The following is a 71034-nucleotide window of genomic DNA, read 5'->3' as shown; positions in this document are numbered from 1 at the left end:
GCGTGATGGGGCAGTCTTGTGGGACTGAGCCCTGAACTTGTGGGGTCTGACGCTGTCTCCGGGTAGATGGGGTCCAACTTGAGCTGAACTGCAGGGCACCCAGCTGGTGTGGGAGAATCCCTTGGTGGGGAAATACCCCCACACTTGGAACTCGGTGCAGAATCAAAGAAGCATCTTCAGCTCTCGTCACTCCCCACCCCAAGCCATGCTGCGCTGAAGGAGCGAGCCCTCATCACCTGGTGGCCAACCAGTCCCGATCCGCTTCTGCACACCCGCGCGTAGAACTTCATGCAGGTCTGCTTGAGGCAGGGCTTACATTCCTCCCAAAGGGCTGTCATGGTCTCATTGCACACCCCCTGGGACGCCTTCAGCTTGTTTTCAGAATCCCTGGTGTCATTCAGGGCGTCCTAGGGGATAACAAAAGCTGGCTTAGCCACAGAAACCATAGGCTTCCCCTGCCCGAGGTAGGCATGGGTGGGCCTGCCCACCTCTGCCAAACCTGGGCACATGGGGTGCTTGTTTCCATCCCTGCTCTCGTTCATGTTTGCCACCTGGATGTTCCTTCTCATCTGGTTTTAAACATCCTCCCATCTTCATCCTGCTCCTTAGTCCCTTCTGGCCCCTAGAGCTCATCTGGACTTCTTTCTCTGACGCTGCACCTACAGTCTTTACCCCAAGACTTCCCCCCTCTCAACAAATAACCCACTTTCTACTCTCAACTTCAGGAATTTCAATGTCATCTTCCAAAGCTTCCCTGAATCTTATTTTTCTATGGCAACCACAGCCCCTGGCATACCACGGTAATAGGTAAGCTTCCAAAATCAAGGTCACATCTACTACCAAAACTCTCTAACATGACCATGACATTTGATCCAGTAAATCTGCAAGACTCTATCCCAAGGATTTCCTGCAATAAAGGAGAAGTTCATATGCCTGAAGATACTTGTTTCAATATTCATGAATGGCAAAAAAAAAAAAATACTGGCATCAACTCAGATGCTCAAAACTAGGGGACCAGTTAAGGAAATTGTGGTACCTACAAATGGCAAACAGGATAGCATTACCAAGGATGTTTATAGTAATTGTTAAATATTATAATAAGCATTTCTCACATTAAAAAATTCATGAGTTTGAGTATAGCCACTGTCCAAAAAGTATAGAAGAGAAAAAGTAGTAAGAAATGGATCAAATGCAGGTATCCTTAGATACCTAAGGAACTGTCCTAAGGTAAAAGGATTATGGAAAAACTTTTTCTCTTCTGCTTTTCTGTATTAAAATCTTGATAAATGTGGGTATTACTCTTCAAAGAATTAAGTAGACCATCCATACCCCCACATGAAGCTCCAGTAGGAATGTGTGACCAGGAAGAGCTGTGTGAGATCTTCCCCTACTTCGTGTTCCCCGTCCCCCTGGGCCATGTCCACTGCCTCTTGCTCCCACATGGGGAAGGCCACCATGCCTTCTACTAGGCCAATTCACAGGCAATTCCTTTCTTTCCCGTTCCCATATTCCTCACCTGAGAAGTCATGGAGTCTTTTTCCAAACACGATGTGCTTTATCATAGACTGTCAACTATCAAATCCCACTGAGTAGCACAACATTCAAGAAAAAGACTTGCCACTTCTCCGTGGACTCTAGGAGCCTTCTCATAGCATGGTGGAAATTTCTATTCATGCCAAGAAAGATAATTAAGTTTCAAAGAAAGGGCTGCACCCAGGCCAACATTTCTGTAAGTGGCTTCCATGAAATTGTGCTACAAGTTATCGGGAAAAAAATAAATGGATTCCTTGGTCAAATGGATTTGAAAAGCACTTGGGTTGAATGAAGTCACACATGTTCCTTTACTGCAGAACTTCTCTGAGTCTTTATAATGATTTCACTCCATGCATTAGGGACCATAGGCCCCATTTCAGCATCTCTGTCATTAGGGTTAGGGGAGCAACAGGAGTAGAATTTGAGGATATCGTCAAGGAGACTATTTATTTTTTAAATAAGCTGGGCTTCCCAGGTGGCACTTGTAAAGAACCCACCTGCCAATGCAGAAGACATTTAAGAGAAGCAGGTTCGATCCCTGGGTCAGAAAGATTCCCCTGGAGGAGGAAATGGCAACCCACTCCAGTATTCTTGCCTGGAGAATCCCATGAACAGAGGAGCCTGGTGGGCTACAGTACATGGGGTCTCAAAGAGTTGGACACAACTGAAGCGACTTAGCACAGTGTAAATAAGCTGTTTATTGAACAATAGTAGTTTAGTTTTGTGTGTTCACCAGTGGACCTAGATGTCTGTTTACAAAGTAGTCCAGAACTCAGATGTGAGCAAGAGTGTGTGCCTGCTGTACCCCAAAGGTATTACTCACACTAGATAAGCTTCCTGAAGGTAGGGTGACATCCACCTCCTAACCTGTGACAATGATAGACCCTACCCAAAGCCGACCTTGGAGCTTGCACACAATCAGGGTTTAGAAAAATCTATTGAAATAAATCTGGGCAGCAGGCCCTAGGCCAGGCTTGAAATGAAACCAGATCCGAAATCTCACCCCTTGAAGCTTTCAAAAGCAAATAAACCTTTCCTATTTGTTAACCACAGCCCTGGGTATCAGCTGACACAGCCTGGAAGGAAAGACAGAGGGTCACCATGGCAACCTGGCAGGGCTTCCCCATGCCCTGCCTCCAGCACAGAGGATCAAGGTAGGGGCAGCTCGGCTCTTCCTTACCTCTTTCTTCTTCTTGGCTTCCTCTAGGGAGCTGAGCAGTAATTTGCGCTCTTCATTGGTTTGTTCTATTTGGGTCTTTATCTGTTTCACCTCCTTGAGGGCATTTTTAATTTCTTTATTCACGTACTTACTTCCCTCGGTGGACATTTCTGCAGGAAAAGGGCAGGCAGGTGGATGATGTGAGAGGAAGGGATGGTGCTGGGAATACAACCCTGGAACCAGTATAAAGGGTCAGAAAGGCCAGGGGGTCTAGGGGCTGCTAAGGCTGGGGTCTCCCTGGCAGGCAGCCTTCAGGGTCCCAGCTTCACCCTGACCCGGGTTCCATTCCCAGTGTTCCATCTCCAGGGCACACTGAAGACCCAGGGCCGGAGAATCAATTACAGCCAGCTTCTCAGAAAAGCAAACACTGGAGCGGACACACCCCAGAGGAGGAATAACCCAGTGTGCTCCTGGGGCGCTGGAGGAGCAGCCTAACCAGCTGCAGAAGAAAATTTTCAAGGAAAAAAAAAATCCTGGAAGCGTAATTGTTTAAGCATCAAAATATCAAATTGTATCCTTCTGGATATAATTTCTTCTGGAATGCAGTTTAAGCAAACATCTGAATTTCATCTTGGCTCTGACGAATGGTATCAGGTGACAAGGGACATGGAGGTGAGACTGTGATCAGACACCACATCGTGTGACAAATACAATGAGATAATGTCACCGAAGTACTGAAAGTAACAGCCCACGCTTCTCTGGCGCTTATCCTGGGCCAAGCACCACACTGGACACTTCACGTGCATTTTATTTAAGACTCTCAACATCGCCTTCACCCCACTGCACAAGTGAGGATGGAGAATCATAGTGAGGTCAAGATACTCACCCAGGGTTATAACAGCTGGGGAGGGCAGAGACAGACTCCCACCCACCTCTGATCTCAATATTAGGGTTTCTAACTACTACCCCGGAGAGCTGGTCAGCTCGCGGGACGAGAGTGAAGCAGAGGGAAGACAGGTGTCAAGAAGGACCTAGCAGAAGAGGGGAAGCAAAAGCCGGGCTTTGAAGGATGACAAGCCCTCCTAATAAATGATATTTCCTCTTTCCTGAATCCAGAGCATTGGTTTTCTAGGTGGCAAGGTGGCAGATACAGGTAGTGAGCTTTATGGAAACTCCAAGGGAAGTCCACAGAGGCCCCAGTGGTCCAGGCTTCAAGGAGCATCATGGGGGAGGTGTGGGCGCTGGGCCAAGCAGACTGGGAAGGGAACAGCTGAAGGAGATGCAGCAGTCAGAAAGGGCTTGGGTTCCATCTGAAAGTGCCTGGAAGACAATTTGACCACAAAGAGCCTGGGCTGGCGACAGAGGGCTCAGAGAGGGGCCTGAGCAGAGCAAACCAGATCCAATGCACAGGGAAGAAATGGTCTCTGACCCCTGGGGGCCTGGTCACTTACCCTGGAGCTCTTTGTCTGAGATTGCCCAGCCACTCTCCCAGCTGAGCAGCAGCCCCATCAACAGCAGTAGAGTCTTCATCTTGCCTCCTTCTCCACTTCTGGAATCCCAGCACGCCTCTGTTTGTAGAGAACAGGGGACTGTCATGGCAACAGCTAGACAGCCCGCTGGTCTCCAGCCCAGCCTGCCGCCTGCTTTCCTGGAGCCCTGCTGAGGCCTGGCCCTCCGCTATGCCCTTAGCTTGCATCACCGCCTTTTTATCCCAGGGACTGGACAAGAAAGGATCAGTCTTGCCAATGCGCACTTTAAAAAGAAAGTGGGAGGCAGCAGGTACCAGGAAGAACCCCAGGAAAGCAGCCTCATACAGAAGAAACGAGGATCTGGAGTCAGAACCACTGGACTCAGGTCCAAGCTACCCTCCTCCTGCTCCTCGTCCTCCCCTTCCTCCCCGTTCCTCCCCCTCCTCCTTCTCTTCTCATCATAGCTGACTGTGCCCGAAAAAGGCACAGGAACTGTCTGCATCCAGAGAGGACATCCATCTGACAATACCTGCTCACATCAAACTCAACTCTGAATACACCTCTCTTGGGTCACTCGTCCGGCCTATCCCATCCCCCTAACGTGGGGACTGCAGTCCAGAGCGCAGCCAGCCCCCTGCTGTTGACATCACCAAGCCTGACCGCAGCAGGCAGCACCAATCAATCACAGCACTGTCCCCAGCCATGTCTCGACACCTCCTGAAAGTGCTTTTCGAGGGTCTGAAGCTGTTTTGAGGGCCTGAGGCACTGACAGCCTCAGACCCTCTGGGTTGGCACAGGAAAATAAATTCATTTGTCATCCCCAGTGTGAGACTTGAGGCAGGAGGCATGGATGGGGGAGTAGAACAAGGCGAGGACAGTGGTCTCCAGGGAGCGTAGAGAGGGAGGGGCAAAGCCAAAGGATTGGGGAGGGGGATGTGGGGGGGCAAGGAGCCTCCCCAGAAGAAGTCCTGCTGGGAGGAGCGCCTCTCTGCTCTGCCAGGTCCCTTTCACTCAGCTGGTCTCTCTTAACCCACCGCAGAGCGTCTGCCAAGGTCCTTGCACCACACTCGGCTGGCTGCCTGAACACTGGACCAGCTGGCCTTACACAATGGATCCTTTCCCAAAAGCTGAAGTTGTTGCAAAACAGAAACCCCTCCCCCTGCATCCGTCCCCCTGCACCCCTCCCCACAACTTATCATCTGAACTCACCCGCTTCCCCTAACAAGAGTAGGAAGGGGCTCTCCCCTTCCTGGAATGACGCTCACCCCAAAGCTGCTCTCAGCTCCGTAGGCTGAGACCCTGGGAGAACATGAATAAGCCAAGTCTCTCCTGAGACACAATTAGTAAGGTAGCCAGGCTGTGGTGCCTGAGCAGCGTGGGAGAGGAGAGCGGGTCACTGACCTCCCCAGAGATGGTGGGTGGGCGGCTGAGCCAGGGCGCTATTTCAGTCTGCCAGGCACTGCCCCAGCTGCTCACTGAGGCCTGAAACGCCTCAAGCAGGGACAGAGGCTTTGTCACGCCAGAGAGACAAAGCCAGAGAGAAACATCCCTTCAGCAGAGCACCCCCCGTAAGTGAAGGCTTTTGAGAAATCCATATACCAGCCTTTGAAATAGGCTTGGACCGGAAGACGGGGCATTGCGTCCTGAGGAAAAGAGATGCAGGGAAGTCAGGAAAGTCACAGGCAAGAGCACTGGATGAGGAGTCCAGAAACCCAGGGGTCAGTATAGGATCTCCCATCAGAAACCTGGAGACCATGGGAGCCATGGAGCTGAGAGCTGGGACAGGGACCTGTCTCCCATTCAGTCCTCCACCTCAGAGGGGAGGCGGAACCCAGAAACATGATGGGGCCCCCCAAGGCCTACAAGCAGGTGGCAACCCCAGGATTGAGAACCCAGCCCTCCCAATCCCCTAGTCCAGTGTTCTTTCCTTGACATTGAGTCACTGAAATCTGAGCCTCAGTTTTTCCATCTGTAAAATGGACCTAATACAGACCTCAGAGATTTGAATTTGTTCTGTAAACACAAGGGTCTTATGTCATCACAGGAAATTCTGACTCCTTCAGAAATAGACGTAGGACCAATTGCGGGCACTGGCACGATATCTTTCAGGGAAGTGGGAGGACATGTAGAGACATGACCTACATGTAGAGACACGGACAGAGAAACTGAAACAGACACACAGAGGCCACTGCAGTCAGTCCTTCCCTGCTGCGGGCTTTGCCTTAATGAAGCAATTGGCTCCTTAAAAGTACATGGGAATTAGCCAGGAGTCTTGTTATTACACCAGATTCTGATTCTGAGACTGCTGTGCTAAAAAGCTTGCAGGTAATACTGATACTCGGAGACGGTATCAGTCTCCCCACTCCAGTGGGTTGCCTGGAAAATCCCATGGACAGAGGAGCCTGGTAGGCTGCAGTCCATGGGGTCGCAAAGAGTCAGACATGACTGAGCAACTTCACTTTCACTTTTCACTTTCCTGCATTGGAGAAGGAAATGGCAACCCACTCCAGTGTTCTTGCCTGGAGAATCCCAGGGACAGGGGAGCCTGGTGGGCTGCCATCTATGGGGTCGCACAGAGTCGGACACGACTGAAGCGACTTAGCAGCAGCAGCAGTAGCAATACTGATTCTAGCCGAAGGACAGTACGAGAACAGCGGCTGTGCAGCCAAATTACCCTCCCTTTGCACTAACTCCCCTCCCCTCCCATTTTCAGACCAGGGCACCTGGTTGCCAACTGTTCTGATTAAACCAGCCACTCAAAGGTCCTCCTTTCCCCAGAAGAAGCCATGGGCAGAGCAAGCCGCACAGTTCAAAGCCCAAGCTGCTCTCCTACACCCTCCCCAAATAAGTAAACTCTACCTAAATGAAAAACAAAACAATTCACCTGTAATTCACACCCTCCGGAGGCAAACAATAGCACTGCTTATCTTTCCTCTTTTCTATGCATTTGCATACAATTGGGTCCTTTACATCCACTATCTTCAAAAACACTGTAAAAGCATACTTTCGTGGCTGTGTAATAGTCCTTTTTCTGGTGTACCTTGTTTTGTCATTCCACAAAGCTGAGCATTTAAATTGTCTTTAATTTCTGACTATTATTATAACGAACACTCTCAAGAGCATCCTTTTATAGAATTTGCACATACTCTTAATTCTTAACCTCAGTCTTAAATAATAATAATCAGCTTCTTTTTTTCAGTAAGTCCAGAAATTCTGGAAGGTCAAGACTTGGGCTCTAATCCCAATTCTGATACTTATTTTCTTTTTATCTTTGGAGATTTATCTTTCTGTTTATCGTTCCAGATTTTCATCTATAAAATGTGACAGTTTTGAATCAGATGTCTGAAATCTGATGGAGGTTGTGTGACACGTTTCTCTGATGTACGCTGATGCATTAGGAAGCAGAAAGAGTTTTCCAGGTGTCTCAGTGGTGAAGAATCTGCCTGCCAATGCAGGAGACTCAAGAGATGCGGGTTCCATCCCTGAGTTGGGAAGATCCCCTGAAGGAGGAAATGGCAACCCACTCCAGTATTCTTGTCTGGAGAATTCCATGGACAGAGGAGCCTGGCAGGCTACAGTCCATGGGGTACCAGAGTCAGACACGACAGAGCACGCACACAACATATACTTAAATCAAAAGATCATACTTATAAACACACTAGCCAGAGAACTAGAGAATTAAGGAACAAACAAGATGACTCACGCGCTCAAGCTGACCGCCACCCCTGGAGATATCAGCGCCTTTGCAAGGAAAATGCTGCAGGAAGGCTCTCAGGGCGGGCCAGCTCTGCCACTAACTAGCCTGGCCTCCAGCATCTGCGGCAGTCCCCCAAATGTCAATTTCCCCATCTTTACAAAAAGAGGTTCACTACACCTATCCTGTGTACCCCCAGAGAACTGTGATTGGAGTTCATGAACAAAAGGGTTCCCGAGTCCTTGCCTGTGCGCCGACCCCAGCAATTTTCGGACCCTGCCAGGCTCACAGGCGATGGGGTGGTCACCTGCCTTCCCTGATCTCCCGACTCCACCCAAAGCACCCCTCTGACAGCCCTCTAACTACCAGTGATCATCCTCTCCTAGCCTGGCGGCCACCTCCACCCCCATCCCCTTGCTCATCGTCCCTGCGGCGGGGCTCTGCGTAGGGAACTGGAAGGGTGGAGACGTCTCACCGGTCACCGCTGCCCGCGCGCTCCTCCTGGCCACGCCGCGTGCACAGCACCGTGAGGCGCCCGTATTTATAGCGCTCCGCTGCGTATACACCCACTTTGGGGCTGGCTGCAAACCTGCATGACTCACGCCCAAAGAATGCCGTAGAAAGCACCGGGAGCTTTCTGGAAGCCGGCGCGGGAGGGGGTGCTGAGATGCGAGGGGCGGGCAGTTGGCTGGGTGGGAGGGGAGGTCCGGTGCAGCACTCGGCGGGGGGCGCAGGGGGGCGCTTTGGCACCGTGAAACGCTCCAGCGGAGACAGACGTTGGGGTGCGGGATCGCACCCTTGGGGCTCAGAGCTGGGGCACGGCGCCCCCAGGAGGGAAGAGCCTGAATTAACGTGCACGGCGAGCGCCCAGCTCCGCAGAAGTGGAGGGATGCTCCGCGCCCCAGGCTGGTGCCTACTCCCGAATCAAAACTCAGAATTCCGCTGCCCGATTGAACGTTAGTTTTTCACGTGCGCCACTCCTCCGGCTCCATTTAAAAGCATCAGAAATAACGGGGTGTAATGGAGAGGGATGTTGTGATAGAGAAGGAACACAGAAAGTGTGAAATAACCGCTTCCCAAACCACTACAGTCACCTGGTGACCCCATGGCAGACCTGCTAGGCTGCAGGAACAGAAACAGGTTCTTAGGAATGAACAGAGTATCCGTTTGGGAAATCATAAGGCCTCCCTGACTCTTTGATTCCTAGACCTTAACTAAATGTTGTCCCCATCCACTTGAGACTCAGCCAAATCAGGTGGGCTTCATGAACATGGGACCCTGCTACTGTCCAAGTCTTGAAATTCTCAATCGTTTTTGAACAAGGGGCCCTGCGTTTTCCTTGTGCCCAGGGCCTCACAAATTATGCTGCTGATCCTATTTGCAAAGGCCTTCGCTCATCTCCACCAGCCCCAAGTTCCTTCTGCTGGCAGGAGGAAGCTTGCCAACAGACTCCCTGTGGCAGGGGGCTTTGATGGGGCTGAGGGGTGGGAACCCTTATGCCACCCCTGGCAGGCAGGGGAGCGACCCAGAAGCCCCACAGGCATAGCGATTAATACTTCCTGGGGAAGAAACAGAGTCAGGCACTCTGATCCAGGATGTTTGAGCCCTAAGAGAAAGGTCTAGGGGCTTAAGGGTGGTTTTCGCCCTGGCTGGGGGAAGATGGGTGTGCAGGGCAGGCGGGGACAGTTTGGTTCACTTGCCAACTGAAAACCGGCAAGATCAGGGGCACAGAGGAGAGTCGTGTGGCGAGGGGCTGAGTTTTCCTGCTCACAGCTTTCAACATACACCTTCAGACCCAGTCCCTGGTTGCCCAAGGTCCGAGGCAACTAGGACCCCACCCTTTTCAGGAAGGAGCACAGAGGGAGCTTCTAGGCAAGCGAAAAACAGGGAGAAAAGTGTATGCGGGGGCAGGAGGGGGGAGGAGTGTTGCCAAGAATTCTGATGGAGCTCTCAGCTCCATCCTGAGGATCTGGGTGACCTTGGCCAGCCCGAAGATTTTAACCCCCACACCCCATCCCGGCTCCTCAGTTCTCTAGTTTCTTCCTTTTGGACAATGAGGAATCTGGAATGTATCATCTCTGAGGTCCCCTTCAATCTCACCAGGAGCAACGACAAGTGTGAGAAGATCACCAGCCCAGAAGGAAGAAAAAAAAAAATTTTCAACCAGAATTTGCAACAGTATTTCTCCCCTGAGGCTTCACTTTATCTTCCTGAAAAAGTCTAATTATCAGTAACAGCTACATTTTCTATGGAGACTGCCACCTCTTTAGCATCCTATCAATGCCCCCAGGACAGATGGATTCTCTTTGAGTTCCCTCCTTGTAACTTTTCTGTTCTGTGACTCCCCAGCATCCGGAACATTAGGCACAAATCTGTAATAATTATATATTTTTTAAAATCACACTTTGGAGGACAAGACAAGGATATCTGCCTTAGTCAGCTGAAGCAGGGGGAGGGAGGAGAAGAAGGGATTGGGAGAAAATAACATGATTCACAGCCTCAACTGTGGTCCTCTGGGAGCAATTACTTGATGACTCCAGCTCGCCACTAAGCACACAAGGCTCAGAAGATGAAACTTCAAGGGGAAAAGTGCACCGTAACTGCATCAACTAGATTTTAAACAGTCTAAATAGATCACGGAGACCTATCGGTGCAGCCCTCACCCAGTAGTTGACTCTTTCTTTTTAACTTTTATTGGCTCGTAGTAGATTTTTTACAATGTTGTGTTAGTTTCAGGTGTACAGCAAAGTGAATCAGTTATCAGTTCAGTTCAGTCGCTCAGTCGTGTCCAACTCTTTGCGACCCCATGAATCGCAGCACGCCAGGCCTCCCTGTCCATCACCAACTCCCAGAGTTCACTCAGACTCACATCCATCGAGTCAGTGATGCCATCCAGCCATCTCATCCTCTGTCGTCCCCTTCTCTTCTTGCCCCCAATCCCTCCCAGCATCAGAGTCTTTTCCAATGAGTCAACTCTTCACATGAGGTGGCCAAAGTACTGGAGTTTCAGCTTTAGCATCATTCCTTCCAAAGAAATCCCAGGGCTGATCTCCTTCAGAATGGGCTGGTTGATCTCCTTGCAGTCCAAGGGACTCTCAGGAGTCTTCTCCAACACCACAGTTCAAAAGCATCAATTCTTCCGCATTCAGCCTTCTTCACAGTCCAACTCTCACATCCATACATGACCACAGGAAAAACCATAGCCTTGACTAGACGAACCTTTGTTGGCAAAGTAATGTCTATGTTTTTGATATGCTATCTAGGTTGGTCATAACTTTCCTTCCAAGGAGTAAACATCTTTTAATTTCATGGCTGCAGTCACCATCTGCAGTGATTTTGGAGGCCAGAAAAATAAAGTCTGACACTGTTTCCACTGTTTCCCCATCTATTTCCCATGAAGTGGTGGGACCGGATGCCATGATCTTCGTTTTCTGAATGTTGAGCTTTAAGCCAACTTTTTCACTCTCCACTTTCATTTTCATCAAGAGGCTTTTGAGTTCCTCTTCACTTTTTGCCATACGGGTGGTGTCATCTGCATAACTGAGGTTCTTGATATTTCTCCTGGCAATCTTGATTCCAGCTTGTGTTTCTTCCAGTCCAGCGTTTCTCATAATGTACTCTGCATATAAGTTAAATAAACAGGGTGACAATATACAGCCTTGACGAGCTCCTTTTCCTATTGGAACCAGTCTGTTGTTCCATGTCCAGTTCTAACTGTTGCTTCCTGACCTGCATACAAATTTCTCAAGAGGCAGGTCAGGTGCTCTAGTATTCCCATCTCTTGAAGAATTTTCCACAGTTTCTTGTGATCCACACAGTCAAAGGCTTTGGCATAGTCAAGAAAGCAGAAATAGATGTTTTTCTGGAACTCTCTTGCTTTTTCCATGATCCGGCAGATGTTGGCAATTTGATCTCTGGTTCCTCTGCCTTTTCTAAAACCAGTTTGAACATCAGGAAGTTCACGATTCACATATTACTGAAGCCTGGCTTGGAGAATTTTGAGCATTACTTTACTAGCGTGTGAGATGAGTGCAATTGTGCGGTAGTTTGAGCATTCTTCGGCATTGCCTTTCTTCGGGATTGGAATGAAAACTGACCTTTTCCAGTCCTGTGACCACTGCTGAGTTTTCCAAATTTGCTGGCATATTGAGTGCAGCACTCTCACAGCATCATCTTTCAGGATTTGGAATAGCTCCACTGGAATTCCATCACCTCCACTAGCTTTGTTCGTAACGATGCTTCCTAAGGCCCACCTGACTTCATCCATTCTTTTACATTCTTTACCCATGTAGGTCATTACTGACTATTGAACAGAGTCCCTTGTGCTGTACAGTAGGTCCTTGTTAGTTACCTAGTTTATATATAGTGCTGTGTATATGTCAATCCCAGTCTCCCAGTTTTGATCCCTCCCCTCCCCTTACCTCTTGGCAACCATAAGTTTGTTTTCTACATCTGTATTTCAGTTTCTGTTTTGTAAATGCATTCATTTATACTCTTTTTATATTTATTTTATAGTTTTTTTTTAACTGAATGTGTTACCATATTGCTTTTATGTTTTGAGTTTTGCCCACAACTCATATGGGATCTTAGGTCCCCAACCAGGGATTAAACCCTTACCCCCTACATTGGAAGGCAAAGTCTTAACCACCAGACCTTCAGGGAAGTCCCCTTATACCTTTGTTTTTTTTTTAGATTCCACTACTTGATTCTCAACTGCCCCCAGCTACCACCACCACTGGCACATTCCCATCAGGTGGTCACCCTGGCCTCTGTTTGGATGCCCCCAATAACTGAGTGCTCATCACCTCCATGCATGAAATCATCTAGAAAACTGTCCACAGAGTTAGTTGTCTGTACAGCTTGTTGAAGTCAGAGTCTGGCTCCTGCAAGGGACAATCTCAGACCCAGGTGTGTCATCTGGAGCCACACAGAGAAAACCCAATCCATCTCCCCACTGCTAGTAGCCCTTCGGCTCTTTGAAGGGCTGTTTCAAGGGCTATTTCATTTCTCCCAGCATTTCCCAGGCTTGTCACTGCCTGCTCTGTCACAGTTTGCAAATTCTTCCCCAACCCTTTGGCCTTCTGCACCTTGCCTCTCTTGAGCTCTGGGCCTGCCAATACAGGTGAGGACTGACCACAGGCCAGAGCAGGACCACCTGCTCTCTTGCACAAACACTCAAGATAAGCTTTTATTCAGCTGCTGAGTCACTTGGCTGATTCATATAGAATTGATCTTTTTTTGGCAGACGCTGACGTTTAGTCATTTTCCTCCCATTACAGACAGGCGGTCGGGTTTGGGGTTTGGGGCTTGATTTTTTTCCTTGGAGTGGGGGAACCATTGGGGAGGGGACGGGGAGAAAGTAAAGAACTTTATGTTTAGCTGTTCATCTCTTTCTGCTTTACCTACCATTGTCCCCTGTTCGGTGGTATCTTTGTTATGCACCCACCCCACCACCACCGTCACGGTCCAGCTCTGTGCCAGCAGCTTAAGTACCACTGATGTAAGTGGGACGAGCTAGAAAAGGATGAAAGCAGTAAATACTCCATGGCCTATAATTAAGAGTCACCCTCCAGGCTCTAATTATAATTTGGGTGTATTCGGTCATAAAAAAAATAATGGGTAATAAAATCATAAGTGATAAAATCGGCCTAGAGCTGATGCAGAGGCATCCTACTGCTCTTTCAGGGCTTCCCTAAGTCTGGCAAATTCGGCTCCATCCACTGTGTTTCCCTTATTTTCCCAAATAGGATCTCTTTGGGAAAAGATCTATGCTAGTCTCTCTTGAGTTGCTTATCATAGACCTATAAGTAGGCAAATATTACTTAAACTATCTTCACTGTTAATCCTTTATTGGTATAAGAGATTCTGAAATTGGGATTGTAGGGTAAAAGAGAATGTGTCATCTTAATGTTAACATATACAGGCTGGTGGTAGCAGCAACTCTCACTGTCTCTGAGAAAACCCGACTCCCACGTGACCATCAGCCTGGATGTAGTCGTCCTTTTGAACGTTTGCCACTCTGGTGGGTGAAACTGACATTTTGCTCTCTTACTGTCTTTGTGTGTTCGTTGTTTTCAGCTCTTCCTTTTAAAATAAAGTTTCCTTTTCTGTGACTTGCTCATTCATATTATTTGTTTGTTCTGTTGGGTTAGGCATCCTTTTTTAAGTTGAAGTATAGTTGATTTACAGTGCACCCCTTTTTCTAACAATGTATAGGAGCTCTTTAAATAAATGATGTAATCCTCTGTGTATTGCAGATGTTTTTACCAAGCTCTCATGTCTTTTACCTTTCATAAGGGAGGTTCTTTACATTTTTTTGTAGTGAAATTTCCTTATCTTTTCCTTTATAGTTTCTAGGTCTCCTGTCTTGCTTAAGAATGTCTTCTGCTTACTAAAATATAGACAGTAAAAAATACTGTATCACCATGTTATACACCTGAAGCTAATATTATTGACTTAAATATAAAGTCAACTATACTTCAATAAAAATAAAAATCATTAGGTAGATGTCTATTATGTATTACATGCCCAAATACTGCATGGTATAGATTGGGTATAGTTAGATATAGATAGATGAATATCAGATAGATATTAATAGATAGATATAGAATTGGAGACAGGTAATATAGATGATAGATACAATAGATGATAAACAGAAAATAGATAAATAAATAGACATAGAGAGATGATGGACTTCAAGGTGGCGCTAAAGGTAAAGAAACTGCCTACCAATGCAGGAGACATAAGAGACACGGGTTTGATCCTTGGGTTGAGAAACCCCCTGGAGAAGGGAATGGTAATGAAAGGTTGTTGCTGAACCACGAAAAAACGCTGGGATTCTTGGCCTCCGGAGGAGAAGAATTCAATTCGGGGCCAGAGATGAGACTTGATCGCTCAGAGCTTTAGTGTAATAAAGTTTTATTAAAGTATAAAGGAGATAGAGAAAGCTTCTGACATAGGCATCAGAAGGAGGCAGAAAGAGTACCTCCCGAGTTACAGCAGCTTTAAAGGTGGAGCCATTGTCACTCTTAAGGCTCCGTGGCAGCCCAAACCTGGGGATAATTTCATGGATTAAAATCTTTATAACCTCCTTAGCCTGTTCACTACGACAGGGAAAAGCCTCAATCCATCCAGAAAAAAGTATCCACCCAAACTTGTAAGCAAGAATACCCATTAGCTTTTGGCATATGAGTAAAATCAATTTCCCAGTCCTCTCCAGGATACTTTCCACTTAGTTGTAATCCAGATTTTGCTAGCTTTTCAGTCTTTGGGTTATTTTTCTGACAAACCTCACACCTTTTGATAATGTTCTTTAAAGTTTTCATTACATTTTTACCTTCAAACAAATGAGAAGCCATCTGGTAAGTACTCTCTGCACCCAAATGAAAACTCTGGTGTAAACCTTTAAGAATTTTCCACTGAGCATTTTCAGGGATTATTAGTCATCCATCCTCGGACTGTGACCACCCTTTGTCAGTAATCTTTGCTCCTCTTTTCTCATATTTTTCTAATTCTTCCTCAGTATACTGTGGTTTTCCCTGTTCCACAGGACCTGTCCAGATCAAAGGCGTCTGCAGTGAAGGGGTTTCATAAAGTGCCACTTTTCTGGCTTGACAGTCAGCCAACTGATTACCTTCGGCTACTTTACTCCCATCCCTGCTGTGCCCTTTGCAATGCATAACTGCTACTTCTTTAGGACAATATATAGCAGTTAAAAGTCTCTCGATCTCTCTGAAATGTTTAATAGGTTCTCCTGTTGTTGTTCTAAACTGTCTTTCTTTCCATATTGTAGCATGAGCATGTAAAGTCAAATAAACATACTTAGAATCTGTGTAGATACTTACCCACGACCCTTTTCTTAACTCTAGAGCTCGGGTCAGAGCCACAAGCTCTGCTAACTGAGCACTGGTTCCCTGGGGGAGAGATTTTGCTTCTAAAATCTGTTCAGCAGTCACCACGGCGTAACCTGCTTTATGCTTTCCATCCTGAACAAAAGCACTGCCATCTGTAAATATTTCCATGTCAGGATTGTCTAATGGGCTATCCATTAGAACTTCCCAAGCTGCATAGTTTAAAGTTAGAAATTGGGAACAATCGTGATCAGATGTTTCATTTTCCTTCTCAGGAAGGAAAGTGGCAGGATTTAAATTTCCACAAACTTTAAGCTTAGTTACTGGTCCTTCTAACAACAACAACTGATATTTAAGAAGCCTACTGTCTGTCATCCAAATATTAACCTTAGAATTTAAGACTCCGCTCACATCATAGGAAGTCAGTACAGTAAGGTTTTATCCATTAATCATTTTTAAAGCTTCAGGTGCTAATAAAGCCGCTGCCCCAATTACTCTTAAGCAGTAGGGCTACCCACGTGAAATTACAACTAATTCTCTGCTTAGATAAGCAATAGGTTGCTGGTGAGGCCCTCGGAGTTGTATCAAAACTCCCAAGGCCATACCTTTTCTTTCAGTGACAAATTAAATTCTGACCCTGTGGGGAAGCTCAGAGTGGGAGCTTGCAGGAGAGCAGTCTGAAGAACCTTAAAAGCCTTTTGAGTATCTGGAGACCAAACCAGTTTGTCAGTTTGGGCCTGCTGAGTTTCAGCTGTAAGTTTATATAAAGGCTGGGAAAGTTTCCCATAACCCAGAATCCAAATGGGACAGTAGCCTGTAATTCCCCAAAATCCTCTCAATTGTTTTAAAGTCATAGGTATGGGATGATTTCAGTTCAGTCCCTCAGTCGTGTCCGACTCTTTGAGACCCCATGAATCACAGCACGCCAGGCCTCCCTGTCCATCACCAACTCCCAGAGTTCACTCAGACTCACGTCCATCGAGTCAGTGATGCCATCCAGCCATCTCATCCTCTGTCGTCCCCTTCTCCTCTTGCCCCCAATCCCTCCCAGCATCAGAGTCTTTTCCAATGAGTCAACTCTTCACATGAGGTGGCCAAAGTACTGGAGTTTCAGCTTTAGCATCATTCCTTCCAAAGAAATCCCAGGGCTGATCTCCTTCAGAATGGGCTGGTTGATCTCCTTGCAGTCCAAGGGACTCTCAGGAGTCTTCTCCAACACCACAGTTCAAAAGCATCAATTCTTCCGCATTCAGCCTTCTTCACAGTCCAACTCTCACATCCATACATGACCACAAGAAAAACCATAGCCTTGACTAGACGAACCTTTGTTGGCAAAGTAATGTCTCTGCTTTTGAATATGCTATCTAGGTTAGTCATAACGTTCCTTCCAAGGAGTAAGCATCTTTTAATTTCATGGCTGCAGTCACCATCTGCAGTGATTTTGGAGCCCAGAAAAATAAAGTCTGACACTGTTTCCACTGTTTCCCCATCTACTTCCCATGAAGTGATGGGACGGGATGCCATGATCTTTGTTTTCTGAATGTTGAGCTTTAAGCCAACTTTTTCACTCTCCTCTTTTACTCTCATCAAGAGGCTTTTGAGTTCCTCTTCACTTTCTGCCATAAGGGTGGTGTCATCTGCATATCTGAGGTTCTTGATATTTCTCCCGGCAATCTTGATTCCAGCTTGTGTTTCTTCCAGTCCAGCGTTTCTCATGATGTACTCTGCATAGAAATTAAATAAGCAGGGTGATAATATACAGCCTTGACGAACTCCTTTTTCTATTTGGAACCAGTCTGTTGTTCCATGTCCAGTTCTAACTGTTGCTTCCTGATGTGCATATAATTTTCTCAAGAGGCAGGTCAAGTAGTCTGGTATTCCCATCTCTTGAAGAATTTTCCACAGTTTGTTGTGATCTGCACAGTCAAAGGCTTTGTCATAGTCAATAAAGCAGAAATAGATGCTTTTCTGGATCTCTTGCTTTTTTGATGATCCAGTGGATGTTGGCAATTTGATCTCTGGTTCCTCTGCCTTTTCTAAAACCAGCTTGAACATCTGTAAGTTCACAGTTCACATATTGCCGAAGCCTGGCTTGGAGAATTTTGAGCATCACTTTGCTAGCGTGTGAGATGAGTGCAATTGTGTGGTAGTTTGAGCATTGTTTGGCATTGCCTTTCTTTGGGATTGGAATGAAAACTGACCGTTTCCAGTCCTGTGGCCACTGCTGAGTTTTCCAAATTTGCTGGCATATTGACTGCAGCACTTTCACAGCATCATCTTTCAGGATTTGAAATAGCTCAACTGGAATTCCATCACCTCCACTAGCTTTGTTCGTAGTGATGCTTTCTAAGGCCCACTTGACTTCACATTCCAGGATGTCTGGCTCTAGGTGAGTGATCACACCATTGTGATTATCTGGGTCATGAAGATCTTTTTTGTACTGTTCTTCTGTGTATTCTTGCCACCTCTTCTTAATATCTTCTGCTTCTGTTAGGTCCATACCATTTCTGTCCTTTATCAAGCCCATCTTTGCATGAAATGTTCCCTTTGTATCTCTAATTTTCTTGAAGAGATCTCTAGTCTTTCCCATTCTGTTGTTTTCCTCTATTTCTTTGCATTGATCGCTGAGGAAAGCTTTCTTATCTCTCCTTGCTATTCTTTGGAACTCTGCATTCAGATGCTTATATCTTTCCTTTTCTCCTTTGCTTTTCACTTCTCTTCTTTTCACAGCTATTTGTAAGGCCTCCTCAGACAGCCATTTTGCTTTTTTGCATTTCTTTTCCAGGGGGATGGTCTTGATCCCTGTCTCCTGTACAGTGTCACAAACCTCTGTCATGTAGAGGGAAAAAAGTTTGTCCTTTCTTCCTCCTTGAGAATTCCAGACCCCTCTCTCCTTGGGGACCCCTAGACCTCTTATCAACCTCCCTAGGAAATGACTCTCTCAGTAACTCACTCCAGTATTCTTGCCTGGAGAATCCCACGGACAAAGGATCCTGGTCGGTTATAGTCCATGGAGTCACAAAAGAGTCAGACAACACTTAGCGAATTAGCACAGCACACGTAGCATAGAGAGGTGATAGATGATAGATATAATAGACAAAAGGGCTTCCCTGGTAGCTCAGCTGGTAAAGAATCTGCCTGCAATGCAGGAGAGCTGGGTTTGATCCCTGGGTTGGAAAGATTCCCTGGAGAAGGGAAAATCGACCCACTCCAGTATTCTGGCCTGAAAAACTCCATGGACTGTGTAGTTCATGGGGCACAAAGAGTCAGACAGAACTGAGCAACTTTCACTTTCATATGATAGATAGATGATAAACAGAAATGGGTAGATAGATTAGGCCTTATCCTCAACGGAATGGTAACGTGATAGAGTAATGCTTCTCTAGACAAGTCTTCACTCAAGAATGTTGATAGATTCCCATCCACCCCCTCCAGGAATTTTGTTTATTACTTTAAATGGAGGCCAGTAGGAAAATGGGTTTTACATTTTCCTTTATGACCAATGTTGCTTGAACCCTGTTCTGAAATTAACTGGATGAACCCTCTCATCTTTTCAAGAATATTTTGCTACTGTGCAGTGTGGGTGGTACCGTTGCAAGGGAGTTTCTTGGCAAACAAACAGGAGCATGGAATCTCAGCCACTGGACCACTAGGGAAGGGTCCAGCCCACACTAGATTGTGATGTGAGAAGTAAATGTTTGTCCTGTTCAGACAGTAGGTTGTTGTTACATCAGGGAATGTTACTCACACCAACTAATATAAGGAGAGGGAATGTCTATATTCAGAAAACAGCCTTTCCTATTTGGTATATTGAAAAAGGAGTCAAAGAAGTTTAGAAGGAGAACTGGAAGTAAGTAAACTAGGGAAGAAGAGCATTTCAAGAAAGAGCTGCTTTGTGATGATTTGTGATGGTTAATTTTCTGTGTCAACTTGGCCAGGCTGTGATACAAGATATTTAGTCAGTCATATTCTAGATGCTTCTAGATGTGAAAATGTATTTCAAATGAGATTAACATTTCAGTTAATCAAGCAGAATACCATCTATTGCCTGGCAGTTAGTTCAATTCAGTTCAGTCCCTCAGTCGTGTGCGACTCTTTGCGACCCCATGAATCCCAGCACACCAGGCCTCCCTGACCATCACCAACTCCCAGAGTTCACTCAGACTCATGTCCATCGAGTCAGTGATGCCATCCAGCCATCTCATCCTCTGTCGTCCCCTTCTCCTCCTGCCCCCAATCCCTCCCAGCATCAGAGTCTTTTCCAATGAGTCAACTCTTCGAATGAGGTGGCCAAAGTACTGGAGTTTCAGCTTTAGATTTAGATTTAGATTCCTTCCAAAGAAATCCCAGGGCTGATCTCCTTTAGAATGGACTGGTTGGATCTCCTTGCAGTCCAAGGGACTCTCAAGAGTCTTCTCCAACACCACAGTTCAAAAGCATCAATTCTTTGGTGCTCAGTCTTCTTCACAGTCCAACTCTCACATCCATACATGACCACAGGAAAAACCATAGCCTTGACTAGCCGGACCTTTGTTGGCAAAGTAATGTCTCTGCTTTTGATATGTTATCTAGGATGGACATAACTTCCCTTCCAAGGAGAAACATCTTTTAATTTCATGGCTGCAGTCACCATCTGCAGTGATTTTGGAGCCCAGAAAAATAAAGTCTGACACTGTCTCCACTGTTTCCCCATCTATTTCCCATGAAGTGGTGGGACCGGATGCCATGATCTTCGTTTTCTGAATGTTGAGCTTTAAGCCAACTTTTTCACTCTCCTCTTTCACTTTCATCAAGAGGCTTGTTAGTTCCTCTTCAATTTCTGCCATAAGGGTGGTGTCATCTGCATATCTGAGGTTCTTGATATTTCTCCTGGCAATCTTGATTCCAGCTTGTGTTTCTTCCAGTCCAGCATTTCTCATGATGTACTCTGCATAGAGGTTAAATAAGCAGGGTGACAATATACAGCCTTGACATACTCCTTTTCCTATTTGGAAACTGTTGTTCCATGTCCAGTTCTAACTGTTACTTCCTGACCTGCATACAGATTTCTTAAGAGGCAGATCAGGTGGTCTGGTATTCCCATCTCTTGAAGAATTTTCCACAGTTTCTTGCGATCCACACAGTCAAAGGCTTTGGCATGGTCAAGAAAGCAGAAATAGATGTTTTTCTGGAACTCTCTTACTTTTTCCATGATCCAGTGGATGTTGGCAATTTGATTGCATGGCGGGTCTTGTCTAATCAGTTGAAGGCTTCAAGAGTAAAAAAGTCTGACCTTTCCCACAAATGAGGGAATTCTGCCAGCAGACTGCCTTTGGACTTGAGCTGCAACATCGACTCTTCCCTGGATCTCCAGCATGCCAGCTGTTGGTTCCATGTCCCTGAAGCACCCTGATTACTACTGTGTTATTCCACAAAATGGTGAAGAAGAAAAAGATTTTGAAAAGGCTATTCTATTTGGCAACCAGAAGGAGGGGAGCAATTTCAGTGAGCACTGAGGGCTGAAGCTCTATTTTAAGAAGGAGAAGTGGAAGCAAAATCCTAATGCTGAGAGGAGCGTGGGTGGGGGAGGAAGGGGTCAAAGGCATTAGTGGAGGAACTGAGTTTTAGGAGAAAGAATTTTTTTGGTTTGTTTGATTTTGTTCTTTTTTGATTTTTCTTGAAGCATAAAATAGAAAGGAAAGTGTTTGGGGAGCTCCCTGGAAGGCTTTATTCCAAGCAAATCACAACATTGCTCAAGAACTGAGGTGAAACAACCCAAGTTCCCATCAACAGACGACTGACTTAAGGAGATATTCAGCTCAGTCGCTCAGTTGTGTCTGATTCTTTTCGATCCTATGGACTGCAGCACGCCAGGCTTCCCTGTCCATCACCAACTCCCAGAGCTTACTCAAACTCATGTCCATCGAGTCGGTGATGCCATCCAACCATCTCATCCTCTGTCGTCCCCTTCTTCTCCTGCCTTCAATCTTTCCCAGCATCAGGGTCTTTTCTAATGAGTCAGTTTTTCAAATCAGGTGGCCAAAGTATTGGAGCTTCAGTTTCAGCCTCAGTCCTTCCAATGAACATACAGGACTGATTGCCTCTATGCTTGAAGGAGATGTTAAGCTGATCTTATAACTTAGACATAAAAAATGAAAGAACACCATTTGCAGCAACCAATGAATGGACCTAGAGAGTATTATCTTTACTTAAGTAAGTCAGATAGAGAAAGACAAACCTGATATGATATCATGTATGCTGCTGCTCAGGCACATCTGACTCTCCAGGCTCATCTGTCCATGGGGATTCTCCAGGCAAGAATACTAGAGTAGGTTGCAATGCCCTCCTCCAGCGGATCTTCCCAGGGATCGAACCCAGGTCTCCTGCATGTATAACTGAATCACTTTGCTGTACACCTGAAACTAACACAATATTATAAATCAGCTATACTTCAGTGTGAAAAAAGGACTGGGGTGGGACTTCCTACCTTCATTAATCCATGGAAGTTTCCACCAGTAGTGATTACATTTTTTCCCTCCAAATGACCTCTGCTCTTTAGCGATTTCCTTTGACTTTCAACAGAACTATGGTATATGTACTACAAGAAACTGTTTCCACACTTTCCCTGCCCCAATGCAAGTTAAAAACAGCTTTAAGCAGTCTCCCTAGTCCATCCCACCCCACCCACCCTGTCTGGTGCCTCTGCACTCAAGTCCCAGCTGGGCCACATCCTAACAGTTCCAAAATCTGGTCTTTCAGGGGAAGTCACCCCAGTCAACCCTGGGTTCAGCACTCTGGTTGTTCATAGAAATTGCCTGAAGTTGCAGCTGAAAGCTCTCACCCGAAGGCCGGTGTAATTTCTAAGGAGTCTATCTTGCTTCTTGATCTGTGATCTGTGATCATGATCTATGATCATCCTTTACCCCGTCTTTCTCCCTCCTTCCCTCTCTGAACTACTCTGGTACTTTGGCCAGTGGGTCTCCAGCTCTTTCCTACTGCTCCACAGTGCTGGACTCCTCTTTCCAGAGTCCTTTTGGAGCAGGAGTTCATCCTCTGAACCTCTTCAGGGCTGGGTCCAGCTCTGCTCAGCCAGGCCCCATCTATAGTCACACACGGGCATGTTTCATTTCTCTGAGGCTGCTTCTGCATTACCATAGCAACACCACAGGACACATACACCCTCTGATCCCAAGGGCGCAAGGAAGTGTGGGAGAGGGCACTCTTGCATACAGAGTTAGGACCTTTTCTCACCAGACATCTTGGATCTAGCCAACTAAAGAAAGCACGGAGAAAGCCAAGGGCCATTTTTCTGTTCTTTCTTTTAACAAATATTTGGGTAGCTTCTGTGAGGGGCAGGATGGTGCACGCTTGGGTGAAGGACAAAGATGCTGGATTCAGCAGCTTCCCTGGGTTCAGATCCTGACATCTCCACTTAGAGCGACCTGATGCTAAATGCAATATGTATCCTCTGAGAAATGAGGACCATCATAGTACTTATCTCCTAGGACTGCTATGAGGATTAAACTCATTAATACACACTCAGCAGTGGCCACAGGACTGGAAAAGGTCAGTTTTCATTCCAATCCCAAAGAAAGGCAATGCCAAAGAATGCTCAAACTACTGCACAATTGCACTCCTCTCACACGCTAGTAAAGTAATGCTCAAAATTCTCCAAGCCAGGCTTCAGCTGAACCGTGAACTTTCTGATGTTCAAGCTGGTTTTAGAAAAGGCAGAGGAACCAGAGATCAAATTGCCAACATCCGCTGGATCATGGAAAAAGCAAGAGAGTTCCAGAAAAACATCTATTTCTGCTTTCTTGACTATGCCAAAGCCTTTGACTGTGTGGATCACAAGAAACTGTGGAAAATTCTGAAAGAGATGGGAATACCAGACCACCTGACCTGCCTCTTGAGAACTCTGTATGCAGGTCAGGAAGCAACAGTTAGAACTGGACATGTAACAACAGACTGGTTCCAAACAGGAAAAGGAGTACGTCAAGGCTGTATATTGTCACCCTGCTTATTTAACTTCTATGCAGAGTACATCATGAGAAATCCTGGGCTGGAAGAAGCACAAGCTGGAATCAAGATTGCTGGGAGAAATATCAAGAACCTCAGTTATGCAGATGACACCACCCTTATGGCAGAAAGTAAAGAGGAACTAAAAAGCCTCTTGATAAAAGTGAAAGAGGAGAGTGAAAAAGTTGGCTTAAAGCTCAACATTCAGAAAATGAAGATCATGGCATCCGGTCCCATCACTTCATGGGAAGTAGATGGGGAAACAGTGGAGACAGTGTCAGACTTTATTTTTTGGGGCTCCAAAATCACTGCAGATGGTGAGTGCAGCCATGAGATTAAAAGACATTTACTCCTTGGAAGAAAAGTTATGACCAACCTAGATAGCATATTCAAAAGCAGAGACATTACTTTGCCAACAAAGGTCCGGCTAGTCAAGGCTATCATTTTTCCAGTGGTCATGTATGGATGTGAGAGTTGGACTGTGAAGAAGGCTGAGCACCAAAGAATTGATGCTTTTGAACTGTGGTGTTGGAGAAGACTCCTGAGAGTCCCTTGGACTGCAAGGAGATCCAACCAGTCCATTCTGAAGGAGATCAGCCCTGGGATTTCTTTGGAGGGAATGATGCTGAAGCTGAAACTCCAGTACTTTGGCCACCTCATTCGAAGAGTTGACTCATTGGAAAAGACTCTGATACTGGGAGGGATTGGGGGCAGGAGGAGAAGGGGACGACAGAGGATGAGATGGCTGGATGGCATCACTGACTCGATGGATGTGAGTCTGAGTGAACTCTGGGAGTTGGTGATGGACAGGGAGGCCTGGTGTGCTGCGATTCATGGGGTCCAAAGAGTCGGACTCGACTGAGCGACTGAACTGAACTGAACTGAAACCACCTAAAGGACCCTTTGGGGTGCCTATCTCCCTGGTGTTTACATAGTGCTCTCCTGATCCATGTCGTAGTGTAGAAGACTGTGGTTCATGTGGCAGAGTTGGAATCCAGATTTAAAGCCCCAGAAGTACATCATGACTACTACTAGGTAGGCAAAACCCTCTCTGAACCTCGGTCGCTTCACCTGTAAAATGGGCAGCAGGTTCTTGGCTCCCTTTCTCAAGGTCATGGTGAAGTTCAGCTGAAATCATGGAGAGGATGCACTGTCTGAACTCAAACTTGCCTTTGGGAAGTGGAAGCGATTAGAGAGAGCTGAGCATCCCCCTTTCTGATTGGCTCAGATTTGTGAATGGGGTTGTGGGGGGCAGGGGTGGGGTGGGGGGAATGGACTGTCCTTGGCCCCTTCTCAGTTCCTAGGCTTAGGAGAAAGTTTCCCTGCGCCTTTGGCCTGACCTACTTTACTCTAACCTCTGGAGGAGGAAATGGCAACCCACTCCAGTATTCTTGCCTGGAGAATCCCATGGACAGAGGAGCCTGGGAGGCTATAGTCCATGGGGTCTCAAAGAGTCAGACACGACTGAGCATACACGCACTTTTTACTCCAAGGGCCAAATGGGGGTGGGCGTGGAGGTGTGAAGATGGAGACAATCGAAAGAGGGCAGGCCAGGTGGTCTGCACCCTATAGTGGGTCTCCCCCCCCCGCCCCATCCAACCACCGTGCTTGTCCCACCTCCGCTTTCCTCACCTCAGCACCTTTACTTGTTAAACTGTCATCATTCCTCACACCACACAACCGCAGGGAGACCTGGACGGTGTGGAATGTTCCCCACACTCCGAGTCTGGGGCAGGACCTGGCCCATGGCTGGTACTCAGTAAGCGTCCCATCAGAGAGGATGACTTGTGAGGCTCCCGGCGGAGGGACTCTGGGGAGATCACCACTCCTTGCCCGAGGCCCATTGCCCTCAGACATCATCACTGTTCACACCAGAGGCCCCTCCAGGAACAAAATCACAGACGTTGGGAGGGCTCAAGACCCAGTATTCTCTTGCAGAAAACCACATGGAATGGCCACCCAAAGTCACTCACCCAGAGTGGCAGAGCTGGCGTGACCAACCGTCCTGGTCTGCCCCCGCCGGGACTGAGGGGCTCTCCGGGATGCGGGACTTTCAGCGCTTAAAGGGGGACAGTCCCAGACAATGTGGGGTGTTAGGGCTGGCACCCGGGAATCCTAACTTCTCCAGTCCCTCTACCCCTCAGATGGGTGAGGGAAAAAAGGTCCAGGGCGAAAATCCAGAGCCCCCAGGCACCAGGCGGCCTTCCCTGGGCCTCCCCTCTCCCCCTCTCCAGTGCAGCTGTGGCCGGGCTGGGCTCGGGAACTTGCGCGCCGCGCTGGGGTTCTGGGGGGCCGGGCGGGGCGCGGGGACCCTCGGCCGCACAAAGAGGCCGGGCCGCGGCAGTTTTGAAAAGAGCAAGGAAGTTGATCTGGGCCGAGGCCCAAGCAGTGACGAGGAGGGAGGGCGCGAGGGCGGGCGGGCGGCGGGAGGGCGGGCGCGCGGGGCCGGGGGCGGCCGCAGTCCACGCCTCGCCTGCCTCCACGGGAAGCGCGCGGCGGGATGGGCGGCCGGGCGCTGCGCCCCCAGCCGGCTACCCCGCGGACCCTCCCCTCGGCGCGCCGCCTCCGCAGCCGGGGCTCCGGCGCGACTCCGGCACCGAGTCCCACTCCCGCGGGCGGCGCGTAGGGAGGCGATCGGTCGGTGCCCTCCGGGAACCCGCAGGCTTCACTCGGGGTCTCACGGCCGCCGATCCGCCTCCGGCCGGGCCCGCCTGAGGCCTCGGAGCGGGGACCATGAAAGGTAAGCCCGCGCGCGGGAGCTCCGAAGCGAGCCCCCTTGGGGCTCTCCACCCTGACCGGGTGCGGTGGGCATCTCTCGGCGGGCGGGCTGAGGACCGGAGGACTCCTCCGGAAAGGATGGCAGGGGCTTCCCTACTCCTTTCGTATCATCTGGAGAAAAGTCTTAGGAGGACAGGATGGAGCCCTGAAGTCCAGAGGAAGGGGAGAGGAGAGGGAGAATGGAGAACGTTCTTATCTGTCATTGCTCTTGCCTGAAAAGCCATTGTAATTACCAGAGAAGTTTTTGATCCCTTTAACCAGTCAGCACGGAAAGATGCTACAGCCCAAAGCTTCTAGGAATATGGACTTCATCTAGCACACCCATCTCACAGTCTGCTGCAGCCCCCATCTAGCCTTTTACCCCATGGGATCCTCCTCTGGGAGTTTCAATCCCAGGAGAGACCTGCTGTGACTGAGTTTCTTAGCCCAGGCCTGCCCTTCCCAACCTCTGAACCCTGCCTGACCTACCTCTGACCTCCTGGAGACAGAGCAGTGGTGGAAGATCAGTGGCCCAGGCCTGAGCTCTCTCTGGGCCAGTGAGCATCACCACAGTGGTCCTTGCAGCCGGTTCCTGGGATGGAAACAAGAAGCAGACCTGGTCCCAGATGTTCATCCCTGGACCCTGGCTTTCTTGAGGCCAGGGAGAGTGGACATCTGGGCTTCATGCTCATTCTCAGGCTAAGGGAGAAGCCAGCTCTGGAGTCATACTGTAAGTCTGGAAACTTTGAGGATGGTTCCTCTCTCACCTACTTCATGCTAATCCTTCCACAGGAGCTGGGCAGATGCTTTAGCTCCTAACACCTCTTCCACTTACTGAATGTTAAAACGACCAAGGGCTTTTGGGTCATCCACAGGGCTTTCCTCTATGTTCTCGTGGGGTGTTGATGAAGCAGCCTTGTCTGCCATTGAAGGGTTCAGGGTTCCTGTGAAGAAAAGGCTTCATGGGTAAACCTCTGATTGATGACAGCCTCCATGCTGTGTGGTTGGGGAAACTGAGGCCCAAGCAGGTAGGATTGGCCTTATGGTCGGATCACCTGTGCAGTCCCCCAAGGTCCCAGGGCCATTCATGAGGTTCAATGGTCTGCTGTTGCTGTCTTAACATTATTATTATTTTAATATTTTTTTGGCATGTGGGATCTTAGTTCCCTGACCAGGGATCGAACCCATGCCCCCTGCATTGGCAGCATAGAGTCTTAACCACTGGAGCGCCAGGGAAGTCCCCTGTCTTGAAATTATTAATAATTTTTTAAACAAGGGAGCTTAGCATTTTTACTTTGCACTGGAACGTGCAAATTACACTGCTGGGCGTATGGATCAGAGAAGGGACTTGCTTAAGATTCACAGCTAGTCAGGGGGACCGGCCCAGAGCTCCTGCCCTCCAGGCCAGTGTGCTTGCTCATACGTACATCCCTCTTCCTCCCCTCTGGTCTCTGGTCCCTCTGTCTGTGCTCCCTGGCAGCCTCACCATGTCTTGAGCTTCCTGGGATGATGCGAGCAGGTTATCACCAACTCCAGGGAGTTCCCTCAGCAATAGAGAAGGGCCTTCCTCACCTGTCTCCTGTTATCGGCTCCCACATCTGTGGTGCAGTCCTGTGCCTGGTCAGCGACCCCAGGGAGGTCATTACCGGAAGCTTCCAGAAAGATCTGAGACCACCTCTCACCACAGGCTCGGGGCCCACGCTGCTCTGGATGTGGATGATGGTGGTGAGGCGCCGCATGTTCTCAAAGAGGTTTGGCTCCACCAACATTCCAGAAGAACACTTGGGGAGAAAAGATGGTGAGGGAAAGACAGGCAGGGCTGAACGCCTCTGACATAGAGGAGACACCCAATTCTTGTGGGGGTGGGAGGCTTCCCTGGTGGCTTAAATGGTAAAGAATCCGCCTGAAATGTTGGGAGAGCCAGGCTTGATCCCTGGGTCAGGAAGATCCCCTGGAAGAGAGCATGGCAACCCACTCCAGTATTTTTGCCTGGAGAATCCCATGGACAGAGAAGCCTGGTGGGCTACAGTCCATGGGGTCACAAAAAGTCAGACTGAAAGAGTAACACACACACCCAACTCCTGGGGAGGAAGTTGGGAACACACGACCCACCTTTCTGAAAGTCAGTGAGACAACAACATTCCTCTGAGTGGAGGAGGAAAAGGAAAGAGCTGGTATGAATGGGTGTTTAGAGGAGGTCTCTGAGGAGGACCAGCTTGTTGGCTGGGAGGCTGTGGGCTCCAAGTAAGAAGCCCAAGGCCTGCCCTTTTCTCTCAAGGAGCAGTCTCACCACCATGGGGGGCTGCATTCCTGTTTGCTGAGGCCTTCAGGGCAGCTCTTGTATATTTTCCCCCCAGTTTTGGGAAACCTTCCACGATCTCCCATGACATCCCAGGGCCCAGGCCTCAGAGCTGCGGAGAAGGCCGGGTGTGTTCCCATCACGCCTCCCTGCAGGGTCTCCCCCTTTGTCTCCCTCATCCTCCCCGGGAGCCAGGAAGAGCTGCCACCTCTACCTGAGAGGGAAAAGCCAGGCCAGGCAGTCAATATTTGGCCTTGGGGAATCTGTGGACTGTGAAGAATCAGAATTTTTTTTTTTTTTTTTCCCCACATGGAAAAAAGAAAGTGCCAGAAAAACGGGCCCGGCCCCTTCCAGGACAGCCCTTCCCCGGGGGAAGCTAGCTTCGAACTATCCCACCAATCTGCCATGGATCTGAGGATTACATGGGCTGGCAAAGGCTCACCAGCCCCACTCAAAGCTAAACACGGTGATGTTATGCTTTGTGGGGGTTGGTGGGGACGGTACTTAGACAAGAAAACAGGTCTGCTAAGGAGTGCCACCAGCGGCCAGGCGCCAGGCCCTCTCTGCCAGCCAAACTGTTTCCACCCTGAGGCGCCTCCCACCCTGAGGCGCCTCCCACCCGCCTGCCCACTGGCTGGCAGCCGGGCCTCCCAGGCAGCCGCATCTTTTGGTGCAAGCCAGCCCCAGGCCCCCAGTCCAGCCCCTCTCACGCCTGAGGGCACACAGCTGCCACCACCCCTGGCGATGGGCCCACCTTGGAGCTGCCCACTGGCTTGTCTGAGCCTTTAACAGCCACCTGTGGAATTGCTCCCACATCTCCAGTGAGAGGGTCCAGTGGCAAGAGCCCCTTCCAGCCACGTGAGGTGCCCACAGAGTAGTTCGGTTCACTGCAGAGACGACTGATTTGAGTCAAGACACAGGCTCTGATCCTGGCCACACGTGAGGCTCTGGTCAGTGTTCCCTTCTCCGGCCCACCTTCCTCCTCCTGGTGGTCCCGAGGCCCATCTTGCCCTGATGCCCTGGGACTCAGCCCAGGAGCTTTGGGCTGAGGGCCAAGCGGAAGTGACTTGGTAGAGAGATGGTTGGAGGCAGGCCTGCCACATGGGTCACTGTGCCCAGGGAGACTTGGCCTCAGCTTCCATAGATGGGCAGACCCACATCCTGCTGTCCCCCAAGCCTGGGGGAAAAGCCCTTCCGCATGGAATTGGGGAGCAGTGCCCACACCCTGAAGGCAAAGGGCAGGCGGGAGGGCAGAGGGACTCAGAAAACAGCAGTGAGATCCCGGAAAATCTACCTCCCACTGCTTGGCAGGGGGGATGTATCCACTCATCAACGTGCAGACTGGTCCCTTTTGGAAGCCCAACCTTCATCCCCGGACCGCAGGGCACTGGAGGGGGGTTTGACATGGCAAAGGTGCACAGAGTCAATAAAATGGCCTGATGCGGGTGTGGGAGAGGTGGAGGGATAGAGGGGTGCACGCTGGCCACCTTGCCTTCCAGCTGGGGTGATTTTAAAAACTGAAGACTCCCCTCTCAAGCTTATTTGGAAGAGGAGATAAAGAATTCTGCTTCTCAGTGGATGTTGGTGAACGTTTTGGCAGGTTTTGTGAAGGCCTTTGGGGACAGTTCTTGTGTATCTTTCCCCCAGTTTAGGGAAACCTTCCACAATCTCCTTTGACATCCCACGGCCCCAGCTGCATAACAGAAATACACTACTATGTATAAAATAGATAACTAATGAAAACCTCCTATATAGCACAGGGAATTCTACTCAATGGTGACCTAAATGGGAAGGAAATCCAAAAATGGAGGGGATATATATATATACACATTTAGCTGATTCACATTGTTTTACAGTAAACACTAAAGCAATATGGTAAAGCAACTATACTCCAATAAAAGGTAGAAAAAACAGAAGAGAACCAAGTAATCAAGGGGGGTGACATGAAGGCACCAGTGAATGGTACAGACAGTAGATTCCATAGAAATCCGAGGAGAGAAAGAACCTTTCACATTGGGGCAGATGGGGAAGGCTTTAGGATGTAGTAGAAGGTGAGCAAGGTCTGGATGGGGTCATGCAGGAGACAGGCAGGAGGGGCAGGTGCTGTCGTTGGGTAAGTGTATTCAAGGGTGATGGGCAGAGAGGTTGGCTTGGAGGTTGAGGGTTTGGCAGAGAAATGCAGGGAGCCACAGAACCAGGAGGCCTTGAGCACCACGCCAAGGACTCCAACTGTGTCCTGTTGACTTTGGAGAGGCCCCGAACAGGTTTGTCAGAAGATGGCCTGCTTGCTAGTTCTCTAATGACATTCACCCACGTTGGGAAATCTCTACTTTTAGAGAAAGCCATGAGGGAAGAAGAAAATGAGCCTGTGATGGAGCCAAGAGGAGCGGTCAGGGACACAGGGGACAAAGGAGGATGTAATATCATGGAAACTGAGAGGAGAAAGTTCCAAGAAGGAGGAAATGGTCAACAGCATTGACTGTTGATGGACAGGCTTTGCTCAGGGTTATTTGATCTTGAAAAAAACAGGTGGCATAGACCGAGAGAAAAGTGGGTAGATTTGGAACAAAAACCCAGGGAGGCCTTGTGTTAGAGAAGTTTGAGACAAAGAGAGCTAAGAAGTTAAAGCAAGAAGCAGGCCAGGCATGAAGAAATTTTCAAGGTGGGACTGGCCAGCTCATTGGAAGGTCAGGGGAGAGAAGAAAAGGGGAGAGGGGGGCCTGGGGGGGCCTGGGGATGATGGAGACCTGAGTGGCTGAGCTTCGCCTGTAGAAAGAAGAAAGGCTGCCTTCATGTACCCCAGGATGTAGACATAGGTTTTTTGCATCACTAGTTGCACTGAATCTTTTTACCATCCATGCCCAGTATAAAAATTTTGAAAAATGCGAAAAAGAAGAAAAAATAGTCCTCACATGAACTCCTACCCCTCAGAGAAAATTGATAAGATTTGGATGAGAATTTTTCCAGAAATTCTTCTGTTTATTTGCACACAGATTTTTTTTTCCACATAGGTAAGATTATACTATATATGTATTTTTATATGTATTTTTAAATTTCAACAATAGAACCTAGACATATTCCTTGGGCAGTAAGTATAGATCTGCATTCTTTTTTAACAGCTGCATGATATTCCATAGTATGGCTTTATAAGAATTTATTTAATCAGTCCTTTGTATTGTGCTTAGTTGCTCAGTCGTGTCTGACTCTTTGCAACCCCGTGGACTGTAGCCTGTCCATGGGGATTCTCCAGGCAAGATTACTGAAGTGGGTTGCCATGCCCTCCTCCAGGGGATCTTCCAACCCAGGGATCGAACCCAGGTCTCCCACGTTGCAGACGGATTCTTTACTGTCTGAGCCATCAGGGAAGCCCAGTCCTTTATCAATGGACACTTAAGGTATATACATTTTCCCTTGCATTTATCACAGCATGCAGTGATAATCTTTACATGTCCATCTTTGCCTAGTGGTATATTTATCCCTTTAAAAAGTAATTCCTAGAAAGGGGATTGCTGAGTGAAAAGGAAAAATTGAAGTTTTTGAAAGTTGAAAACCAGTCCTGAGTGTGACGGACCTTAGGGAAGGGAAATAAATGACGGCAGAGTTCAAGCAGGATAGAAAAATAATTCTAATAAAAATGGCTGATACTCCCGTTTATCAAGTATCTGGTACTTTTCACATGTTGTCTCATTTTTATAGCAGCTCAGGGAGTTGATGGTTTTCTCACTGTTTTGTACACAGAGCCCAGAGACAGAAGGGGAATCCCCGTGTGAGAGACAGCATGACCGGAAGTGGTGACAAGCAGAGAGAGTGAGGGGTTTGAAGGCCCAGACATGATGGTCAAGATCAAGAAACTAATGATTCCCACCCCTCCCATCCACTGGACTTGTGGAGTTCAAGGGCAGTGGAGGAAGTGCTAGCTCCACAGAGGAGACCAGTGTGTATGTGATGGGAGAGGGTTGAGCTCTGCTGTATTGAGTGAATAGTCAAGATGCTCTTCTCAAACACTGCCGCCCATATCTGTGGGGTTTTATTCCAAAACCCCCCAGATATACCAAAATCCAAGGATGCTCAAATCCTTTGTATAAAATGGCATCATATTAGCCTTTAACCTACCCACAGCTTCCAGTTTTGTTTTTTATTAATTTTTATTGGAGTATAGTTTCTTTTTTGGGCTTCCCTGGTGGCTCAGACGGTTAAAGAATCCACCTGCAATGCAGAAGACCTGGGTTCTATCTCTGGATTGGGAAGATTCCCCTGGAGGAGAGCATGGCAACCCACTCCAATATTCCTTCATGGAGAATACCATGAACAGAGAGAGGAGCCTGGCTATAATCCATGGGGTCTCAAAGAGTCGGACACAACTGAGCGACTAATCACATTTGGTTCTTTACAATGCTATGTTAGTTTCTGTGGTACAGCAGTGAATCAGCCACACAGGTACATATATTTCCTCTTTTTTGGATTTCCCTTCCCATATACTTTAAATTATCTCTAGATTACTTATGGCATCTGCTGCTGCTGCTGCTGCTGCTAAGTCACTTCAGTCGTGTCTGACTCTGTGCGACCCCATAGACAGCAGCCCACCAGGGTCCCCCGTCCCTGGGATTCTCCAGACAAGAACACTGGAGTGGGTTGCCATTTCCTCCTCCAATGCATGAAAGTGAAAAGTGAAAGTGAAGTAGCAGTTCGACTCTTAGCGACCCCATGGACTGCAGCCTACCAGGCTCCTCCGTCCATGGGATTTTCCAGGCAAGAGTCCTGGAGTGGGGTGCCGTTGCAGTTTAAATGTAAATAGTTGTAAATAGAGTGTAAATGCTATGTAAGTAGTCACTGGTCACTCAGCAAGTTCAAGTGGTGCTTTTTTGAAACTTCCTGGAAAGTTTTTTTTTATATATATATATTTTCTTACTGAGGTTGGTTGAATCTGTGGATGTGGAACCCATGAATATGGACTGGTGTTTGTTTTATAAACACACACACACACACACACATATATGTATTACAGTGACAGTGTTAGTCACTCAGTCGTGCCCGACTCTTTGGGACTCCGTAGACTGCAGCCTGCCAGGCTCCTTTGTCCATGGGATTTCCCAGGCAAGAATACTGGAGTGGGTTGCCATTTCCTTCTCCAGGGGATCTTCCTGATCCAGGGATCCAACCCACGTCTCCTGCACTGCAGGCAGATTCTTTACCGACTGAGCTACGAGGAAAGCCCTATATGTATGTATAATAATTGTATTTATTTGGCTGTGCCAGATCTTAGTTGTGGCACTTAGAATCTTCGATCTTTGTTCATCGTGCCATGTGAACTCTTAATTGCAGCACATCTGGTCTTTAGCTGTGGCATGTGAATTCTTAGTTGTGGCATGTGAGATCTAGTTCCCAGACCAGGGATGGAACCCAGGCCCTCTGTGTCATTGTGAGTGCAGAGTCTTAGCCACTGGACCACTTAGGGAAGTCCCCCAGTTGGCATTTTGAGTTTACCACAAATAACCAGAGATTGCTTCTGGCACTCCGTGGGTCGCCACGCCAGATGTCTGCACAGTGTGGGTGAGCCTTGTGTAGTAGAAATTTATGCCACCCAAATGCCAAGAGTGCCCCAGTGAGAACACTGAGGGCAAGAAAGGGGAGGTAATTTAGGATAGAGAGGGAATCTGCCCACAACCTCTGTGGTTATGGAAACTGTAAAAGGCAGCTGATGCTGGGAGCCATAGGCTGGCTCTGAGGATTCAGGCAGAAGTGGTGGGGAGGGGAGAGGGAGAGAAACAATGCCTGTCCCAGAGCATCAAATGTGGATTTTAGGAATGAAGGTGCAGAGAGGCAGCAACTGTCACAGGGAAACAGAGCATGATACCTCTTGAGCAGGAGAATCTGAAAGGGAAGGACCAGTTCATCAGAGCAGAGAGGAACAGACAGATTCCCACCCAAATATAGACGCATCTGCAGCGGAAGACTGTGGCGAGGGGGTCATGGCAGAAGGCTTCCAAGGAAAACAGTTTTTCAACCTTAATTACAGCATTCTCCCACCATAAACTACAATTTCTCTGCGACTTTAAATATAGCCTTGGTTCCTGAGAAGAGTCCGAAGTCTTTATTTTTACTGACCCAATTGGCTGTTTTGAAAACCCACTCTGTGAACTCCATAGAAGATAATCATCAAAATATGTTCCTTGAAGTTCCTGAAGAAAGCCCTTTTATTCAGTTCCTCGAATCTCTCCCCCTCACTGACTCTGATGGGAGATTGCAGTCCCAGAAAGGCCAAAGAGTGAATTAACTCCACATTTTCGGTCAACCAAAAGCAAGCCTGAGTCGACAGCCACTGTTGTGTTAGCAGGTTGGGGCTATTTTCTGCCTCCACAGGGTGAGGTGAACCTGGTCTAACCTCAGCGGAGCCAGGAGTCACACCCAGCCACGTGCCCAGTCGGGAACCTTCAAATCAAACTCTCTAGACGTGGCCCTGTGGGAGCCGAGGCTTGAAAAAACAAGGGCGTTCCCTTGTGGCTGTCCCTCTGATATTTGAGTTGGATGACACGACCGTAGGTACGGACGAAACAGAGGCTCTTTCAAATCTCCAGTGGTTGCCACTGCTTCATGAGACTGAGCTTGCAGCGCTGTCTTCGAAGGCTAATTTGTTTGTAAAGTTCATTGCTTGGAATTTGGGTAGAGATCTCTAGGTGAAGTGTGGAGCCGGTTATGCCTTGGGTAGGTCATGCGGGATGCTCCCTCATGACAGCTCCCTCTAGAACAGGGGAGGCTGAAACGGACATACAAAGTCTTTGAAGTTCGGTACCCAGAACAGCAGGCTGTCCCCAGTTTGTCCCAAAAGAGAGGTTTTCCCAGATACTCGTGGGTTCAGGCATTACCCTATCCCAAGGGTATACTCCTTTCCCAAGCCCCACTCGCTCCCGTCCCAGTAGCCTCTATCCTGGAGTCAGCAAAATGAAAGAAGGATGAAAAAGAGACAAAATACAACTAGAGCCTGTGTCTGCCTTCCTGGGAAGGTGACCTCGTTTCAGACACCAGTGGCGACCTCTCCAAGCATCCCAGGACCCGGCAGCCCATAATATATGACACGATGGGGCTCCTTCGTTTTCAGCATGTCAAGAAGCCCTCGATTTCACGGATGGTTTACATTTGATGCAGGAGAGAACTGCAGCCTGAGTTGAGAGGGCCGTAAAAATGCTGGTGGGATTCTAAAGTGATCAACTGGACACAGATGGAGAAAATTAAACCCCTCTCCCACAAAAAGGGAGTCTTTTTAGCCTATAGGAGTGAAAAATCATAACCCTTGCCGCAGCCCTGAGGAAAGAGAGGGGAAGCAGATCCCAAATTTTGCTGCACCACCTCCAAATCCCTCTTTCATTCCTTTTCAATCCAAACATTAGGCCCCTCCCTGCATATTCTTTCTGCTCCTTTAAGCCTTTGCATCCTGAATTCATCAGAACTCCCCAGCACTCCCTCGCCATGCAGAACTCTAAAAATAGATCATGTTTAAACCATATTTTAAGTCATTAAACTTTTTTTTTTTTTTTGTAAAACTGAGCTCTTAATCAAAAAGGGCAGAAGTTAGCAATACTCTAAGGATGCAGGCCTTCGCAAAGGGTCAGTAAACCCATCTTTTTTGAATATCCGCTTGAGGTCAGCCCTGTGTTGAAAGAGGCCCAGGAAAGACCTCCTGACCTCAAGGAGGTGACAAACTGCTGGCAGGCCAGACGTGCAAACAGATGCCGGGCCCAGATGGATAAGGCTTTTCTGAGCTCTGTGGCTTGTGTGTGTGTGTGTGTGTGTGTGTGTGTGTGTGTGTGTGTGTAGCTGTGCAAGAACTCCATAAGTGTATTTGCATCTTGCTTCAGATCACTTCCCTGGTGGTTTAGATGGTAAAGAGTCTCCCTGCAAAACAGGAAACCCGGGTTCAATCCCTGGATTGGGAAGATCCCTTGGAGAAGGGAATGGCAACCCACTCCAGTATTCTTGCCTGGAGAATCCTATAGACAGAGAAGGCTGGAAGGCTACAGTTCATGGGGTCATGAAGAATTGGACACAACTGAGCAACTAACACTTTGACTTTTCAGATTGCTGGGCATTTAGGAACCACTGACTAGCTAACAGATCACTTAACCTCTCTGAGCCTTTGTAACATGGTAAGTGGGCTCTGTGACTTAACAAGCTCCCTTCCCATTCCCCCTCTCTCTGAAAACTCTGGAAAGCCAGGGCACCCAACACTAAATGACATGCCCCAGAAGGCGTGGGAACAGGCAGTGCGGAAGATGGACTGGGGAGGAGATTCTTTTCCTGCCTCCGCAGACTCCACTTGGTCCAGTGCAAGGGGAGAGTACAGATCCTGCCTTATCCACCATCATCTCGCCCGTCATCGCCTTTGTGTCCTCCAGCCAAGCTCTTCTCCATTCTTTAGGTCTGTCTCCTCTCCCATCCTCTCACTGGCTCAGTCGTGGTGTAATGTGAGTATAATGAGTCCATGCTTGTGAACAGTTTGGCTTCTAAAACCCTCACAAATGCTTTGGATTATGTTCTCATTCAGAGGAACAGGGCTGGGACAGTTGCTACAGCCTTCCAGACGTAGGTAAATGAGGGGTCCCCAGGGTCCATGGTTCAGCGCTAGTAAACAGGAAGTTTGAAGGATTAGAAAGAGAAGATCTCTTTGGGGACGCTGGGGAACAGTGCTGTGAGTTATGGAGCTGAGATGTCAGCAAAGGGAATGGGGCCAAACACTTGTGAAGTCTCTCGTCTAAAGAGAGCCGAGATCATGCCCACCAGTGGTTCCCTTCACGTGGGCTACCCCGCGAGGCATCACATGGGTCTCTGTGAATTCCCACTTGCTCACGACTGCCCATCTTGGAGCTCTCGACAGGAGAGCAGAATTATGACAGAGCTGTGTGCTTTCCGAGGGAGTGTTCGCTGAAGGTTAGTGTTAATCTTGCCTAATTTAAGCCTTCCCAGATTCCCTGCAAAGGCTATAAGCAGCAAAGTGATGAAATTGACCCTGGAAACAGAACAGGGAGGAGACCTCATCACGGGGGTGGGCAGAGAAGCCCCACCAGGGGAGGAGAGAAATGAGAAACGGCAGGAAGGCCTGGAAGGCGTCTCCGCTCTAAGAATGGAAGGAATACCTCCCCAAGGGACCCCAAAGGCTGCGGTATATCCAACAGCATCATTCTGGCTGAGATGTTGGGGGTGAGAGGGCCCCGCTAGTTAGGGTGAGGTTTTGGTGGTCAGGGCACAGAAGGCACTGCCTCGCCTGGGGCACTGCTTTATGGAAAACTGATGGCAGTGCTGGTAACCTCCCAGGCAGTTATCCTCTTAAACTCTTGGCAGATTGATGATGGGATAGCAGCCCAAGACACAAAGCAGGGCTGAAGAGGTTGATTTCTTAGGATACGTAGAAAAGGTTCCCATCCTGGTCAGCCTTCCTTCTGCCACTGTGCCCACTCTCCATCAAAGCATGCACACATACACACACACACACACACACACACACATTCATGCACACAGCTGAAAACACACTAACTCCATCACATAGAGGGTACCTGGAGTCTGTTACTATGGAGAGGAAACTCAAGCAGGAAATTCAGGAGGTTATGATACTGTTACTGATCAGGGTCCTTGTATTAGAGGGTAGTTGCTTTTACAATGTTGTTTTACTTTCTGCTGTACAGCAAGTGAATCAGCAATAAGTACAGACATATCTCCTCTTTTTTGGATTTCCTTCCTGTTTACTTTTTCTGAAGCTCTCGAGGGTAATTTACATACATCATGGTTCTTTACTTCTGAACACTTCAGCGTGGATTTCCTAGGAACAGGAAGATGATCAGGGTACAGTCATGAACTCCTGCATTTGCTTCAATTCTGTATCTAATTTACCACAGGTATTCTGATATTCGTTGATCAAATAATCCCCTCAATAGATTTCCTTTTCCCTCTAGCACAGGATCCATTCTGACATTAAGGACTGTATTTGGCTGTCATGTCAATTTCACCTTGTGTTGTCTTTTTAGACTCTAAAATTTTTGAAAATTCAGTCCCCCACCAACTTTTTAAATACAATTTTCATGCTGTGTTTTTCTCATATTACCTCATGATTCAATTGGGGTTCTGCATCCTTGGCCAATAATTTTGTAGATGATGGTGTGTCCTGCTCAGCCGTCACATCTAAAGGTATACCCTGTCCATCTGTCCCTCTCCTGGTCAGTGTTGCCTGGTTTCCTCAATGTATAATTACTGAGGCTTTTTTCCTCCTCTGCAATAATAAGTAGTCTAGTCTAGAAGGAGACACTTGAAGGTGGTGTGTAAAGGCTTATACATAAACAAACATACATGCTGTTCTTCATCAAAATTTTCCCAAGAGGTGGCACCCATTGATGGTTCTTGCCTGATCTGGTCTTGACCATGATGATTGCTGATCCCCCAGCTCCAGAAGTAATAAGAGCCCTCCCTTCTCCCTGTCAGTTCGTCTGTGGTATGGATTCCTATTTTTTTTCAATGAACTCATAATTGCATAGTTATACTTAAATATTTCAGCGCTCAAGTCGTTCAGGCTGGTTTCTATATATTTGTGACATGCCCCTATCATTTTTTTTTTGAGCAGTCCCTTAATTTCTGAAATAGCAAGATGTTCCAGATTCATCTTCTGTCTACCTTCTGCCCAACCATAGAATTAATCATTTCTTCAAGGTACCCTGGTTCTTTTTAGTGGGAAACGGTATGAGAGACCAAGATCTGGATTGCTAGGCATGCTCAATGCTATTTTGATATCTTTGCTTCCTGGAAATTTCAACAAAGTTATGTGTCTACACATAGCTACAAATATAGATACCTCTATACCTATATGTGCATGTAAACAAATATATTCATACATAAACACATTTTAGAAATTATGAATTCCCACTGATACCTTCAACTTCAGTCCATCCCCAGAGGGTTCTTTCTTATCTCTTCCATTCTATATTTCTGATCCCCTTTTCCATAGTGAGATCTCTGGGTCCAAACCAATCAATGCATTTACTCTATTTGCTCAGTCTTGAATTAATCTAAAATGACTTCCAAATTGCTTTACCCATGCTACAACAACAGAATAAGTTTCTTTGAAGGTTCAAGATTTGTTTGCACTTCTTCCCCAATCCTACCCTATCACACCCTAGACTGAGGTTACACAGTCCAAACTATGTCATAATAGATTAGTTTTTTCCTTGTTTCTCTATTTAGTATATTTATGGTATTCATTCCAGCAAGCAAGACTTATTGGGTTCCAAGTATTTTTATTAATAAAATTTAATTTTTCAATATGTAAAAACAGCATAATTTTAGAAATCCAAACTATACACAAAATTAGAGTGAGAGGATGGTGACTTTTCTGTAGTCTTTTCCCCCAGTCCATCCCTTGTAGAAAACAGTGTTGTTGTTTTTTCGCTGGGACTGTTCCTGCGTTTCTTCTTTTAGTGATAAGCATATATATGGATGCCTTCTTATTTTCCCTTCTTTCTTGTGAAAAGGGTGGCACATCATAGTGCTCCTCTGCACTTTGTTGTTTTCTTGTAATACCTCCCGGAAGTGACTCCACGTCAGCTACTAGAGATTCCCTGTTCACTGCATCGCTGTGCTGAGCCCCACCGTGTGTATGGATGCCACTGGATGTTAGTCAGTCTCCTGTGCTTGCATGCTTAGATAGTTCCCAGTTTTTGACATTACAAATAATCCTGTAATGAATAACCTTGCCACATATATTTTCAGATTGTCGGAGGTATTTATCCTAGACAAATTCATAAAAGTGTGATTGCTGGGTCAAAGGGTAAATGCATATACTAAACCCCCTCTACAAGCCTTGGGCCATTTTTGCTTTCAGATCCCAACTCTCCACCACCTAGGCCAACAGAGTGTATTGTCAAGCCTCTCCTTTTTTGTCAATCTGATGGGTGAGAAATGTTATCACAGTGTAGTTTTAAACTGCTTTTATCTTATAAGTAAAGTTAAACATCTTTTTATTTATTTGGGTACCACTTTTATATCTCTTTTCATAATTGTTCTGGTCTTTTGTTCATTTTTCTATAGGATTTTGTCTCCTTTATTTCCTCTATTTTTAAAAGCTCATTATAAATTTGGTATATTAATTCTTCATCTGTGATGTATGTTGTGAATATTTTCTCCTTGTCATTTGCTTTTTTGGCCATGCAGAAGTGTTATTTTACTGTTTTACTTTAATATAGTCACAAGTATTCATCTTTTCTTCTGTTGCCTCTGGATGTTCAGACATGGTTTATAAAATCCCCCACCAGATATCTCCCAAGCAGTTTGGTTGTCATCATCAGCTTACACCCCCACGTCCCATCACAAAAGCCCTGGTCAGCTCAGTGCAGACCACCTCATTTCTCAAACATTCACTGGGATGTTTGTGTTCACGCTGCCTATTTTGGGCATCTTTCTTCTGGTCATTCATAAAAAGACCAGATCTGGTAAGGAGGAAGGGGTATGCAATGTCTAGAGGAAGGGGTATGCAGTGTCTAGGGGAAGGGGAAGAATCTTCTGAATGAAGGAATGCCTCACTTGGATCTTATTTAGGGAGCACGAGTTCCCAGGGAACAAGCACTAGATCAGCCTTCCGACATGAGACCTGTTCCTGCCCCAGTCCCGTCCGCCCTCGGCAGGTCCTGCATGAGGCAGCGTGTGAGGCAGAGGCCATGCCCATCCTGTATCCTCACACCGCCCCCTCCTCCTCTCTGCAGTGCCTCCCACCCCTCAGCTGGGCTGGACGCAGAGTCTTGATGGAGACTGTACTGGAGCCAGATTCATCCTTGTCCCTGCAGAAGCAGAATCCTGCTTTGTGTACCATGCGCCAGGGATGAAAGTGTGCTGAGTCACACCATGCAAGCTATATTTCTTCTTGGGCTTCCCTGGTGGCTCAGTGATAAAGAATCCACCTGCCAATGCAGGAGACATGGGTTGGATCCCTGCGTTGGGAAGATGCCCTGGAGAAAGAAATGGCAAACCACTCCAGTATTCTTGCCTGGGAAATCCTATGGACAGAAGAACCTGGGGGGCTGCAGTCCATGGGGTCACAAAGAATCAGACACGACTTAGTGACTAAACACCAACATTTCTTCTTATTTCATGCCAGGGATCTGAGCAAGGTGTAGATAGAGTGGGCAGCTGGGCTGGCCTGTGTATTTTTGCAAGTTTGTCAGAGATCATGAACTCTCCTCTCTCGGATGTTGGGATGTCCTGGTCCCTTAGCCGTTTGATCCTGCCCTCCATCCCCCTTTGCTCTGATTACCATCAGATCACCTGGAGCTCAGGTGGGCTGACTTGGACCCAGAGGTGAGGGTGAGCGCAGGGGCTCGGGACTATAAATGAACGGGGCATCTGGAGAGGGGTGGATGTGGCAGGGCCCCAGCCTGGGGTCTGACGGTGCTGGCTTCCTCTCAGTGAGGTCAGCCGCTGGTGACGGAGATGCGCTGTGTGTCACAGAAGAGGAGCTGGCTGCTGACGACGAGGACATGCCATCCTTCCCGTGCACACAGGAGGGTAAGGGCTCCAGAGCGTCCCTCTGATCCTCTCTCTAGGCTGAGAACCACCCCGCCCCTGCCCTCAGCCCCAGGCTGGGGAGAGACTTGCCTATCTGCATGGCTTCACCATCCAGGCTGTTCCTTCCCCACTGCTGCCTGGAGGCTTAAAGGGTGGAGTTGCACAGGCCTGGGTTATGCAGTATGGGTGAAGTCAAAGTTTGTCACACGTGACATCTGTCTCCAGGGCTACTCCTGAGACCTCCAGGGGACCTCCGCCATCTCCCCCAGGGCCCATCTTCCCGAAGTGTCCCCTTCATGCCGCTTAAGTGGTCTGTCCTTCTCAAGCTCACGGGACACCAGCTTGGCATGAGAAACCAATGCCCCGTGAACAGTTATTTGGCATAGGGCTTCTTGGCGGGTTTCAGTCTAGATTCTCAGCCTTGGCTGTGCATTGTCATCACCCAGGGATGTCTGAGACCAACCCTCAGAAATTCTGATCTCTTGGTCTGGAGCGTGGATGGGCATTGGGGCTTTTAAACATTCTTGTTACTCAAAATGCGCAGCTGAAGTTGGATCCGTCTTAGAAACTGCACAGCTGGGAGCGTCACAGCTTTCTCGCTGGGCAGTGACCACCTCCCAGCGTCTCCAGGAACACTGGCTTCCCTCCCGCTTCTGTACGAGGGACCAATGGACACACTGGAACCATCCGTTTGGATTCCAGGAGAACTTCAAGTGACCCCCAAAGTCTGGGGACTAGTGACCGACCTTCTGGTTGGCCTGGGACTGAGGGGTTTCCCAGGAGGTGTGACTTAGAGTTATTAAAACTGAGACAGTCTTGGCGAGCCATCCTGGTTTGCCCAATTCCGAGGAGTTCCCTTAACAAGAGACTTGCAGTGCTAAAATCCAGAAACATCCTAGGCAAACTGGGAGGCGTTGGTCACCCACTGGTGAGACAAGGCTGGCTGCCCTGTAGTACAAGATCACGACTAAGGCTGATGTTTTGAGCAGGGGTGATTCCCTACCATGTGGGCTGAATGACAATGCCATGGAGACAAATGATAACGTGATGCCAGTGTTCTTCCAAGTTCCTGATTCTGGTCTCACCTATTCCTAAAAGCTCTGGGCTTCCCAATTGGTGCTAGTGGTAAAGAACCCACCTACCAGTGCAGGAGACATAAGAAATGCAGGTTTAATCCCTGGATGGGGAAGACCCTGTGGGAGGGCACAACAACCCTCTCTAGTAATCTTGCCTGGAGAATCCAATGGACAGAGGAGTCTGGTGGACTACAGTCCATGGGCGCTCAGAGTCAGACCTGACTGAAGCGACTTAGCACACGTGCCCATTCCTAAAAGCTCCAGGACCTCGAGAAAAGGCAGTGAAGTGGGTGGAGATGGAGACCAGCGACAGCCCCCTTTCCGAGGATGGTTCAAAATGTGCCGAGACAGGCCAGACAGGGGAACTGGCAGCCTCCACCACCGGGCTGTTTTTGTCGCCACCCCTCCCCACCCCCCACAGGCCAGCCGGGACCCCGCTGCAGCCGCTGCCAGAAGAACCTGTCTTTGCACACGTCCGTGAGGATTCTTTACCTCTTCCTGGCCCTGCTCCTGGTGGCTGTGGCCGTGCTGGCCTCTCTGGGTGAGTGCAGGCTGCCAGCAGCATTGGCTAGTCCAGGGCTTTCTATCCCGGGCTGTGGGGGAATTTCTCATCAGGGGTCTGCTGGGCACCAGAACCCCAAAGACAAGCACAGATCTCTGCAGCTCAGGACCCACAATAGCATCTTCCTGGCTAGGGGCTCTGAATGCCTGCTTCAAGCTGTGAAGACTGGCTCCTAATTTCTGGTCAATAATGAGCTATGTGGCCTTGGTCCCTCTCAGGACCTCTGTTTTCCTACTGGTAGATGACAAGATGGGCTTCCCAAGTGGCTCATTTGTTGAAGCATTCTCCTGCTAATGCAGGAGACGCAGGAGATGTAGTTTCGATCCCTTGGTCAGGAAGATCCCCTGGAGAAGGGAATGGCAACCCACTCCAGTGTTCTTGCCTGGGAAATCCCAGGGACAGAGGAGCCTGATGAACTTCAGTCCATGAAGTCACAGAGTCAGATACAGCTGAGCATCTGAGCATGCACATGCCCAAAGGACAGGATAGGACTCCGTTTCCGCAGTTCTCAGTTTCAGCTCCATGTTAGAATCGTCTGGGAGCTGTAAAAACTATGATGCCCGGGCCCCACCCTGGATGATGGAATTAATTCAGTATTTAAGCTCTTCAGATGATTCTGGTGTACTTCTAGGCTTAAGGTCACCAGATCAGATGACTTCTAAGCCCTTTCCGTGGTCCTTATGTTTCTCAAAGTGAGGTTGGATGCCTATCTGCATCAAGGTCACCCCCAGGATCTGTTAAAACGCAAATTCCTAGTCTCACCCAGACCTAGTAAATCAGAGTCCTGCCGGTGGGGCCCAGGGATCTGAACCTTGGTGGTTCTCATACACTCAACAGTTTTTATGACAGTCTGCATCCTGCCAGATTCAAGTAACCTCTGCCTTCTGTAGGCTTCCCTGGTAGCTCAGTGATAAAGAACCCACGCGCCAGTGCAGGAGTTGACAGCTTGATCCCTGGGTCAGGAAGATCCCCTGGAGGAGGAGGAAATGGCAACCTACTTCAGTATTCTTGCCTGGGAAATCCCACAGACAGAGACGCCTGGCAGACTGCAGTCTGTGAGGTCGCAAAGAGTCAGACACAACTTAGCAACTAAACACCACCACCAACAACTGCCTTCTGGATGCTAACCATTTATGTTTAAAAGTAAAAACAAATTTGAAAGCTTCTTACTGCAATCCCATTCCATTCCTAGCTTCATTCTTTAAAACTCTTCTGTACAAAGGCAAGCCAGTAGGTTTGCTTGCTCCAGTGGACTAGACACTAGAGACAACTGGGCTGGGCCTCGGGTGAGGCAAGGGAGACACGGAGGACGGTCCCTGTGGGTGCCGACCCTGCACTTGTATGACCCCTAGGATGGGGTGCTTCGTCCTGACCCCTCTTAGAGATATACAGTAAGTGGCTTTCCCCACTTGAAGGCGAGAGGCCCGCACGTTAATGATTTGAACAAACAAATCCGTGTTGGAATCATCTTCCAATAATCCTGAAGGTGTTAATGAAATTCAGCACAAACCAGCACCTCCTATGTGTCACATGTTGAGAACACTGAGATGAGTCCATTGTATTTCATCCTTAAAAGGAGTGGTTCTCAATCTTGTCTGCAGGTTAGAATTCTTTTGAGAGCATTTTAAAATGTATGTGCTGGAGCCCTTCTTGCCACGTGAATGAAATCATAGTCTCTGGGTAAGACCCAGGCTTTAATCATAGAGGAAAGCCCCCAGGCGATCCCAATGAAGTTGGAAGGTTGGGGAACCACTAATTAATCATAAAATATTATAATAACTATTATAATAGTTATATAGTAATAATAGTTATTAAAATAATTATAATAGTTATTAATTTATTAAAGTGCACTCTCCCTGTTTTCATTAAATTATTATAACTGCATAATAAGATTAATATATTATATTATTTATTTATTAATTATAACTTTAATTGTTAACTATTAACTTAATAATTATTAAGTTAAATATTATTATTAGCTTGTTATATTATTAATTATAGCATTAATATTAACTTTTCAATTGTATAATAAGATATTATTGATAAATAATAAATAACATATTAACATGTTCACAGGATTTATCTAGTGGTCCACTAGCTAAGACTCTGCAATCCAATGCAGGGGGCCCGGGTTCAATCCCTGGCCAGGGAACTAGATCCCACATCATTTCAGCTAAGAGAGAGCCACAGCTAAAGATCTTGCATGCTGCAACGAAGACTCAGCACAGCCAACTAAAGAAATAAATATTTTAAAAATAAAAATTTTTTTAAAGAAAAGAACTTCCCAAGCCCCTCACCCCCACTCAGCTCCACCTCTGTCTCTGCTAAATCACATCACAGAGTCTGGCCATCCAGAAAGTGGCTGAAATCCCTGGTCAGAGGAGGGTGAGGAACTGTAGCCCTGCCATTTAGAGCCAGCAACCTGGCCACTGGACCCTTAGCAGTTGCTGGTTGGCCCTCAGAGAGCCTCAGCTCGCAGCACCCATGGGGCCATTAAGACAACTCCAGTAGCACACGGAGAAGAGCCTACATAGGCACGAGAGCCATTCAGAAGGATGGGCAGTCACTGAGTGCCCACTGGATGCCCCCTGGATGCCAGGCGCTCTCCCATACATGATGGTCATGAGTCCTCTGAACAAGGCTCTGAAACGGGAGGCTGGCTCCACTCCACATACGAGAGGGCAGAATGGGAGGTGAAATGATCTCCTCCAAGATCCAGGGTGAATAGGCTGAGGATTATAAGAACTGGGGGTGAGCAGTGTCTCTGAGAAATCAAAGGAGAACTTTAGATTTTCCTTTTTATTTTCACCTCCAGCCTGAGTGTCCCCACTCCTTAGGATGGTGCTAGCCTTGTTCATGGGGTTTATAATCTAGAGTACAGTTCGCAACCTTTTTTTTTGTCAAGGGCTAGGAAGTAAATTCAGACCATGTATTGACTTGGTCGAAACCAAACTCTGCCATTGCAGTGTTCCCAACAGAAGGGAATTTTTATATAATCGCTGAATTGTTTATATAGAGTATGAAACAGACATTAAAGTAATGATTTTAAAGTGACTTAAGGCTCAATAAGAAAATGTCCGTGACAGGATACCAATAAAGCAAAATAAAATAGATGAGATGTGCAGAACATCCCAATTCTGTACTGCTACCTTCTAAAAAATCCATGTATCTGTGTAGCTATAGGGGCTTGCCTGGTGGCTCAGTGGTAGAAGACCAGCCTGCCAATACAGGAGACACTTGCTCGATCCCTAGGTCAGGAAGATTCCCTAGGGAAGGAAACAGCACCCCACTCCCATTCTTGCCTGGGAAATCCCATGGACAGAGGAGCCTGGCATGCTGCAGTCCATGGGGTCGCAAAGAGTCGGAAACAGCTTAGCAACTAAACAACAACAGTGTAGCTACAAAATGGCTGAGATAAATAAGGTTTGAGATACACAAAAATGTTGATGGCAGCTGTATCTCGGTGATAGGATTAGGAATAATTTTTATTTTCTTTTTATGTTTCTTTCTTATTTGTCTCTATTCTAGCCTATGGTCAGGTTATAGTTCTAAAGTCTGAGTGGATGGAAATTATACATGTATATGCATTCCTGTACTCTTGCCTGGAGAATCCCATGGAGGGAGGAGCCTGGTAGGCTACAGTCCACGGGGTTGCATAGAGTCGGACATGACGGAGCTACTCACTTCACTTCATGCATGATTTATGTATTATATATTCTAGTGCATACATACATGCCCCCATATGTATATATACATTTAAGGGAGATATGTAAAGAGATTATCTATGCCTATGAGTGAGTGAGTGAAGTGAGTGAAGTCGCTCAGTCGTGTCTGACTCTTTGCGACCCCCGTGGACTGTAGCCCACCAGGCTCCTCCATCCATGAAATTTTCTAGGCAAGAGTACTCGAGTGGATTGCCATTTCCTTCTCCAGGGGATTTCCCCGATTTGGGGATCGAACCCGGGTCTCCCGCATTGCAGGCAGACGCTTTACCATCTGAGTCATCAGGGAATCCCTTATCTATGCCTATAGATATACACTAAGTCTCCTACATACAAATGAGTTCCATTTCAAGAGCATGTTTGTAAGTCTGGTTTGTTCGTAAGTCCAACAAAGTTGGCCTAAGTACCCAACTAACACAATCGGCTATATAGTATAGTATTGTCATAGGTTTATAATACTTTTCACACAAAGAATACATAAAAAACAACCAAACACAAAAAATAAATACAACATTTTTAACCTTACACTACAGTAACTTGGAAAGTACAGTAGTCCAGTGCAAAAGCTGGCGTACAGGGGCTGGCATCGAGTGAACAGGCAAGAAGAGTTACTAACTGGAGGAGGGAGAGGAGGTGGGAGACGGTAGAGCTGGAGGGTCATTAGCAACAGGAGGCAGAAGGCAGGCTGCGATTTCACTCACGCCTGACACTGACGGCACAGGCTCTCTTGCTCCTTGCGGGATTCAATTCTATCTACCCTCTTGCTTCCAGACATCCTGGGTTTGAAATAAAGATATTATACTACCCTGCTGTATTCAGCGCTCTACAGTAAGCTACACAAAAGTGCACCCACTTGTAGAGGATGCACGTGTGTGACAGTGTACGCCAGACACGTGAACTAGCTTACGTGATTGGGCGTGCAAATGCACGTTCGCATCTTTGACAGTTTGAAACCTGAAGGTTCACATGTAGGGGACTTCTGGATATAGATATATAGATACACAGATACGTTTTTGAGAGAAGTGTGATAGACTCTGGCCATTGAAACATCTTCCCTTACAGCCATTGGGAAGCCCCTTAGAAGAAGAGTGGGTGGTTTTGGCTAACGAGGGGCTGATAAAAACGCCTTCTCAACAAATGACTGCTGTTTCTCTGAGCTAAGCCCCTTTCTGCATCCCTGTTTCCCCTGAAGTCTTCAGGAAAGTGGACTCTCTCTCAGAAGACCTCTCCCTGGCCCAGGCCATGTATGACAAGAAACTCGTGTCTATGCAGAAAAATCTCCAAGGGCTGGGTAAGTGTCCAGGGTTCAGGTGTGCTAATGACCAGGAAGGAAGGCCAACATTACTTGGAGTGGGACCAGGAATCTCCCCAGGCCATGGTGCCCTGGAACAGGGAAGACTTCACCAAGCTTCTAGGCTCAAGGGAAGGACAGTCATGGCTCCCTACCTCCCTGTCCAAATGGAGAACCCACCCAACAAGGGCTGCTGCCTTGGGATATGCCCAGGAATGGGGCTGAGAGTTCTGTATGTGGCACAGATCTGCCCAGAGCCTCCAGGTAGAGCTGAAAGCTGAAGACAGGCCACTTGCCCTCATGTATCTGAAGTTATTGGGTTGGCCAAAAAGGTCATTGACACGAACAAACTTTTTGGCCAGTGCAGTATTTTTTTAAGGCTTTTCTAACACTCTTGACAAGTCGGCCCTTTCCTCATCACTGCCTTAAAGTTTGCATGGTTTACAATCTCTTTATCTCTTGCTTTCACAAGACAATCTTGTTCTGAGAATGAGACAGAAAGAGCCATAATATAAGGGTTTAGAGGGAGGCTGCTAGGTGAAAAGAGAAAGTTTTATTCTGCCACTAATTAGCTGAGTCATATTTGGCAAGTCACTTCACTGAGCTTCATTTCTCAGAAGTCTTAGGGGAAAAACGTTCCTGCACCCTTTTCTCCACAAGTTTATGAGAGGTTCAAATAAAAACAAATATTTATTAAAAACAATTTTTTCAGAACCAAATATTAAAATATGGGGAGAAATTTAAAAAATAAAATGGGAGGTTCTTGGCAACCTTAGAAAAGTTACAAAGATATATTTTCTCAAGACTTTGGTGAGGAGATGTCCTAAAGCCTACATTTCCCGCAAGAATAAAGACTTGGGGTAGAAATAAGATGGCACAGAGGATAGCGAGGTTTTTCCAAAAAGGATTTCATAGCAGGTCTTAGGGAAGGAAGAAGGATAGGACAGCCAGATGCCAATTCATGATGCTGTGAAATATTAAATTGAAAGAAGCAACTTTGCCCTGTGAGCCTTCAGCAACTCAAAATGTTGCCCCTTTCTCCTGAAGATCTGAAAGCCCGGAACAACTGCTCTTTCTGCCACGAGGCTGGGCTGCTGGGGCAAGAGATCAGAAAACTGCAAGCGGAGCTGGAGGGAATTCAGAAGATGCTTCTAGCTCAGGAGGTCCAGCTACACCAGACCTCCCAGACCCACGACCTGCTCTCCACCACCAGCGGTCAAATCTCTCAGGAAATGGGCAGTTGCTCCTTCTCCGTCCACCAGATCAACCAATCTCTGGGGCTCTTCTTGGCCCAGGTGAGAGGCTGGCAGGCCACCACTGCTGGCCTGGACCTGTCTCTGAAGGATCTCACCCAGGAGTGCTACGATGTCAAGGCGGCAGTACACCAGATCAACTTCACGGTGGGGCAGACCTCCGAGTGGATCCATGGGATCCGGCGGAAGACGGACGAGGAGACCCTGACCCTCCAGAAGATGGTCACCGACTGGCAGAACTATACGCGGCTCTTCGGCAGCCTGCGCACCACCTCGGCCAAGACCGGAGAAGCGGTGAGGAGCCTCCAGGCCACCCTGGGGGCCTCGTCCCAGCGCATCAGCCAAAATTCCGAGAGCCTGCATGACCTGGTGCTGCAGGCCATGGGCTTGCAGCTGCAGCTGGACAACATCTCGTCCTTCCTGGATGACCACGAGGAGAACATGCACGACCTGCAGTACCACACGCGCTATGCCCAGAACCGCACGGTGGAGAGGTTCGAGACGCTGGAGGGACGCATGGCCTCCCACGAGATCGAGATTGGCACCATCTTCACCAACATCAACGCCACCGACAGCCACGTGTACAGCATGCTCAAGTACCTGGATGACGTCCGGCTCTCCTGCACCCTGGGCTTCCACACCCAGGCCGAGGAGCTCTACTACCTGAACAAGACCGTCTCTCTCATGCTAGCCGCCACCGACCTGCTCCGGGAGCGCTTCGGCCTGCTCAGCGCCCGCCTAGACCTCAACGTCCGCAACCTGTCCATGATCGTGGAGGAAATGAGGGCCGTGGACACACGACACGGGGAGATCCTCCGGAACGTCACCATCCTACGAGGTGAGAGGCGGGTGGGAGGGGGAGCCTGCCAGGGAGCTCCCAGAGGGGAACGCAGAAGGACCTAGTTTAGGGCGCGGTATCCTGGTGGGCTGATACAGCCCTGCAGCAAATGCCTGGGGCGACTAGCAGCTTTCACATCCTTGTCAACCTCTTTTGGAAAAGTGTATGGCAGTGATGAAGAATCCTCCTGCCAACGCAGGAGACGTGGGTTACATCCCTGGTCCGGGGAGATCCCCTGGAGAAGGAAATGGCAACCTGCTCCAGTGTTCTTGCCTGGAAAATCCCTTGGACAGAGGAACCTGGCGGGTTATCGTCTGTGGGGCCCCAAAGAGTCAGACACAATTGAGTGATTGAGGACGCACACAAGTCTCCTCACTTGCCTGACATACAAATTTGGATTTTTATACGTGGATCTATGTACGAATCTACAGAGAGATAAGGGCAGAGCTATCTTTTGGAAACTCTGTCTTCTCTTGTTTTTTCCCTTCCCTCCCCCTCACTGGTGCTCTCCACCATCTGCCCCTCAGAGGCCCGCCACTCTGATGCCCTCTGCTCCTCCCATCTCACCCTTGCATTTAGGGAGTGTTCTCCAGAGAAATATGAAAGAGAGAGAGAGATTAAAAGGAATTGGCTCGTGAGATTGTGGAGACTGGCAAACCCAAAATCTGCGCAGCTGATGTCCTGGTTCAAATGCAAAGGCTGAAAGCTGCTATAGAACCAGGGAGAGATAGTGTCCATTGAAGGCTTATCGGGCAGGAAATGCTCTGTTACTCAGGGGAGGGTCAGCCCTTGGTTCTATACAGGCTTCAACTGATTCAGTGAGGCCCACCCACATTGGGGAGGACAATCCGCTTTACTTGGTACTGATTTAAATGTTAATTTTGTCCACAAACACCCTGTGCACACACCCAGAATAATGTTTGGCTAAATACCTGGGTATCCCACGGCCCAGGTAGCTTGACCCTAAAATGAACCATCACAAGTGCGTCCCTCATCACCTTGGCACCCACGCCTATTTCTTTGCTGTTGTTGTTCAGTCAGTAAGTCATGTCTGACTCTTTGTGACCCCGTGGATTGTAGCCCGCCAGGCTCCTCTGTCCATTGGATTCTCCAGGCAAGAATACTGTAGTGGGTTGCCATTTCCTTCTCAAGGGGATCTCCCCAGATCAGGGATTGAACCCACGTCTCCTTCATTGGCAGGGTGGATTCTTCACCGCTGAGCCACCTGGGAAGCCCAGTCACATTTGGCAGGTGGGCAGGGATCATTCAGGGAGCTCCAGGAGACAGGAGGGAAGTACCCACTATCCCAGACAGCATTGTTGTCTCCATGGAGCTCAGACTGGAGTCAAGCTCTCTGATTCTCTGGTTCTCTTTAACCATTTAGTTTCAAATCTGTGTTGCCTTCAATTTTATGTCAGTAAGCATTTTTGCCAATATTTTCTTTACTCTAGATTGGTGGTGTTGCAGGGGGCGAGGTAAGATCTTGTGTGCCTGGTGTCATATTTTTTGCAACAAAGCCAGGTACTGAGTATTTCCTTAGTAACTGAGACAGTCTCACAGTGTTTCATTTAAAATATGTATCTGCATGACCTCTAGGATGCAGTGTTCCAGTGAAGGTGTTAGCAGATAGTTCTCATGATTCATCCTCTAGTACTCTTGTTTTCTTAGGTTGCGTTCAATCTAAGAACAACTGAAACATAAAGCTTTCCTCATGACAACGCCTATTCGTTTGGCCTCACAATTTTTTTTTTTTTTTACTTTTATTTTAAATTGGAGTATAGTTGACAATGTTGTGTTACTTTCAGGTGTACAGCAAAGTTGATTCAGTCATACACATACTTGTATATATTCCTTTTTAAGTTATTTTCCAGTTAAGGTTATTACAGGATGTTGAGCAGTGTTCCCTGTTATACAGTAGGTCTTTGTCGGTTATTCATTTTAAATATAGCAGTGTGTACATGTCCATCCCAAACTCCTTAACTAGCCCTCCCCTCCACCCTTCCCCACTTGCCTCACAACCTTTGTGGACAAGACATGTGTCGCAGGGGGCGTGTCTTTATTTTACAGAAAGGTGACCTGAGACGAGGAAAAGTTAAGGGATAGTTCAAGGTCACACTGTGATTAAGATCCTGACCCACCATGGCTCTGAGGCGCAAATGTCTAGTGATCAGCCAGGAGACACTGAGAGTGTGAGCTTGCAGATACCAAAAAATGCATTTCCACTGAGGTCCTGCTTAGGTGTCATGTGTGGGACAGACTGGAAAAGAAGGAAATGGTATTGAAAATATCAGAAGTGAACCGTTTGAGACCCTCATCCAAGTATAACCCAACAATAGTCATGAAAATTTATATTTGCTCCTGTCCTAATGATAGCAGAGTTCTCATCAAAGAACTTCATCTTAACTGGAGACCGAGGTGGGACATCATTTTGAGCCGCATTTGACTCTCAGTTCAACCTCGGTATATTTATTTAAATGCTATCTTTTGGCTAACATTCTTCTTGGTTGTTAAATCACCACATATAAAGTCTCTCACATCTGAAAGAAGATTTCAGGGACAAAATGTCCATCACTTCCTACAGGAAGTATCATTTATTCACTCATTCATCTACAGACAGGTGCTGCCAGGCTCTCACGCTGGGGCTGGCAATGAGGTCTCCCTCTGTTTGGAGCCAAGCTGCTATCTAGAATAAAGGAAGAGGGACAGCCATGGCCAAGTGCTGACTGAAGGGCTGGGACTCACAAACTGTCCAGGAAAAAAGCCTGAATTCTAATTTGCTCTGGGTCTTTAGGCAGAATCCCTTAATCTTTCCGGGCCTCTGGTTTTTGGAGGCCGGGGAGGTGGGGGGGAGGCCTCCCCTGGGAGGGGCGGGGTGGGGGGTTGTTTTCTTTTGTTTCATATGTAAATCAGTGGATAAGACCAGTTGTTCTCTGAGATCTCTTCCAGCTTTGTGATGAATTCAGAGTCTCCATTTGCCAACCAGAAAGCCTTTGGTACCTGCATATGTTTTGTGCCTCTCATAGAATGTTTCCTCTTAATCTGTATTTCCTCCCTTTCCTCCTCCAGGGGATCTTCCCAAACCAGGGATCAAACCCTTGTCTCTTGCATTGGCAGGCAGATTCTTTACCACTGAGCCCCCTGGGTAGGGAGGAAAATGCCTGCCTGGAGGATTAGCAGGTTTACTTGTTATCGAGCAACAAGGGCAGTCAGCGAAAAGGAGAATGATGCCATCTTCTGCTGGTGCCTGCAAGGGAGCTTACCATAACGCCTGGCCTATTTCTGGTACGTTCTTTCTTCCCGGGCACCATCCTTGAGGAGTGTTTATAGGGCTTACCACCTATGGTTTAGCCACCTATGGCTGAAGGGATGAAGCCTAAGTCTCTGCTCAGTGTTTCCATCCCTTGGCCCTTACCACAAATGCCCACACAGTTTCCTTTCCTCCTGAATCCCAGCCCTGGGCCTTGGCAGCCCTGAGCCCCAGCCCCAGTGAAACTGCTGGAAACCCTTTTCAGCCTCTCTGCCCAAACCACTTACTAGTCAACAAATGGCTTGAGAGGAAAAGAGGCAAAGAAAGTCAGGCTTCCTTCAACAAGTTCCCCTTTCCTGGGGATTCTGGCGTTTGATCTCTCTCCAAAACTTTCAGAAGGATGTCTTGGCATCGTGCCTAATGGTTCTAATTGTTCTCAGTGGGAGGTTTAGTCAATACAAATTAATCCGTCATAAGCCGAGGTGGAAACCCACTGGCATTTTTTCAGTGCTCCTCAGGTAACAAGAACCAGGATTGAATGTCCCTGACCCAGGCTGATATTGAACAAAGGGAAGCCTGCAGACAGAATTCAGTCCAATGAGGACCAAATGATGTCCCCAGTCACCCAGTTTGTTAATATGGGAGCTGTGCTTTCCATGGCACCAGGCCAATCTCCCGAGAGGCCCCCCTTCTGTTTCTGTCTCCTTCCACCTGTTTTGGACTGGGGGATGGGCTGTGCCCCCCTCCCCGCCCATGTACCCTCCTACCCGTGGGTGGGCAGTGCTTGTATGCTGATGACTTGGTGCATCTGCTCAGCCCCCCAGCCCCTCCCCACTCCCAGTGCGGACCCCGAGCAGACCACCTACTTGTCCCAGACATGCAGTCAGTGCGGCTCTGCCCTAATGTGCCGGGATGGCCTAATTACAGCCCAGGGCTTCCTGAGTAATTACGGGCCTCTCCTCGGGTCTCCAGGATGCTCGGTTCCTCTCCCATCTCTGCATCTCGGCCACTGCTGCTCTCATTTTCTCTTTTGTCCTAAATGTGCCCCCGCTGCTCAGAGCAGCTCTTAGCCACTCCCCACCCTTCATCCCTGAGACACCCAGATCTTATTACAGGCTGGGTGAGGGGCCCCTGTTGCAGAGAGCCGATGGTCAGCCCGTTTCTGCATCCCTCCCCGCCATGCTAACTGCTGAACTCTGCTTGTTGATTTCCTCCCCGCCAGCTCTCCCTCTCTGACCGCATGACTCATGGCTGGCCCTGGAGGGACAGGCGGAGGCTTGGCTCACCCGAGGGAGACAATCCTTAAGGTGACCCTTTCCTGGCTCAGTGGGCCCCCTCCTCCGGGCAGCGACAGAGTGGGAAGTCCTGGCTATGGGAGGGGGTCTGGGGAACAGGCCCCAAGCCTCTTGGGCCTGGGTTTGCATCCTGTCTCCACCCTCCCTGGTTGGTGATGGTTTGCAAGTTGTCACTCTCTGCACCTCAGTTTCTCATCTGTAAAATGGGGTGATGAGCTTAATGTATGATGCCAGGGACATAGGAGGGACTCGGATTCCCTTGCCCTTTCCTTCCCCGATAAAATGGATCTCAGAGAAGTTAGGATGAGTCGGGGCCAAAGTGGGCACACGGACACCAGACACGATGGGGAGAGACCAATGCCTGTAACACAGGCCCTGCCCCCCGTGGAGCCTCCCCGACGGGTGTCCTCATCAGGCCACCACATAGGAGCCCTCCATGGGGTCTCAGAGACGGGTCAGCAGCGGCAGGCATGGAGAGACTGTGGAGAGGGAGGTGACCCTTTCCTGGCAGGCCTCCTTCCACGAGCACTGGGGGCTGCAGTCCTGGGGCACTGGGGAGGGGACAAAGACTCAGGCTTCTGCTCCAACCTTCACCCTAGGCATGGGGCCCCCAGCCTTTCCCACCAGGGGAAAGCCACCCAGGAGCTTCCCCAGAAAGAGGCGCCTGAGGAGGCTGGAGGGGAGGAGCAAACAGAAGCTTTTGTTCTCCGCTCTTTCTCCCCTGCTTGGCACAGAACCCTGAGAAATCCTTCCGCTGGCTGCTGTGCCCTCAGGGGCCAGGGAGCAGAGGGCGTGCACTAGAAATGGTGGTGCAGGAGGGTGGGGGTGTCCCAGGGAGGGGCAGGGGGCTCCTGGTGGATCTGTGAGCATCCTTGTCCAGATAAGACTTCACAGGCATTTCCTGAGTCCAAGCTGGGGTTGGGAACCATCCACCCAGGGAACAAGAGTGGAAGTCAGAGGAGAGATCCTACGATGAGAGAGAGAGGGACCAGGGAGCTGGGGCAAGCCCTGGGCAGCGTATTCCTAGAGCAGGAGGGACAGAAGCGGAAGCAGGGCTGCTGGTGGAGCCGCCGTGCCCTGGGGGACTGTCAGATGCGATCTCAGGGAGATAGATGATGTGAGCACGGATGGGCAGCGCCTTGCCCAGAGTCGCTTCACGCCCTCAGACTCCCTTCCATGTGAACAACCAGCAGGAGCCTCTTCACCTCCAAATGGCTGTGCTATCCCAGCCCCCACCCCCGCCCCGGCTGCCTCAGGTGCCCAGGGCAGAGCTGGGAGTGAGGACAGGCTGGTTCCCAGCCATTCCTGCCAGACTGGGGGCGGAGGTCCCTGCCAGCCGTCTCCCTGTGCCCTTGTTGTGCCCTGTTGTTCTGGCCACTGTGCTGCAGACATTCGTTGCAGACAGAAGGTCAGGTCAAGCTGTTCCCTGGTCACTGCCACCACCGCCAGCCCGTCCCACGCCCACTCCAGCCAGCCGATGACGGCATGCCAGCCGGTACTGCTGGCGGGCCACGTGAGCTGAGCCCACACAGGCCACAGCCCCGCTCTGTGTGGGAGGTGGGCATGGGCAGGAGGTGGCCTGGAACAGGTTTTTATTGGCCCCAGTGGGGCTGCGTATGTCTGGGCTCCGGTTTCCAGTTTACATCGTAATTGGAGGATGGTGTTCAATGACTCTCTGCTCCACTTAGAAACCCTCCAAGAGGGAGATGAGCAGGGGTGGAAGTGTGGGGGGAGGCCAGGACAGAAGAGACAGTGTCTGCATTAGCAGGGAGAGGGCCCCAGGGCTGCAGAACTGGGTCGAGCCCCCTGGAAGGGTTCCCAGCTCCTGCAGAGAGGATCCCTTCTCTTCAAGGGGCCCACCCAGCTTCTGGTTTCTGCTTGGGGACCCCTGGGCTACCATGTCACTTCTCTAGTTGCCTCCTCTGTGAAATGTAGGAGTTGGACTAGCCCCCACCGAGCTAAAAAACTCCAGGATTCCTTGCAAAGGCAATGGTGTAACAGCTGAGTTCTTGAGGAGAGCGGAACATGGGCATGAGAATTCACCTCCCAGCCCTGGGGTCATTGTCCCCACCCCCCATCCCATGAGCTTGTGCCCAGACCACTGAAGAAAGCCAGGGCTTTGCTGTGCCTTAACCCCAAGGGAGCTAAAGCCATTCTCTGCAATTCATGTCCTCACCAGGCCAGAGGGTGCGCTCTCCTCTAGCTCTGGGGCATCCTACCTGCTTATGCCAGATTGACGGCCACACTCTGACCTGTGTCCTGAGGGTGGGTACAGCTCTGAGAGGTGGTGACTCTGATCTGTGCAGCAGGCAGATAGGCGGTTAAGGTCATCTGACCCCTGCTTTGGGCACTAGGCTGGGCTGTTTAAGGAAGGGCATGTAGGTGGAGAAATTGGGAGACTGGGATTGACACATATATAGTATTGATACTGTGCATAAAACAGATAACTAATGAGAATCTACTATATAGAACAGGGAACTCTACTCAATACACTGTGGTGGGTGACCTGAATGGGAAGGAAGTCCAACAAAGAAGGGAGATGTGTATATGTTCCCTGGTGGCTCAGACGGTAAAGAATCTGCCTGCAATTCAGGAGACCTGGGTTTGGTCTCTGGGTCAGGAAGATCCCCTGGAGGTGGAAATGGCAACCTACTCCAGTATTCTTGCCTGGAGAATCCCTTGGACAGAGGAGCCTGGCGAGCTACAGTCCATAGGGTCGCAAAGAGTCAGACACGACCAAAGCGACTTAGCACTAGCACTATAGCCGATTCACTTTGCTATACAGCAGAAACTAACACAGCTTTGTAAAGCAACTATACTCCAAAAAAAATGAATTAAAAGAGAAGGAATTCATCCTGGCATCTCCCCCAGGCCCTACGCTGGGTGGGAGCTAGGGGTCCAGAATGTTTGGTGCGTCCCCATTTTCAAGCATATACTGAGCATTCCCTGCTGTGTACCTAAGCTCCATGCCCAGGGCGGGTGATGGGAGGCATGGTCCTCACTATCTTCTTGGGGCCCCACAGTTCAGTGGGGTCCACTAGAGAGAAACCAAGGATTTGCTTTCACTAAACTGTGACTTCTCTTCCTACATGTCAAATAAAAGATTCAGAAAGTAGCAGCTCCAAGAGCTCAGAGGAGAGGCTGGAGTGGTCAGGGAGGGCTTCCTGGAGGAGCTGCCCTTTCTCTGGTTTGTTGTTATTCCCACTCACACCAGAAGGCATCTACTTCTCACACCTCACTTCACACATCACTTTCTTGGCTTTCTCCTCCATGTCACCTGACTCCACTCCTGATCCCAGGTGCCTAAAGGTCACAGGTGAAGCCTGGGGTTGGGGCAGGAGGTAAGGACCGCAGCAGTTGAAGTCCATAATGAGTATTAGCATCCAGGCTGGTCTCCAGAGCAAAATAGATGATCCTGGATGGCCATGGCCTTTGCCCGGAGCCATCCAGCTCTCTCAGCCTCCCACCTGAGTGCCCACATGGAACTCGAGCCCAGTCCTGAAGTTAGAACTATGAGTGCCTGCCTGGTGCAGGCCTTGTGCCAAACACCTATGCATGTGAGCTCGGGATGGGCTCCCAGCCTCACTTAAGATTCTCAGCCCCCCTTGTCAGCTGGCCAGGCTGACTTAGAGGGTCATGTCAGCAGCCTGAACCCCCAGAGCCAGTAGTCGGCAGACCTGGGACTTCAGACCCTTGCGTGTCAGAGCGCCTGGCGCCCACTTCATGGGACAGCTTCAGGAGACCTGTCCTTGTAGACTGACTTCTGCCCTCTTCTCTCTGACCCTAGGTGCCCCCGGCCCTCCAGGACCCAGAGGACTCAAGGGAGATGTGGGCGTGAAAGGGCCTGCTGGCGGCAAAGGACCAAAAGGAGACCCCGGCAGCTTGGGGCCCCCAGGACCCCAGGGTCCCCAGGGGCAGCCCGGGGAGCCTGGGCCTGTGGGAGAAAGGGGCCCAGTTGGCCCCAGGGGTTTCCCAGGCCTCAAAGGGTCAAAGGGCAGCTTCGGAACTGTGGGCGCAAGAGGACAGCCGGGCCCCAAGGGGGATGTGGGGCCCCCAGGGCCAGAGGGCCCCCCGGGGGCTCCAGGGCCAGAGGGGCCTCAGGGAGAACCAGGGATCGCTGGGAAAACAGGGTCCCCAGGCCAGCGGGGGCCCATGGGGCCGAAGGGTGAGCCAGGGATCCAGGGTCCCCCTGGCTTCCCTGGGCCCCCGGGCCCACCAGGAAGCCAGAGCAGCTACTGAGGAGAAGTCCAGTCCCGGAAACTGCCACACAAAAGGCGGGGAGTGGGCTTTGGCACAGGGAGGCCCCTATAAAGCCACACCTACAGACGTGTGGTCCTTTGACCCCAAAGGGGGTTCCCCCAGGCCTGTCCCTGCACCTCTGGGCTCCCCAGTAGTGACTTAGCATAGAAAGCAGCCCCTTACACAAACACACACACACACACACACACACACACACGGGCATGTCCCTGCTGGCCAGGGCGGCTGACTGGGTTTCCCTGGCTGGGCAGGAGGAGAGGTTAAGAGAAGTGCCCTCTCCTGTGATGAGCCTGCCAGGGAGGTGGCTACCTCGGGGGGACAGTCTGGACTCTGGCTCTGAATGGGTGGCCAACTCCAGTCTTTCTAGCATCTTCACCCCATCCTAGCTGGCCAGCAGTTCCCTGAGGCTCCCAGGGGTTGAAAAGACCCAGGAGAACATTTGAGGAGGGATGAAGGGTGCAGGGAGGTGGGGAATTATGGTTCAAACTCTAGGGACAGGGTGGGCTTGGCAACCACAAGACCCTCTCCCATAACCTTGGGAACAGGGTCCCGGGCCCACCCCTGCCCTGCGCATGACAGAGCATCTCCACCTGGACCCTGAGGACTACATCCCCGGGAGTTCAGCCTTTTTTTTCCCCGCACCAGAAAACTTCCTGGCTTCATCCTTGTGTCTGCCTTCAGGAGCATCCCAGGAAGAAACCAAACAGGAATTCCATCTGCACCAGGGCTCTCTCCTAGCCCTGGAACTTTCTGTCAAAGGAGGAGGCCCCACTGCAATCCTGGGGTGACCTTTTTGTGGTGACAGGGGGAGGGCTGCCCCCCTAACTGGCTCTCCTCCTGCCCCCCTGACCTCACCCCACAGTGACCCAGACTGGCCCAAGGCCTCTCTGCAGGGACAGCAACCCCAGACGAGGAAATGGGTCACATCCCTCTGACGTCACCCCTCACCCCACTTCCTGCATAGCCAGCAGCAAGGAGCACTGGGCCTTCCCCAGAATGGTGAGCTCCCAGTGAAGCTTCATCCCTTTGTATCCTAACAGATAATGACCCCTCCTCCAGGCTGGGTGCTTGCAGCTGTCCCCTCCCCGACCTCATCCAGAGACCAGCCTCTCCCCCATCCAGAAGCCTTATCGATGACCACCCCCCCCACCTTCTTGTAACAGGTGTGCAACTGGCTTGCACTCCCGCCACCCCAACTGTGTGTAGTTCTCCTGTCTACATATGATATCATGCCACCTAGTATCACCCACTCAGTAAAGACCTGTTTCCAGGAGGGAGGTGTCTTCTGGTCCTTTCTGCCTGATGGAGGCCATGATGCCTTCAGAGTCTCCACCTCACCTGGCCTTTGAAGGGGAACCAGGGGTTGAAATGTCCCTTAGATATTCAGTCCCACTGTGGAGTCCAGGTCTGAACCCTTAGCCCTCACTCCGGAAACACTGAGCTCCGCTGGGCCTTCCCAGTGGTCCTCAAGGGGCCAAGATGGCCGAGGGATTACCCAGAGCAAGCAGGAGCCTAGTGGAAGCCATGTGAATTTACTCATCTCGCAGCAGAGTCCTGGAGCGCTTGTGCTAAAACAAGACTGGAAAAGAAGACCCCACACCCAACAGTTAGCTGCTTCTTCCTCCTCTTGTCCCTAAGATGAGGAGATGAAGCAGAAAAGGAGGAGGAAAGCAGACCAGACCTGCCGCAGAGGGCCTGGCCCTCCAGCATCCACAGGAGACAAAGGATACCTGGGTCCTTGTGAGTCAGCCGGCCTGATCCAGGAAGTGAGATCCGGGACAAGTTCCAATGAGCCAGGGGCTGGAATGAGAGACGAGCCAGCAGGGATCAAACACTGAGGTGCTCTCAGAACATAAACAGAAATACAGAAGAAAAACCCCTGGGTCCTGGACAGTTGCCACCGACACGTCCCTGGCTGTGCAGTTTGCGGGGGATCAGCTTGGTTCACCAGCACAGGGTGGAGGCAGGCACCTGGAGCCCATCCCTGGGGCCACCCCCATGGACTCAGTTCATGCCGCCACCCCCGGTCGCAGAAGTCCTCTCGAGCTCTAGCAAGGAAGTAGGGAGGGGACACTCATGACAATGGACATGAATTTGAGCAAACTGCGGGAGGCAGTGGAAGGCAGAGGAGCCTGGCTCTGTCAGACACGACTTAGAGACCAAACAACAGCAATTTATGCCCAGGAGGATGCAGCAGGTAAAATCAAGCCTATGGAAACTTGATGCAGAGCTCGGTCTTGGGGTGACTAGATGTGGAGAACTGCCAGCGTCTCCAGCCCCCATCTTCACTTCCAGAGAACACACCAGTCTCCTCTCTCTTCTCTCAGTGGCCCCCTCCCTTTGCTCTTCGCTGTCCCCTTCCTGCTGATCCGCATTTTCTGTTTGCATGAGGCCCAGTGCATCAGTGTCACTGCTCACCACCAAAGGGCCCAGGCCTACAATTTCTAGTTCCCAGCCTTAGGAGGGCAAAATCTGATCACTTACCCCATGGGTTCAGGGGTCTTACCACAGAGGGAGAGGGTTCAGTCTGTAAAAAAATTAGAGGTACAAGAACAAGAGTTACCATGAACAAAACTAGCCACAAAATCTGTGTTTGGCAACAGAGGAATAACCTGAACAGTAACAATAATAGCAAACGCTGATGGAAGAGTTACCATGCAGCAGAATACCATTCTAAGCACTTTACGTATTAATTCACTTAACCCTCACTACAATGTGTAATGTAGCTATATATCTGTAGTCTCTATGTATACTGTGCGTAAAATCATTATGAGCAATGTTAGAAAATCCAGCATTTTGATGGAGTATGCGCATGCATTCAGTCACTCAGTCATGTCCAATTCTTTGCAACCCTATGGACTGCAGCCGGCCAGGCTCTTCTGTCTGTGGGATTTTCCAGGCAAGAATACTGGAGTGGGTTGCCATTTCCTCCTCCAGGGGATCTTCCTAACCCAGGGATCAAACTTGCATCTCTTGTATCTCCTTCATTGGCAGGCAGATTCTTTACCACTGCAGCACCTGGGAAGCCCCTCTATGTTTACTGTATCTATATTATTATTATTCCCATTTTACAGATGGGGAAACTGAGGCTTGGAGAGATTAATTAGCTTCCTAAACTCACATAGTTAATGAGTTTTTAGATGTATCTCTATTGAAACTCAGTCTTGGGTAATTTAACTTCTCTTCTGTTTCCTCCCCTGTAAAGTAGGGGTTAAAATTGTACCTACCCCAAAAGGCTGCTGAGGGGATTAAATAAAATGATGCTCTTGGCCAGTTTCCCAGCAAATTAGTCAGCCCAGGCCACCATAACAAAATATCACAGATTGGGTGGCTCAAACAACAGAAATTTATTTTCTTGGAGTTCTAGAGGCTGGAAGTCTAGGATCAAGGTGCCCACTTTTCCTGGCTTCTTGCTGTGCCTTCATGTGGTGGTGGGGAGAGAGATGCATGGGGGAAGGGGAGAGAGATACACACACTCAGAGGGATAGAAAGGCAGAGGGAGAGCTGTCTTTCTCGTCTTGGAAGGCTGCAGTCCTATCGGATTAGGGCCTCACTCTTATGACCTCATTTAACCTTCACTGGGCTTCCCAGGGGGCTTCCCTGGTGGCTCAGATGGTAAAGAATCTGCTGCAATGTGGGAGACCCCAGATCGATCCCTGGGTCAGGAAGATGTCCTGAAGAAGGAAATGGCTACCCACTCCAGTATTCTTGCCTGGAGAATCCCATTGACAGAGGAGCCTGGTGGGCTGCAGTTCATGGGGTCACAAGGAGTCGGACATAACTGAGCACACATGCACACGTGCTAACCTTCATTACATCCTAAGACCCTCGCCCTAGGTACAGTCACACTGAGGGTCAGGGTCTCAATAAATGGATTTTTCAGGGACACAATTCAGTGCCAGGGGCCCAGCGACGGTTACCATCCCATAAACATCAGGCAAACTCATGCTGGTGTTTATCCTACAGACCCAGGCTTTCTGAAGGACAGCATTACTCACCACTTCCCTCTGCAGATGAGCAGCCAGAACATGAGCTTCCACACACACCCACCCACCTTCCCTGCATGATTAGAGCCAGGAAGGAGCTGGTGACTCACTTGGCTCAAAGGCTTTGCTATTCAAGTGAGAAACCAAAGGCTGAAAAGGGCCTGAGGGGCTTGTTGCCCGACAGGGATCAGAACTCCAGCGTCTGGGTTTCTGGGCAATGCAATTTCTCATGTCTCAGGTTTTTCAGCAACTTGGCTGTTGGTTAGATCCATCAGGCAGCAAATGATGTACATTCCCCAGAAAGTGGCCCCCCTACACATACACACACACACACACACAATCCCTCTCTCTGTCTCATTTCATCAAACAGCCCCCCCACGACCCACCCCACTAACATGGCCCTTCAGGGCATCTCATTTCAGTTCTGTTCAGTTCAGTTCAGTCACTCAGTCTTGTCCGACTCTTTGCGACCCCATGGACTGCAGCATGCCAGGCTTCCCTGTCCATCACCAACTCCTGGAACTTGCTTAAATTCATGTCCATTGAGTCGGTGATGCCATCAACCATCTTATCCCTTCTCCTGCCTTCAATTTTTCCCAGCATCAGGGTCTTTTCCAATGACTCAGTTCTTCACATCAGGTGGCCAAAGTAGTGGGGTTTAAGCTTCAACATCAGTCCTTCCAATGAATATTCAGGGCTGATTTCCTTTAGGATGGACTGGTTGGATCTCCTTGCAGTCCAAGAGACTCTCAAGGGTCTTCTCCAACACCACAGTTCAAAAGTATCAATTCTTCAGTGCTCAACTTTCTTTATAGTACAACTCTCACACCCATACATGTCTACTGGAAAAACCATAGCTTTGATTAGATGGACCTTTGTTGGCAAAGAAATGTCTCTGCGTTTTAATATGCTGTCTAGGTTGATCATAGCTTTTCTTTCAAGGAGCAAGTGTCTTTTAATTTCACAGCTGCAGTCACCATCTGCAGTGATTTTGGAGCCCTAAAAAATAAAGTCTGTCACTGTTTCCATTGTTTCCCCATCTATTTGCCATGAAGTGATTGGACCAGATGACATGATCTTAGTTTTCTGAATGCTAAATTTTAAGCCAACTTTTTCACTCTCCTCAGGGCATCTGGACCATTGTAAATATTGCCAAAAATCCTAAGAGCTGACCACAGGGGCTGGTGGGGCCGGCAGTCAGAATCATAAAGGTTTGCTACAACCTGTGTGTAAACTTTGGGAAATGGATCTACCTGAATCCAGCGGGGTGATGAGGGGGCGGTGCTTCATGATAGAGTCCCTCAGTGAACGTGGAATGGGAGTGGGTTGTGTTTGTTCTCTGCTGGGTCCTCCGTGTGTCAGGGGACTGTCAGCCCGGCACTGCTTTCTCTGACTTCCAGTTTCTTGATCCAGAAACAAAGAGGGCATCCTGGGCTCAACTCCATCTGGGAGTTGGCCCAATTCCTGTCCTACAACTCTGACCAAGGGCTCTTCCTCCTGCCCTGCATGGCTGCTCTCCTGGGATGAGCCAAGGCCAAGGCCAAGGCAGGAAAATCTGAATCCAGACTTGGAGATGATGGCAGTGGGGTGCAGTCAGTGGGCTAGAATCATGGCCTTTGCCATTGAGTTGTTTTCATTGCCACCAGATGTACAAAACCTTGAGGAGCTCTGGGCCTTTTTCTAAGCAGAACAAGAGCCTTCCTGGAGGCCACAGGCCTGGGACACATACTTGAGCACCTCTAAAAATCCCAGACTGGCCCACCTTTATCCCTGGGAGGTGCCCCTCCAGCTGGGGCAGCAGAGGGGTCTGGGCAGAACCTTGGGGCCTTCCTCCTGCTCCTTCTCCTCTGCCAGGGCTGAGCTGGCAACATCTCCCATGCCAGCCCTGGACACACCTGTCAAAACAGAACCATAGGAGAGGAGAGCGGAGAGTGGAGAGCTGACAAACACGCTCTGACCATACCGTGCTTTTCAGCAGGGTGGGCCCAGCTGGCAAGGAGCTGCCTGGACACATAGGTGGGCGGTGCACTGAGCAGACTCCCTGGGCATTTATTTTCTTTGCCTGTACCTGTTCCGTCCTTTTATTTTCTCTTGAACGCTTCAAAGGGAAAGGCTCTGTGTCTGATGGCATGGGAGAGACACAAAGGCTGGTGCAGTGCACTCAGTGGGGACAACCAGTGAAAATGCAGACTGCCGGTCTGCACCCCAGACCCACTGCTTCAAGACCACAGAGATGGGGTGGGATAGGAGGAATGGCGGGGGGAAGTCTCTAGGGCATTCCAATGCCCCCATATAAAATTGAGAGCCAGGAATGTAAGAAATAAAGAAAGGGGAAAAATGTTTTTATTTATGCATTTGTTGCTGTTCAGCCAGCAAGTCATGTCCGATTCTTTGCAACCCCATGGACGGCAGCACGCCAGGCTTCCCTGTCCTTTGCCCTAGGTCAACTCTATTGTTTCTGAAGTTGTTCCTTGCAACAAGGCAGAGCTCCCTCAAATGAAAGGAAGAAAGAATCTGCACATGATCATTGTATCCAGATATATAACCTGACAGTTGCTTCTTTTTCTACCATCTCCCAGAATTTTCTCAAACTTGTCCATCAAGTCGGTGATGCTCTCCAACCATCTCATCCTCTGTCGCTCCCTTCTCCTCCTGCCCTCAATTTTTCCCAGCATCAGGGTCTTTTGCAATGAGTTGACTACAGTACCTCATTTAATCCTCAGGAACTAAATGTATTTACATTTAATAGGTCAGAAAACCAGCCTCAAAAAAGTAAGTTGCTTAATGCCACAGAGATGTAATATGAATCCTAACCCAGGATTAATGGAAGCCAGCTATGCCGAGCTGATATCAACCAAGGTTCTTGGCTTTCCCCAAGCAATAGAAATAGACAAAAAGCCAGACAAGAAATTCAGGCAAGACTTTTTTATGGTCCCTGCTGCAACAGCAGGGAACAAGAACAAACAACAGTTTCCCTTGCTGACTCCCCAAGGAGGAGGGTGAACTGGTTCCTCATATGGAGCAAGGATAGAGATGTGTTCAGGGGTCAGGCTAGAGGGTGGCTTAGTTGGTTTGTCCAGCCCTCAGGTGGTGTTGCATGCCGGGGATATTTGCAATGACTAGCTTTTGCTCCCAAAACCTTGTTTTTGCTCCTGGCTTTTCAGAAGTGGCGTGCATGAATGCTAAATTGCTTCAGTCATGTTTGACTCTTTATGACCCTGTGGACTGTAGCCCAACAGGGTCCTCTGTCCATGAAATTCTCCAGGGAAGAATACTGGAGTGGGTAGCCATTTCCTTCTCCAGGGGATCTTCCCGACCCAACGGCTGAACCAATCTCTCCTGCAGCTCCTGCACTGCAGGCAAATTCTTTACTGCTGAGCCACTGGGAAAGCAAGTTGGGTTTTTTTTTATCTTTTTGTCCAGAATTTGCTCTAACGGTGCATGCATGAGGTAATTTTTAGTCTCTTATAATTTCTTTATATTTTGTTCCTTGAGAAGATGTTTGTCCACATACAAGGACTGCAGGAAAGGGACCCAGGTCCCAGCCTGTCTCAGAGCTACTTCTTACACAATGGCGAAATCAGGAATTCAGTGGGGCCTGAGAAAGCAGAGATCCACAGAAACCTCCCTATGGCCTTTTCCCTAAACCCAAGGTCTCCAAAATGGGAGCCCAGCCAAATCCTCCAGTGGGAAAGGAACAAACTTTTAAATATTAAACAATGTTCTTCTTGTGTTTTGTTCATTCAAGGTCACACTTTGTTTTCACACAATCAGATTTGACAAAAAAAAACTATGAAATGATAAAAAATATGACTTGAAAATAAATTTAACTTTATTATCCTTCATGATAAACATCGTTCTAGTGCAATTTTAGTTTGAGACATTAACCAATAATAGAAACATGGAAAATAATTCATAAATAAATTTACATTTATTAGGAGATAAATAAATGATCCTCCAATTTTTTTTTTAATTAATGGTGGGTGTGATCAAAATACTTGAACACAAGAGGGTCCTAAGATGGCGGAGGAATAGGATGGGGAGACCACTTTCTCCCCCACATATTCATCAAAAGAACATTTGAACGCTGAGTAAATTCCACAAAACAACTTCTGAATGCCGGCGGAGGACAGCAGGCACCCAGAAAAGCAGCCCATTATCTTCAAAAGGAGGTAGGAAAAAATATAAAAGATAAAAAGCGAGACAAAAGAAGTAGGGACAGAGCTCCGTCCCGGGAAGGGAGTCTTAAAAAAGAGAGAAGTTTCCAAACACCAGGGAACACTTTCACTTCCGAGTCTGTGGCGAGCCTTGGAACCACAGAGGGCAACATAACCGGCAGGAGAAACAAATAAATAACTAAAACCCACAGATTACGAGCCCAGCGGTAACTCCCCCAGCGGAGAAGCAGCGCAGACGCCTGCATCCGCCACTAGCAAGCAGGGGCTGGGCAGGGAGGCACAGGCTGCATTGCTTAGAGTAAGGCTCGGGCCTGAATGCCCCGAGGGCTATCTGAGGGAACTAACTTGGACTAGCAAACCAGAGTGTGAGATAGCTACCACGCAAAAAGCCCTAACCTAAGACACCGCCAAGCCCGCTCACAGAACAAAGGACCGAGCAGAGCTAGCAGGCTGCAGACCAGCCCATCCCCCTCCGGTGATAGGCAGGCGAGGGCAGCCAGAGCCGGAAGGGGGCAATCGCGGCCCCAGAGAGGCATTATCTAGCAAACTGCAAGCAGGCTTCATTGATAACCAAGACTTCTTGAGATTCTGGACAGTCAACATCCGCCTGAGAAGGTGTGCCAGTTGTACACCCAGAAAACTGAGCCACAGGGATGGGGGAGGCAATAAGTCGCAGCAACTGTGCTCACCAAACACCTGGTCACCTGAACTGCTCAGACCTGGGAAGGGCACAAGACGCAGGCCCAACCTAGTCTGCACCTTTGAGGACTACCCGAGTACCTGAACCTGAGCCACTTAGACCTGGGAAGTGCATACAACCCAGGGCTTGGCCTCAGACAGTTCCCAGCAGAGTAACCTAGAGCCTAAGCAGTGTAGACAGGGAAAGCACACACACCATGAGCGGGGGCAAACCCAGTGTGGCCAAGACACTGCGAGCACACGCCAGTGTTACTTGTTTTCAGCGTTCCTCCCTCCCCACAGCACCACTGAATAACTGAGCCTAAAAAATTGTCCACCACAACCCCCTTGGGTCAGGACAGAAATTAGACACTGAAGAGACCAGCAAACAGAAGAAGCTAAAACAGAGGGAATTTCCTTGGAAGTGACAGGTCCAATAGATTAAAACCCTATAGTTCGTACTGACTGCATAGGAAGGGGCCTATAGATCTTGAGAAATATAAGCCGGATCAAGGAACTATCCAAAAATGAACTGACCCCACACTGCCCACAACAACACCAGAGAAAGTCCTAGATATATTTTTACTATTTTTATGATCATTCTTTAATTTTTAAAATTTTTAAGTCCTCTATTACTCTTTTCATTTTCATTTTTATAACCTACTATTACTTTGCAAAAAAAAAAAAGAGAGAGAAACCTTATTTTTTAAAGCAAACTTCATATATATATATATATATATATATATATATAATAACTTTTGTGACTTTTTTCTCTTTAATATTGAATTTTTGAAAATCCAACCTTTACTCTAGATTTTTAATCTTTGCTTTTTGGTATTTGCTATCAATTTCATACCTTTAAGAACCCAATCTTCAGTACCTATTTTTACTTGGGAGCAAGATTACTGGCTTGACCACTCTCTCCCCCTTTGGACTCTCCTTTTTCTCCATCAGGTCGCCTCTATCTCCTCCCTCCCCCTTCTATTCTCTACCCAACTCTGTGAATCTCTTTGTGTGTTCTGGACGGTGGAGAACACTTAGGGAACTGATTACTGGCTGGATCTGTCTCTCTCCTTTTGATTTCCTCTTTATCCTCCTGGCCACCTCTGTCTCCTTCCTCCCTCTTCTCTTCTCTATATAACTCCGTGAATATCTTTGAGCGGTCCAGACTGTGGAGCACACATAAGGAATGATTACTAGCTAGCTTGCTCTCTTCTGTTTTGATTCCACCTCATCTCATCCTGGTCACCTCTATCTCCCTCCTCCCTCTTCTCACCTCCAAGTAACTCTGTGAACCTCTCTGGGTGTCCATCACTGTGGAGAAACCTTTCATCTTTAATCTAGATGTTTTATCAATGGTGCTGTATGGATGGAGAAGTTTTGAGGCTACTGTAAAAATAAGACTGAAAACCAGAAGCAGGAGGCTTAAGTCCAAATCCTGAGAACACCAGAGAACTCCTGACTCCAGGGAACATTAATCGACAGGAGCTCATCAAATGCCTCCATACCTACACTGAAACCAAGCACCACCCAAGGGCCAACAAGTTCCAGAGCAAGACATATCACACAAATTATCCAGCAACACAGGAACACAGCCCTGTTCCTGTTCAATATACAGGCTGCCCAAAGTCACTCCAAACCCATTGACATCTCATGACTCATTACTGGACACTTCATTGCACTCCAGAGAGAAGAAATCCAGCTCCACCCACCAGAACACCAACACAAGCTTCCCTAACCAGAAAATCTTGACAAGCCCACCCACAGCAAGGAAACTCCACAATAAAGAGAACTCCACAAACTGCCAGAATACAGAAAGGACACCCCAAACACAGCAATATAAACAAGATGAAGAGACAGAGGAATATCAAGCAGGTAAAGGAACAGGATAAATGCCCACCAAATCAAACAAAAGAGGAAGAGATAGGGAATCTACCTGATAAAGAATTCCAAATAATGATAGTAAAATGATCCAAAATCTTGAAAACAAAATGGAATCACAGATAAATAGCCTGGAGACAAGGATTGACACAATGCAAGAAAGGTTTAACAAAGACCTGCTGCTGCTGAGTCACTTCAGTCGTGTCCGACTCTGTGCGACCCCATAGATGCCAGCCCATGAGGCTCGCCCGTCCCTGGGATTCTCCAGGCAAGAACATTGGAGTGGGTTGCCATTTCCTTGAAAAGTGAAGGTGAAGTTGCTCAGTCGTGTCCGACTCTTAGCAATCCCATGGACTGCAGCCTTCCAGGCTCCTCTGTCCATGGGATTTTCCAGGCAAGAGTACTGGAGTGGGTTGCCATTGCCTTCTCCAAACAAAGACCTAGAAGAAATAAAAAAAGAGTCAATATATAATGAATA

The 71034-nt window shown here is 48.6% G+C and overlaps 2 protein-coding genes across 4 annotated transcripts in view; one reads left to right on the top strand and one right to left on the bottom strand.

The window, feature by feature from the left end:
* The window catches only part of LOC109562811 (clusterin), a 17524-nt gene extending 9002 nt beyond the window's left edge, over positions 1–8522 (bottom strand). Inside the window, exons 1-4 of one of the 2 annotated variants that reach the window (XM_019965845.2) lie at positions 8331–8522; positions 4144–4260; positions 2714–2862; positions 237–407 (exon numbers count right to left, since the gene is read on the bottom strand). In XM_019965845.2, coding sequence (XP_019821404.2) covers positions 237–407; positions 2714–2862; positions 4144–4222 — 399 coding nt within the window. In that variant the 5' untranslated portion in view covers positions 4223–4260; positions 8331–8522. Of the gene's footprint in view, positions 1–236; positions 408–2713; positions 2863–4143; positions 4261–4690; positions 4772–8330 lie in introns of those variants that run through there. The other variant, XM_019965846.2, reaches the window with a different exon arrangement.
* A 17654-nt stretch (positions 8523–26176) lies between these two features.
* Positions 26177–64843, top strand: SCARA3 (scavenger receptor class A member 3). 2 transcript variants are annotated; one of them, XM_070794424.1, is made up of 6 exons: positions 26177–26443; positions 42194–42292; positions 43790–43909; positions 48845–48943; positions 49991–51034; positions 59364–64843. In XM_070794424.1, exons 1-6 carry the CDS (start codon positions 26437–26439, stop codon positions 59813–59815), a joined length of 1821 nt encoding a protein of 606 aa, XP_070650525.1. In that variant the 5' UTR covers positions 26177–26436; the 3' UTR covers positions 59816–64843. The 2 variants fall into 2 exon arrangements, with proteins under 2 accessions (XP_070650525.1, XP_070650526.1); XM_070794425.1 differs by lacking the exon at positions 42194–42292.
* The last annotated feature ends 6191 nt before the right edge of the window (positions 64844–71034 follow it).

The sequence above is a fragment of the Bos indicus genome, chromosome 8 (assembly GCF_029378745.1).
Source record: "Bos indicus isolate NIAB-ARS_2022 breed Sahiwal x Tharparkar chromosome 8, NIAB-ARS_B.indTharparkar_mat_pri_1.0, whole genome shotgun sequence".
NCBI classification, from domain to species: Eukaryota; Metazoa; Chordata; class Mammalia; order Artiodactyla; family Bovidae; genus Bos; species Bos indicus.
This window is presented reverse-complemented; position numbering and strand designations above follow the sequence as displayed.

Excerpts from the sequence above, each read along its gene's own strand:
- SCARA3 (XM_070794424.1), top strand. Across the intron at positions 48,944-49,990 it reads GAAAAATCTCCAAGGGCTGG|ATCTGAAAGCCCGGAACAAC; the intron begins GTAAGTGTCCAG and ends TTTCTCCTGAAG. Across the intron at positions 51,035-59,363 it reads GAACGTCACCATCCTACGAG|GTGCCCCCGGCCCTCCAGGA; the intron begins GTGAGAGGCGGG and ends CTCTGACCCTAG.